General features: G+C 35.9%; 2 protein-coding genes across 3 annotated transcripts; both read right to left on the reverse strand.

Moving 5' to 3' along the window:
- Positions 1 to 1,332: 1,332 nt before the first annotated feature.
- On the reverse strand, positions 1,333 to 8,632 carry LOC107771775 (bZIP transcription factor RISBZ4-like). The gene is made up of 6 exons (XM_075230625.1): positions 8,288 to 8,632; positions 5,157 to 5,274; positions 4,407 to 4,560; positions 3,559 to 3,634; positions 2,813 to 2,938; positions 1,333 to 1,871 (listed from the first exon to the last, which is right to left on the reverse strand). The coding sequence occupies exons 1-6, from the start codon at positions 8,507 to 8,509 to the stop codon at positions 1,548 to 1,550; spliced, it is 1,020 nt and encodes a 339-aa protein (XP_075086726.1). The 5' UTR covers positions 8,510 to 8,632; the 3' UTR covers positions 1,333 to 1,547.
- Positions 8,633 to 33,968: 25,336 nt separating this feature from the next.
- On the reverse strand, positions 33,969 to 39,929 carry LOC107779405 (mitochondrial import inner membrane translocase subunit PAM16 like 2-like). 2 transcript variants are annotated; one of them, XM_016599841.2, is made up of 5 exons: positions 39,773 to 39,929; positions 36,210 to 36,265; positions 34,825 to 34,912; positions 34,310 to 34,440; positions 33,969 to 34,237 (listed from the first exon to the last, which is right to left on the reverse strand). In XM_016599841.2, exons 2-5 carry the CDS (start codon positions 36,210 to 36,212, stop codon positions 34,115 to 34,117), a joined length of 345 nt encoding a protein of 114 aa, XP_016455327.1. In that variant the 5' UTR covers positions 36,213 to 36,265; positions 39,773 to 39,929; the 3' UTR covers positions 33,969 to 34,114. The 2 variants fall into 2 exon arrangements, with proteins under 2 accessions (XP_016455327.1, XP_075086727.1); XM_075230626.1 differs by lacking the exons at positions 36,210 to 36,265; positions 39,773 to 39,929 and adding an exon at positions 35,640 to 35,732.
- Between the last annotated feature and the right edge of the window lie 26,320 nt (positions 39,930 to 66,249).

Consider the following 66,249-nt stretch of genomic DNA (forward strand, 5'->3'; position numbering starts at 1 on the left):
TTGGTATACTAATATATCTTTCTAACATTACAATGTCTGACATAACTTTTTCAGTTAATGTTTTAATAAGATATAGCTTTGCTCCTACAAGGAGACATTGGAATGGAATCAAACACATATTGTGATATATAAAAGGGACTATCGATATGGGATTATTTTATGGCAATGATTGCAGTCCCGATCTTGTTGGTTATGCCGATACTGGGTATTTATCTGACCCACACAAGGCTCGATCTCAAACAGGCTATGTGTTTACATATGGAGGCACTGCCATATCTTGGCGATCGAATAAGCAATCAATCGTGGCTACTTCATCTAATCATGCTGAGATAATTGCTATTCATGAAGCAAGTCGAGAATGTGTATGGTTGAGGTCTATAATACACCTTATTCGAGACAAATGTGGTTTGAAGTGTGACAAACTACCCACAATTTTGTATGAAGACAATGCAGCATACATAGTCCAATTGACGGGAGGATTCATAAAAGGGGATAGGACAAAGCATATTTCACCAAAGTTATTTTTCATACATGATCTTTAAAAGAATGGTGATTTCAATGTGCAACAGATCTATTTAAGTGATAATATGGCTGATTTGTTCACCAAATCTCTACCGACGTCAACCTCAAGAAACTAGTGTACAAGATTGGGATGCGAAGACTCAAGGATATGAATTGATGCTCTCATCATGAGGAGTTAATACGCGTTGTACTCTTTTTCCTGTACAAAGTTTTGTCCCACTGGGTTTTCCTTGCAAGATTTTTAACGAGGCAACCAAAAGGCGTATTTCTAAACATGTGTACTCTTTTTCCTTCACTGAAATTTTTTTCCCATAGGGTTTTTTCCTAATAAGGTTTTAACGAGGCACATTATCTATGGACATCCAAGGGGTAGTGTTATAAGAAAAATCAAATTATGGTGGATATCTACTCTTCCTTCATGATCTTCTCAAATGCTTAATGACATATTTCTATGCTTAACGACATATTCAATAACATATTTTTCTTCACTTTTCACGCCTATATAAAGGCCTTGAAATAGATAGAAAAATATACACAATTGAAGAAGAAATAAAAATCTCTCCTCTCTCTATATATATCTCTTAGCTTATTTTTTCTTGTTCTATATTGTTACTTTGATTATATTTCATAACATACTTTATATATATATATTGTATATTATATGCATATACTATACATATTTTATATACTTTTTGGCTAGCGGATGTAATCAATTTCGGCCAACCGACCAATTTTGTATTTTGTTCTTTAATGTAAGGCTAATATGCTAATTTGTACATATAATAATTAAAGGTGGAATAACACAACATAGAATCGAGGTATCCACTATAGAAATTAAAGTTCACATATAGTATTGGCAAACTCAAACATATAAGTAGCTTAAATTAACTACCAAAGTCCTGAAATAGTTACAACTATGATAAGTCTCACATACACAATAGAAACCATATCATATGATTAATTGTCTGTGACCATACATACCACAATAATTAATATTTATATAACATAAAACCATAATAATTAGTTCACTTTGAAATAGAAGGGACATGTGATTCCCAGGACCATACATCAGAAACACAGCTAACAGTATCACTCATGGCACCACCATTCCTGAAATTCCGGTTAAATGCATTGACATTTTCGACTCCGATCACCGGATTCTGGCCGGAAATTGCACTCCACGCGTCTTCTCCGGGCACAGTGATGGTCGGAGAGACATTATCGAGTCGACACAAATTATTGTTGTTAGTACCAAGTGGTTGAGGAGTGTTCAAGTAATTTTGAAGAAGATGACTTAAACTTGTTGACGTTAGTGAACCTCTAGCCACCATGTCCTCAGCCAACTTCACCTGCATCGCATAAAAATTTAGTATTAGAATCTGCACGATACGCAAATACTAACAAAAATTATCAGTCATGTTAAATTATGATTTGACTTGTTTAAGCATAATTTAAAATATCAAATGCGTCATGCAAGAGAATCACATAAATTGACCATTAGTCATGTCATTTTTCTCAAAGGCAAAACGGATTACTTTTAATAGTAATGGCGTAAAATGAATGGGTTGGATTAAATTTGACCGTGTTAAAATAGGTTGAGTCAATATACGAGTAAAGTCATCACCCGGCCACTCAAAATTTACTTGCATTAAACCAGGTCAACTTGGACTAAACAACGCGTTATAAATCCAACCCTCAAATCAAAATTATTTTTCATTTGTTTATTTTTCCTTTTATAATCTATTTAATTACCAATCAAACTAACAAAAACTTTTCCTTTCTATTTATTACATGACTATATCTAATCAATCATACTCAAAAAAATATTTGCTAAAAAAATTAGTATACTTTAATGTTCTTGATAAGTTTCCTTACAGGTCAATTTGGACTACAGTCAAACTTCTCTATAACAGCATCCCTATATATAACACTTAACTATAAAAGCCAAGCTTTTTCGGAACCAATTTTTATGTTATGTTATAATATATGTTCTATATAACAGCACTTCGTTATAACATCCAAAAATATTCGAAACAAACGAAACTGTTATAAAGAGGTTTGACTGTATATAGCTAGTCCAAATTGGCCCGAACTAATATGTGAGCTAATTTGGGTTATACCAAAATTGACCCGCAAATGAATATATATCCAACCTAACTTGTTTAAACTTAGGCGATTCAAATAATTATATTTTCATGGACAAAATTAAACCTCTATTTTGAGGAACCATTAAAAAAATATTGAAATGGGAAATGGAGTGTAAGAAAACGAAGAATAGTGGGTACAATACTTTGGCTCTTAATGCTTCCACATCTGATTTGAGCACTCTATTATTAGTCAAAGCATCTTTATATTGTTGAGTAGCATCTGCAAGCTGCTTGAACAATGATTCATTTTCACCTCGATACTGATCAACCTGATAAAATATGTACATAAAATACCTCAAAGAATTATAGAAAAAGGAGAACTTATAACAATTAACAAAATTTAAAGTATTTATATTATAATAAATATAAGTGTAATCTTGGTACCGAGCCTATACTGCTAATTAGGATGAATGAGTGAACCATTAATATGATGCTAATTATGAATTGCTAGCATTATAACACCTTTCAATATATGACTAGTAAGTCAACTTTTTGACGGACTACTCTGTCTATAACCATTTTGTAAAAAACAAAAATCTACTCGTATTAGGCACTCAATGATATTTTTCTAATAGTTCTATCTATATTTTAAACAATTTTGAAGTTTTAATCGAAGAGGATCTAGTAACTACTAGTATCACTAGACTTCAGCTCAAAATGGTTGTAACAAGAAATTTCACTAGCATATAATGATTTCATAATTAATTCAATGACCATATATGTGATGATTATTGATCTAGATATAATTAGTCAAGATGTGAATTAATATATTAATATGAAGAGACAAACAAATTTATAGACAGATCTCTAATTTAATTACTTTTTCTTTAAATTTAAATACTTTTTTTTTTATAAACTCTTATAAAAGAAGTAATATTTATTTAAATACCTGATTTTCAAGATCTGCTAAATGTGCTTGCTTTCTTCTTCTCGAACGCCTTGCAGACTCCCTATTAGAGGCTTGCCTAAAAATTGAAATCACCATATCCAAATTATTAGCCAAAAATAAAACTCTATATAGAGACAAATAATTATTATTTTTAATTAAGCCAACGACAGTGACATTTTGGAGATCATTGATTTATTTGCCAAAACATGCCTTTTACTTCCAAGTCTTTATCCTACTTCAGGAATAATACATATCGTATTTGGAAGTACACGTGTACCATTATTATTATCATAATTAGATTAACATAATAAGATCAAATAAAAAAAGATGTCATTTATATAGAACAAAGGACCACTAGTTAAAGGAAAATGATTAGTTCTTCTTCTTTTTTTTTTTCCACTCGAAATTGTTTGATATTCGTAATGGAGTGTTGACTACTTCAGATTTAATTTTTTTTCATTCAGAGAGTTCGAACCTGAGAACTCTGGTTAAGGGTGGATAAATGGCTAATTCTTATTTGTATTGTTAAAATTATTGTGTCTGCTGACATGGAAATTCAATAATTTTCCCATCTTTCCTTTTCTAAATTGTTATTACATTAGGTATGGTAAAGGAAAAAAAGAAAGGAAGACAATAAAAATTAAACTCACACTTATTGTCGTGAGACTTTTACTGATACCACTGAACTCATAATTTGTAGGTTAATTAATTGACACGACATATAATGTTTTTCAAGAAAAAAAGTTTCTGTGTTTTTATTAATTTTAATAAAATAACTCCACAGACAAGAAAGTTCAGAATTTACTAGTATAATATTTTTACTCTATGGTCGAAAAAATAAGATTCACCTTCTGGTGCGTTTAATATCCAATGGGTCAGTGCTTTGTTCACAGGGACCCACTTCAGCGTCCACGTCATCATCATCTGAATAGGACCCACTTGTAGCTCCCATAACTTGACTTTCCTTCATCTTTGGCATTATAGTTGGCGTTGGACTCCCAGCTGAGTATAGTATACAAATTCATATGCTAGAAACTTTAGAACTAAAGATAAATTTAAAAAACAAATTGTGTGTTTGGTGTGACGTGAAATAATTTTTGAAAAATAAATTATTTTCTAGAGAAATTTTCATTGTTTGGCTGCAGCCTGCAGAGGAAACTATCATTTTGAAAAATAATTTATAAAAGATTGATAATATTAGTAAATTGGATGGTGTTATAATAAAAAGTTTTGCTTTTAAAGATTGATAATAATGTGTATATATTGGTTAGATTAGTCATATGAAATCAAGAATTGAGATAGTTGCGAAGGAAAAAGATTGTCATCCAAAAGTGAAAGAAGTCATTTTCCTCATTTTTGTAAAGAAATAAGTATTCTTTTTGAAAAAAAATATTTTCTTGCAACGAACCAAACACTAGAAAATAAGTTATTTTGTTGAAAAAATGAATCTTTTTCGAAAGAATACTCAGTGTCATGACAAACACACAAATAATATTAAGGAATTAATAAAAAAGGTCAGCAAAGAAAAAATAAATAAATAAATAAGCGAAAAAAGGCAAGAAAAATATATTTTAGAGGGTAAATTTGGATATAAATACCACATATTGAAGATTGTGAATCCACAGTTGCAGAAATGCTGGACTGCTTGGGAGTAAGGTTTGGAGACCAAAGGGGTTTGTCTGTCAGTGCACAATTTGAGAAACCATTTACCATCTCCTGCCACAGCAAGAAAAAAGACATAATCAATTGATTGTATTAAGTATGCAAAATAAAAAGAAGGGAAGAATTATTTTTTGCAATAGTATTATGCACTTGTTTTGTCCAATGCGTCACTACTAAAATATAACTTACAATTATTAAATAAAGTATAAATGCCAAAACAAAAATAATGGAGTACTGCTTATATCGCATCATCAAGAAAGCTATAGATTCAAAGAAAGAAAAAGGCTATAGATGTGTCTCTTTAGAACTTGAATGGCTATTTCGTTAATAAATTATGTAGCCCAACTTCCATTTGAAATGTATACAAAAAATTGTTTTGTTTTTATTATTATTGAGTAATTCAAAGGACCTTGGTGTGATTAAACTACTAAAAAGACTTCACGAATTTTTCCGATTCTACTTTTTATTTTTAAACTTCTAAAAGTGTTCCTAGGGAACTTTCAAATTCTCAACCAAGACTATACTTTAATTCATATACATCACTTTATTTATTATTTTATAGTTTTGTGTGAGGTACGAAAGAGACAGAGAAAGATATAATTATTTTCTTATTTTCTTGTTTTGTCTTTTTCGTGGTTTAGTTTTTGATGCTGTCATTCTCAATCTATACCTAATTTTGTTATAATACAAAGAACTAAGACAATCTCAAAATCTCATACTGCCTATACAACTTGATCAAAGGCCGAAATCAATCAACTTACCACTTAAAAAAAATATAATTGTACAATCAATTTCTTAAACTCAAGTTTTTGTCATATTCCAAAAATATTCCCCCGAAAGTTACACAGCAAACCGACCATTCACAGTAACGTGGAAATTCAGTACTTCAATTCACTTTAGTACTTTAGAAAGGCCCCTAAGCATTATTTAATTCATTAATTATGATAAAGTGGTAAATATTTTTTCTATTCTCGAGTATCTTTGTTAGGGAGTGTTTTATTTACTTATGTGGAATTTTAACTTAATCGGACTCAGACACCTATTGAAAAACAAAAACAAACAAACTAAATTTACAACTTTTGAACGAACCGCATACATTATTTAATTCATTAATTTATTGCTTAAAAAGTCATATCCCATTTTTGCCTATTAAGCACCGTTGGAAATTGAAAGGAATAATTTGAAAATGTATTTTGAAAATAAACACAAAAAGGGACTAATATATAAGAAATAATTAAAATTTTCCTAAGCAACAAATAAATATAAAGTCACTATTACAAAAAATATATATATAAAGTCACAATTTTCCAAGGTTGAAATTTTAGTGAACATTTATGTCCTTATTACCGCTACTTTCTAAAAACTTTAATTTGATATTTTTTTGGCAGATCCCTAATAATTTTCTTATGAAATCCTCAATTATATATGTAAAGATAAGATCGTATGTATTAGTCTTTGGGGTAGCTGCCCAGTGATCAAGTTCATATCCAATTATCTACATGTCACTGTTAACCTAATATATATAAAAAGGGAAGTCCAATACATAAGTCATTTCACGTTCAAGGTCTAAGACTGCTTTCACGACTCGAACCGTGAACTATAAAACTTTATCGTTGCTTTACGGCTCAGTATATATATATATATATATATATATATATATATATATATATATATATATATATATATATATATATATATATATATATATATATATATATATATATATATATATATATATATATATATATATATATATATATATATATATATATATATATATATATATTATGTCTCAAATATTCTTTTCTAGAGTTATAGATAAACCTTTGGGGAGAAGTATTGGGGAGAGGTGATCAGGCAGGATATGGCGAGGCTTCAGATTTCCGAGGACATGACACTTGATAGGAAGAAGTGGATGTCGAGTATTAGGGTTGTAGGCTAGGAGGCAGTTGAGTCGTGCCTTACTTCGTACCATTGTGGAACTAGCCATGTAGGGGTTTTGGCTAAGATAGCTAGTGGCAATGTTGTGGCTTACTATTTCGCTTTTCAGTGCATGCCCTATTTACTAGCTATCGCTTTTGCTTTGCATCTTTCTTCTAGATTTCATGGTGTTCCTATTTTTCATATGATTGTTGTGGTGATACTAATATTTACTAATATTGTCTCCATTTGCTTTGCATCTTTCTTCTGGATTTCATGGTGTTCCTATTTATCATATGATTGTTGTTGTGATACTAATATTGCTCCCTTTTTGTCCTTTTGGTTTGTTTTTTTTTTTTTTTTGAGCCGAGGGTCTTTCGGAAACAGCCTGAAGGAATAAGGGTAAGGTCTGCGTACACACTATACTTCCTAAACCCCATTAGTGGGATTTTACTGGGTTGTTGTTAGTTATAGATAAACTTATTTAGAAAAATAATTTTGCACCACCAATAATAAAGAGTCACGTTCCAAATAAAGATGGTCCCTTTTATATTTAATATTTCTAAACATAATAAAGTAGCTAGAGTCTATTATAAATAATAAACCACCAATTATACTTTATTTCACCCAATCAGATTCCAAATCTGTATAGCATCTTCTCTTTAAATATCAACCCACCCTCTTCATTATTCTTGTCCTCCTTCAAATAATAATCATCTCTTTCATTTCATTTCTCCTCCTTTTTAAAGTTCTATTTTCGTATTTGATAAAATAAAAAAAAAGATTCGCTAGCTTTCATTATGTTAAAAATAATAGTATGATCTTGTTTAGCAAATATTCTGATATACTGATTTTTTAACACCCCTAAAAATGTTCGTACACTATCAATATCCTAGAAATTCTAAATTAAAAGAAAAATAATTTTCCAAACAATCTTTTAGACAAATGTCACAAATTCGGGTAACATATAATCTCTATGTTAAAATATACTGATAGTAAAATTTCCTTTTTTGTTACTATCAATATTCAATACATATAAAAACATGAAAAGAAAATAAAGAAGACACCCCCATGTCCAAAATTTGAAAAAACACATACACACGCACTATAAATTTATTCAAGAAGATCAAGAGGGAAAGTTGCTAACCTGATTAAATGAAGGAGCAACTGAACAAATATCACCAAAAATATCAGCATGAACATTATTATTGTTATTGTCGTCATCATTAATATTATTATTATTGGTATTTTGATGATGATCACTGCCTCCAAAACCATCACCAGTTTTAAAGTACTCTTCAAAAGCCAATAAAGAAGGGCTTTTCTTCATGTCTCTAATATTTGCAAAGTTAGCCATTTTCTTCTCCATATAGCCAAAGGGGAGTTGAAGGAGTGAGAGAGATGAAAATATTAATTAGATACTTAGCAAGGAAGTAGTTTGGGTTTGGAGTGAGTGGGTGGGGAAAGAAAGAAAGAAAGGGGGGAAAATAAGAGTAGCTAAGTGAGTTATTATATAGAGAAGCCAAAGTAGGTTCCTGATGAAAGGAAAAGCCAAGAATCAATTCATTCACCAGATAAAGTTGTTTTGTTTAGTCTTGAATTACTTTTATATCCTTGGTAGGAGCTATATCTACGATATTACCCTTTTTTATGATTTAAAATTGTTGATTAATGTCAACTTTTTTAAAAAATAATGGAGTACTCCATCTATGTGCGTTTTGTATCTTATGAGAGCTTCTCACAATCGGTTTCAAACTCGAATAAAGGATGAGAATTACATCCTAAACTTGGAGCTAACCTGATTGTTTGGTTCGAGGTTTAGGGACGGAGCTAGAAGTTTTGTTACGGGTTCGATCGAATCTACTATTTTTTTTAAAACGATATATTTATATTAAAATTTTATTAAATATGTAAAATATTAAATTTAGAACTCAGACAATAGCTAGCACTTGCGGTCGTCATTCAAAACTTCAGAATACAGAAAGTTGAAATACTGACTACGCCTCTATCGAGGTTGGTAGGGCCAAGCAATGGAATGATAACTGTAGGATTGATCAAACGAGGTCGAAGTAGTTAAGGAAAGACCATAGGCGGTCTAACATATACAAGAAACTTTAGATATTTATCACTGGTCGGAAGGTGGCGAAGTTAAATTTTTATTAAGTGGATTCAAAATCTATATGAGAAGCAAATATGCGAAAAGCTCTTGGATTGAGTCAAGCAGCTTCAACAATTAATATATTTTTATATAAAAAAAATTAACTTTGTATAAACATTATAGTTATCCGACCAAGGAGATTCAGATGAACCCTCATATTTGAGCTCTCAAGTTTTAGTGTGAATCAAGTGATGAGCAGTTAGTGTTTTGGAATTTATAATGGGTTTATGAACCAATATATGAATCCCAATTGTATGAATTGTTCAATATAATTAATATATTTCTTTACTTATTGGTGAAAATTAATTTTGCATTCAAGAATAAATTAATTATTCTGTCGAACTAGGGCAGATCAATGATATGAATTATATGTTGGTTCCATAGATCAATGATATGAATTATATGTTGGTTCCAATAATCTATGATGTTTTGCTTCATCTTTGCTTGTTAAATTAATGTCTGATTTCGAATTGCAAATTTATGATCCAAACTAATTTTGGTTGCATAATCGAACGTGCTTTATGAATGCTAATTTATAATTAGTCTACTTTCTAAGATTGGCGATGTATAATAACAAAGCCAAATTATGCTTTTGTGTAAGTCATATGTTTAACAACTAAAATCGGTGGGGAAGTCAAGATTTTAATTAAGAGGATTTGAAAATATAAAAAATAAATATATAAACTCAGTAGGTTATAATACATAATTAGAACAAAAATATAAGCTAAGTTAACGAGATATGAGATCTTATGAGTTAAAATTACAATGCAAGTCCCTTGAGTAAATGAGATATGAATAATAAAATATATGTCATAAAGTTTTGTGTTAAAGTAACATAAAGGTGATTTAAGACGGGTGTTACTTATGTAGACGTTATTGGATTCCATTGAACATGTTTCTAAAGATAGCATGTTTCTAAACTGATATTTAAAAGTTGTGTTTAAGAAATTAAGTTAAGATTGCATTATTTATGTGTATTTTTAATTATTATGAGTTATTTGAATTTCGAGTAGTGATTCACCTGATGAGGTAAGCTCGTCAAGTGTCGGCCATGGCTACTAGTTAATTTGGATCATGACAATATCTGATGTGAGAGGTTGGGGCCAAGGTAGAAGTCGAGTTTGGTGCTTTTGCTCGACAGAATATTTTATATTAAGACATTATTAAATATATATAAATATTAAAGTCGTCCTTCTAAAATTTATTTGCTCCCCAACATTTTGAGATACTCTCCTTTAAAATACAGAGTTAGTTTGAATTTTTATTTTATTTTATAAAGCTGTATTTTATTTAGTCATTGTCATTGTACTTGCAACGCACTTGCATGTAATTCGCACTAAAGTGGCTACCACACCAAAACCAAAGTATCCCTACCACCAAGTAAAAAAGGGCCAAAAGGAAATCACGTGAACGAGGCCATTCAGAAAACAGGTATACAAAAGCCTATCTACTCATAATTTAAATTTTATGAGTTACTAAAATAATTTCAAGTTAATATAACATAATAATTGAATTTACAGTCTAATATTTATAAATATTTAATTAATTTTTAATATATATATATATATATATATATATATATATATATATATATATATATATATAAAAGGTATAAGCAAAAACTATTGAGTTCGTCTAAACTCGTATCCGTCCCTATATGACATATGGTAATTCAAACTTATCCGTATCTAATATTTATACTAAATTATATTTATTTATTGTAAAATATTGAACGTGTATAAATTATACCTTACAAGAACGTGCAGATGCTTACGTCCAACAAAAAGAGGGGGGGGGGGGGAGAAAGGTCATATGTGCATATAGTAAAAGGTTATAAAGGTTAGTTTTAAGGAAATATCAAATAAAAATTCCCACTTTTCCAACTCGAGCTTTTAATGTTATCATTGTAACCGATGTTATATACTAATATTTGTACTGCGGATAAGGTGGGATAAGCAGAGACGGATCCAGGATTTGAAGGTGGCGGGTGTCACAAATTTTTTTAATGTACACCTTAAAATAATTAATATAGAGTTTGTTCGGAACGTTTGTCCGATTTATTTATTTATTAGTTTATTCATGTAATTAATAGATATTTTTTATTTAAAATTATAAAATTACATCTCTTTCCTAGAATATACTTGTGAGATTTCACTAGGTATATTGTTGTACAAAAATTACATCTCAGACATCAAGAAGCAAATATAATTAGCATTTTAAAGAAGGAATCATACCTTTATTATTAACAATACAAGTAAAATCAATATTGTTTTACTAGGAAACTACTTCTTTTTTTGTATGCTAAAAGTAAATTTGAACAAGTAAAATAACATCTTTAATAAGGGATTCTACCAATCAGAATAAGAAAAATAAAAAATATCTTCAATAGATAAATTACACACCATAAGTAAATGCAGAATTAGATAAACTACAAGATCCCAAAAATTAAAATAAAAAATCTCATATTTTTCTAAGCAATACATACAAAATATTCATCATAATTTAATAGTAAAGACAATTAAATTGTATTTAACAGTCATAGAATAACACAAATTTTTATGTTATAATAAAAAAAAATTATAAAAATTAAATTTGATCTCAATCCAAAATTTCTAATAATACCCAAGTTTTTTGATTTTTCAAAAAAAAAAAATTAACATATTTGAATTAAGTGAAATTGTTATTTTACGGTATTTTAAATATAGGAGGCTCTTTTTTGAGTGTCTTTGCAAAAGATCATAGATAAAATGAATAGAGGAAAACATATAAAAAATAATAAACGACAAATATAAAATTGGGAGGTAGCCAAAAAGGAAAATGACTGGGACAAAGGAAATAAAAAGCACAACAAAAAAAGGAAAGTTAGACAAGGTTCAAGATAAATTCGAATTTGAATTTTGCACACGAGAAACGCTTTCACAAAGGTCTACCAGCCATGACACCTTTGTCTAGTTTGCGATTGGGGGTGGCAAGATCAAATATTTAACCTAGTTTAAGAAAATTTCTACATAAATATATGATAATTTTATCAATCTAGCGGGTGACGTACCACCCCCACCCTAAAGGGTGGATCCGCCCCTAGGGATAAGGTGTGAGATTAAATTTTTACCATGTTTGGTTGGCGATCACCAACTAAATATGGTATAAATTTAATCCCAATTTTAATACTGGATATCCCACCTTATCCCATCAAACTTGATATTATATTATTCCACCTTCTATATGAGATAAATTAATTCCATGATTATAATCCTGGGATAATTTAGTCTGCATACCAAACGACCCCTTATGTATATCGATGTGAACATCATGTATGTCCCATTCATTCTACAATTTTAACAAAGAATTTCACCTTCTTACGTAAGGGAAGACTCCAAAAGTAGTTTTACTTTTAATTAGTACTAATTTTAGCTTAATTAATTTTATTTGGTGCTAGAATTAATTAATGAACAACAGAGAAACTAGCGGTTGTTTCACAATAGTATCTTTTTTTAATATATTATTTAACGAGTAGTAACGAAGTTATATGGTCATGTAAATCAACAAATTAATAAAATGAAATAAATCAAATTATTATACATTTACTGAGAAAATCGAAGGAGGTAAAGTTGTTCCTCTGTGACGTGTAGGTCATCGGTTCGAATTCTGGAAACAGTTACTTATTTACATTAGGATGAATTATCTATATCACACCCCTTGAGTGCGAATCTTCCCAACACCCTATGCAAAATATTTTGTGCACGGTACTATTTTTTTTTTGGGGGGGGCGGGGGCGGGGGGAGGAGGGATGGAGATATGAGTAGTTTCAACTTTCAATCATGACTCTTTAGAGAGGTACCACATAACTTGTAAAAGATTATCATTCATATTTCTTAGTAAACCTATCTCACCATCAAGGTCGTGTTCGAGGCCTAAGTATGAATATAATCTTGACAGAGAGCACTTCCTCTTTTAACAGGCTACTTGGCAAAAATCTGAGTTAATTAAAATTCAATACAGGTACCGAACACCAGGTGAGAAATCAAAAGAAAATTTTATCTCAGAAGAGAACATCTTGTTAACTTAGATTAAGCCCCCGTTTGGCCATAGATTTTGGCTTTATTTTTTAAAAACAATTTGAAAACATAGTTTGCTTATGAAATATGATCATGTTTTTGTAAAAAAAAAATCAAAAAAATTTAAGTTCCCAAAAACTAGTTTAGGATAGTTTTTGCTGAAATTTTTTCTTCCACTCATAAAACTTTTACTTTTCTTCAAATAAAATGCATGTCCAAACACAACGACTTCAAGTTTTAAAAAATATTTTTTAATGTAACTTCAAAAATTCTTTTTTCAAGTTTCAATCAAATCTATGTCCAAATGCTAGTTAAGTCTCTAATTGACACCTACATTAAAGAAGAATTAAAAGAGAGTAACATCAAGTGATGAAAATCAATTTTTTGTGTAAAACATTCTTCCATTGCGTTTGTTGCATATGAAAAAGGTATTAAAATCCAAATTTAATATCTTATTTATTTTGTCAATATACTCGTTTAATTTCTAGGTAAATCGATAAAATTATTAATGTATTTATCATAAAGTTAAACTTTTGTAATTTGAAATTGCATGAGAAAACATATAGATGAAAACTTTTGAGTTCAATCTATTCTCTAATATTATTTGATGTCTTGTATTCGTATTGAAGTTCGAACTAATTCAATTTGTGTTAATTCATTAAAAAAGAAAATGCTTCCTACAATTTTTTTTTTTAATTCGCGCGACTTGAACCCAAATCCTCAGTCATTATATGTTGTTTACTCTCTCTTTTCTGCCTTTTCCTTCTCTATATTTCATAGTCCCACTAAATCGAAAATAAGAAAAAGGAAAAAAGAAACAACAAAAATTAAAGACGAAAGAAAAAGCAACTTATGATTTTCATTTCCTACACGTTGGGATCGACTGCGGTTTTGACTGTCAAGTTTCTTAATCCTTAAGTTTTAAAAAAGCATCTTTTCGATAATGATTCCCAACTCGTTGTTCTATCTTAATTTTTACTTTATTTTGCGAAAGCTCATAATTTTTAAATGCATGACTGAGACCTCATTTATTTACCATCAAATGCGTTATTTGTTTTTATACTTTTCATGGTATTGGACAAACGAATAGACCTTGTTGGTGTTCTCCAAATACTTATCTAATTGATAATTCTGTATAAGAGTTTACCAAAATATAATTTGTTAAAGGTTTTGAAAATAATTCCGAAAAAGTTAAATTTATAAATAATTCTTTCAGAAGTAGATTATGACTTTTTTTTTCAATTAAAGAAATGTAAGGTAAAACAACTCCCAATCATTTTTCTGAAAATAAACAACTTATCATCAAAGTTATAATCTAGTGATACCGTGAGTTTCTATCATATAGGTATGTATTTGATTCTCAATTGTTCATATTCTCCCTTTTCCTCTTCCCCTATGTAATTGAAAAAAAATATTACTAAAACAAATGCTAATAACTTGTTAATTATGTACAACTTTATCGAACTAAAATGGTTTTTCTTCCAAAAAAAAAAGAGAAAAGTTTAGAGCTATATTTTTCATTTTGTGAATTAATATCAACAACTAACTAAATTTTATGCTTCAAAATAGTAAAAAGAAGAACGTGTAGATCAAGTTCCTGCAAACTTTAAAGAGAATATACTTGTTGCCTCCCGAGGAATATATGTTCGGTGAAAGATTCTAACAAAACGTACACAAATCCCAAGGCAGATCTATAATGTAATTAATTAATGAATTCACATCAATTCAATAGTTTTTTTTTTTTTTAGAAACTTTGTATATATTTTATAAGAAATTTTCAAATATAACAACAATAGCATATTTGAGAAGCTAATATATACGCAAGTATTAGTTCTTACTCTTACCTTGTGCGGATAAAGATGTTGTTTACAAGAAATCCTCGAATTATTTGTACAAGAGGATATTAAAAAGTTTTCAAATATTCATAAATATTTAAACGGAAATTCAATTACCTCATAAGCTTTAAATGCTATATTGGTATGCAATTCTTTTTCTTTTTTGTTGCATGTTCTCAAACAAAACGAAAAATTTATTAGAGTCTATCAATCTTGGAGAGTGATATCAAGAGGTAAATATGCAAATAGGACAAACATTTGAGGGCTTTTTCGGAAACAAGTGGACCTAAGCAATGTAGTTTGATTGGGACTTGCACTGACCCTTAAAAAGGCTGCTATAGATCCAAAGATTGTACTTAAAAGTTGAATGTCGTGTTGAATAAAGATTGTTCAATTAAAAATAGAAATAATTAATATTTTCCACCTACAATTTTTAAAAAACAGTAAGAATTTATTAAAAATTAAAAGATTAATATTTCGTAGTGGAGGAAGTAACAACTATAATTTTAATTACCAAAAAAGTATAAATTATTGGAAAAATTTCGCATAAGAACAACTCGACTCCCTACTTTTTAATTTTATAGCCCATATTTTAATTTACAATCAATTAGTCCAAAAATAATAGGCCAAGATTCAGCATTTAACTCCAATAGGTTCTTGAAATTACTATTTAATTTTTAAAAAAGATTGCTCAAGCTTTAAGTTAATTTTTGAATCAGTAACTGTGACTCAAATATTAGTTTAACAAACCAAATCTATTTGGGTGGTGAAAGTTAAATTTTTAACAAACTTAAATATGTGGGTTTAAATTTCGAATTTGATTTTGTGAAAAATTTGGAGTGAGTGTTATTTAGACTTGTTAGAAATAGTATATAAAATTTGAAGTCATTTAATGGAGATTTGTACTGGTTTTTAATAAGAATTGCAACTGAAAATCGTGGAAGAAGTTCGTCTAGAGACACTTGTATAAAGGTGTATAAAAGTGTATAAGATATGTTTATCCACTCATATACACTATTATACAAGATTATACATAATTATACAAAAAACTGAATTCGTCTTCTTCCTTACGTCTTTTCTGAAATTTAACTCAAATCTACTCCAAATCATTTCAAATTTAAATTTTGAACTCCTTTTGATATTTTCAATCAATTGGAACAACACCCAATCCAAACAACTAACAAACTCAAAAAATTCTATTTTCTAAAGCAAAGCTTTGAATGGCCTTCAATGATGGACTTCTACTCTTTAATTTTCTTACATTGCAACCAGGTGATACAGGGGGAGAAGCAGTAATGGCGGACGGCCCCTTGAAGCATATGTAGAAGATGTGAGAAGAAGAGAAAGTGAAAGCAATGGTTGTGAGAACACAGATTTAACTCCATAACTTTTAGAAGCAATGTTTGTAAGAACACATATTTTGAATTTGCTAGTGTTTTCAAAATATGTACAATATGGGCTAGGTCGGATAAAACTTAAAAACATGGGTCATTTTTTGTTATGGTGTAAAGTCACGTGTATTTTCTTGTAATTCTTTCTAAATTATTATTTCAGTTAACTGATATTGTAAATTTATGTATAAAATAAAGTTTTCAACTAATGTGGCATATCAAAATTTAAAAAAGAATAATGTTGATATAAGAACTTTAATTTTTCAAAAAGTAATTTTATCAGCTAACTCGATTAAGTTTAATATTGTAGTCTTATTTTATACTACTAATTTGAAGATTAAATAACTAAAGGAAGTAATTATTAAAAAAAGATTTGTTGAAATAACTTTATGTGCTTTATAAAGTATCCCATTTTTTACTTTGTTTAAACAAGTGGTTTCTCTTTCTTTTTCTATCTTTATATGGCTTTAATGCTTTTGACATAGCTTGTAAGTACCTAACCTTTCTAGATGTAGTATTCAACTATTGGCTCTTTGATGAAAACATTTGGGTCCAAAAAAGTAAACATGGAAAGTTTGATGGCTTAACACCTCTTTTCTTTTTCTTTCTATTACTCCAAAATAGACTGTATTTGGTAATAGAAAATGGAAAGCTGAAGGAGAAAGTGAATGAAAGTTACTTTCTCTCTTTTGTTTGGTATGAGAAGTGGGAACCAACCCATTTTATTTATTATGTATACGATTTAACGTGCCAACTACTAAACGACTTACTGAAAATATAAGACAAATCAATTAGAAAAATCACAAATTTTTTCGATCTTCAAGGATGCCCTCAACATCGAGGAACATGTACTAGGGTGTCCTCTTCTATGAGTGTTTGGCCATAAAAATTTTAGATTTCATTTGAAGTTGAATCGGAATTTTTTAGAAATTTGAAAAACTCAAAAAACTTATTTTTCAAAATTTCACTTATCACTCACAAAAATTAAAAAATCAGTTCCAAATTGTATTCATGTCCAAACAAAACTCTAATATTCAAATAAAATTTTCACTTGAATTTTTTTTCACTTTTTTTCGGAATTTCACAATTCTTATGTCCAAACGTCCACTTAGTTTCTGTTTCTTTTTTTCCTCAAGTGATGCTAATGATTTTGCTTTGTTTTTGGGAAATTTATTGTTGGAGTTATGACTCAACTAGTCTTTAACATAAGGGTGGCAAGTGGGCCGGTCCAGGTCCGGGACCGGTCCGGGACCGCGGGTTAAACGGGATAAACGGGCCAGGACCGTTTGGTCCGATTTTAGTGGGCCTGGGCCGGTCCTATGATTTGGGCCCGCCAGGCCCGTGACCATTTAGCCCGCCAGGGACAGGTCCCTTAGCGGGCCAAACGGTCTCAATGGCTATATATTTTTTTTTAAAAAAAAATTTATTTTTTTTAAAATATAGCCATTGGCCTGTCAAAAATAGCCTATAAAAAAGTCATTTAACCCCCCAAACTTTGTTTTAACCCCAAACGTTTTATACATTTAATATATATACTATACTATACTATATATACATCTTATATATAGTATTTAAGATGTATATATAGCTTATCGAATATAACTTATTATATATAAGTAATAAGCTATATTCGATAAGCTATATATACATCTTAAATACTATATATAAGATGTATATATAGTATAGTATAGTATATATATTAAATGTATAAAACGTTTATATATATATATACATCTTATATACTATATATATATTCGATATTAAATATTGAATATTAAAATTTAGGTCACAATTCTATAATAAAATTTACAAAGCATTGTCTTAGATATTTTTTTTAACATCCTTTTGTCTCTAATATCTATTTAATTTTTTTTTTTTTAAAAAATATGTTGGACCCACTTAGCCCACTTAGCCTGTTTAGCCCGCGGGCCGGGACCGTTTCGCCCGGGACCAAACGGTCCCGGTCCCGAGCCGGTCCCTACAAAAAATCCGTTTAGCTCGGTACTGTTTGGCCCGTTTAATTTGGGACCGGCACGGGAGCGTTTAGGTCCGGGACCGGCCTATTTGCTAGCCCTACCTTAACATGTTATATGCAAGAATAAACTAAGAGATATTTAGAAGAGATCTTCAACTTGTTGATGCTTAAACTTCTGTCATACATATAGATAAGGGTGGCAAGTGGGCCGGTCCAGGCCCGGGACCGCGGGGCCAAACGGGCTAGGACCGTTTGGCTCGATTTTAGTGGGCCTCAGCCGATCTCGTGGGCCGGTCCTATGATTTGGGCCCGCCAAGTCCGGGACCATTTAGCCCGCCAGGGACTGGACCGGTCTCTTAGCGGGCCAAACGGTCCCAACGACTATATATATATTTTTATAAATATAGCCGTTGGCTATTTATAAAAAAGTCATTTAATCCCCCCAACTTTGTTTTAACCCCAAACGTTTTATACATTTAATATATATACTATACTATACTATATATACATCTTATATACTAATACATCTTATATAGTATATAAGATGTATATATAGCTTATCGAATATAGCTTATTACTTATATATATATATATATATATATATATATATATATATATATATATATATATTATACATTTAATATATATACTATACTATACTATACTATATATACATAGTATATAAGATGTATATATAGCTTATCAAATATAGCTTTTATATATATATATATATATATATATATATATATATATATATATATATATATATATATATATATATATATATATATACATTTAATATATATACTATACTATACTATATATACATCTTATATATAGTATATAAGATGTATATATAGCTTATCGAATATAACTTATTACTTATATATTTTCTATATATACTCTTTAGACTAATATATATACTATATATACATCTTATATATAGTATATAAGATGTATATATAGCTTATCGAATATAGCTTATTACTTATATATATATATATATATATATATATATATATATATATATATATATATATTCGATATTAAATATTAAATATTAAAATTTAGGTCACAATTCTATAATAAAATTTACAAAGCATTGTCTTAGATATTTTTTTTAACATCCTTTTGTCTCTAATATCTATTTAATTTTTTTTTTAAAAATATATGTTGGACCCACTTAGCTCACTTATCCCGTTTAGCCCGCGGGCTGGGACCGTTTAGCCCGGGATCAAATGGTCCCGGTCCCGAGCCGGTCCCTACAAAAAGCTCGTTTAGCCCGGGACCGTTTGGACCGACTCACTTGCCGGCCCTACATATAGATAACAATGGATTTTTTGGTTTGATGAATAAATGAAATTAATCTTGTCGTAAAATTCTGATTTACTTATACTACATTTTCTTTCCAAGATAAAACTATATATAACTAATATAATCTCTATCACCATCCAAACACTGTATTGCTAACAAGGGGTACAAATTATGTTATAAAAATTAGTATGTATTATTTTATATCGGACATATGTAAAAGGAGTTGTATAGTAACAAGACGTGTATAAAAGTATCTATAGATCAAAGTTCCTTTAAATTAAGCAATCCTATTGTTTACCCGAAAAACGAATAGAGTTGAATTTATAGGTAGTTCTAAGGATACATGATATAATTTGATACAAATTGGGAAAGATATGTAAATGAATATCGAAATTAGTTATAAAAGAAATGGATGCAAACCGAATGAACGAGTTAGCCTAAGCCTTCAAATTTTATCACTTCCAAATTGAGTGAATAACGATTGGTGGAAGAAACAATATGACTAAATATCAAAAGCCAAAAAAGGATAGTATTTTCTCTCTTTTCTATATATCTCATAATGAATGTGTGTTCTACAAATGATAACAACTCTTAATATAGTGAGAGAATCCCATTTTGAATATAATTAAAAATATATAGTAGGGATCCCATGATAGATTAATTAATTAGATTTTCCTTGATTCAAGCCGTGATTTCCGCCGAGATTCTCCCCCCAATTGCGGCTATAACGCCTTTTTTGTTTCTTAGCTCGATCTTGGCCGATCTCAATCTTGATCGGTTTCTGGGTCTCAAACTCGATCTTGACCGATCTCGATATTGATCGGTCTCTGGGGATCGAGCTCGATCTTGTCTGGTCTCGATATTGATCGGTCTCTGGGGCTCGAGCTCGACAACCTAACTTCGCATCATGGCTCGATATTACAATGATGAATCTTGAACCATCATATTCCAATCTCGATTAATCATAAGAAGGACAGACTCGGTTTTGACCGTATACAAATAGTCCCCTCGTTTCTCGGAAAGAAGATGACGAGAAACGATATGAATTTCCGAACTTCGACTTGGTGGATGATGACGTCAGCAGCGAGCTCGATTATGACGTATGTTACAACGTCCCGTCGGTCTAGTTACCAAATTATTAAATGTCTGTCAGTCGTTTGTCATCCACTACGGGCTCTGAACCGTCATTACCAGGCAATAAATATTCAAACTCTCATCCTCATTCAAACTATTCACTCAAAAGCTTCTTCTATATTCTTGCATCTTCTTCAGAAAATCCCTCTACTTCATACACTTTACATCGCATACAACATTGTCTTTTCCTTTTTTCAATAATGGTGAAAACCTCCAAAATGGTGCCGCAAAAAGAGGCTGCCTCTTCATCACGACCTGCCGGCGGCGAGGATGCGGCGGAGCCTCGCCCCGAGGAGTTCGTTCCGGTAGGGTGCTCAATTGTCATCGATTTTAAGGTTGAAAAACTTTCTTCGGTACCGGGCTGATGTGAGCCGATCTCGAGGTACCAGTGTTCAATCACGGAGAAAATTCTCGATAAAGTAAAACAAGAATGCAAAAGGGGCGACAAGCACGTGGTAGTCCCATCGCCTGAGGAATCAATTACTACCCACGTGGAAGAGTTCTTAAGCGTTTATAGTTATCCATTCACGTTGGGCCCGTTAGATCCTGTCATCATCACCTTTTGCAAAAGGTATGATGTGACCCTTGGCCAGATCCACCCTTCTTTTGGAGAATAGTGATTCTCCTCCGATTCTTCTCAAGCAAAATCGAGAGGTGTTCTTTCACCCTCAATCACCTTATGCGCCTTTATAGAGGAGGATTAATCAAGCTTGCTCGCCGAGCCACCAAAGCGCCGTTCTCGAGTATAGAGGAGACTCGTGATCGAGGTTGGATGGGCCGATTTGTTTGAGTCAAAACCTCGGACCTGATCCCTACCGATGACATGCCGTTTTCTGAGAAATGGAATATCAACCGTGAGTACTTATTTCCCTTCGAGCGTTTTAATTTGTGACTGCCTTTCATTTTCTTGATCCACTTTTTCTTTCCTGTTCCAGTTGTGGCTCGGATTCCAGAACTGATTACGGACCTTAAACAATGGGTTGAAGGTCTGGTGCCGCAGAGACCGTACTCCGAGCGCTTGGGTGAAACTATCAAAGGGTCAATGGGAGGCCCGTAGTCATAGTAAGTTTCTTTCTTAGTTTGTTTGTCGTTCGATCTTCTTCACTTGCTTATCCCATTTTTTCCTTTGTAGGACTTGGGAAGGATATTGCCATGTGGCCTCTATCTGGTGATGAAGAGGTCCCTGCCCCGAAGCAGGTTAAAATAAAGAAGAAAAAAGATGCACCGAGTTCCCCGGTATCGGAAAAGCAAAAATCGACGAAGTGAACTCGCAAGCCCAAGGGGGGCTCCGGTATCATGCCTTTGGACTCGATCCGCCGATTAAGGTATGAGCCCAAAGAAGGAGAAGAGGAATTAGCCCGTGTACGGGCTAATGTTGTGATACAAAAATCCTCCGAATCGGCGGAGGTAGATAAGGAAGCTTTGGCCATAATTCCTGAACAAGGAAAAATCGAGACTATTCCGTCTCGAGCTGAGATGGTTGAAGGAGAGATCGAGGGCAAGACTTCTCGGGCAACAGAGGATATTTCGAAGGACGAGCTCGGGATAGTAGATATTACTGGATCCCCTCAATTTTCGGATGCTATGATCCGTGAGGCCAGTATGTTGGAAGGTCGATCTTACAAGGGCATTCAGGAGTCGATCGATATCCATGGCTTTTTGGAAGGGCTCGAGTCCTCTACTTCGGAGGATATTACCGAGTTCAGTGGATTACTGGTACCGAAGAAAACATCATGGTCGGGTGTTGTCGAATCTTCATCGGGCCCAAAATTGGTGGATCGATTCCCGACCCCGAGTGTTGATCCCGATCGCAGGCGGAAAATAGTGCTCTCCATCTTGGAGGATACCCGAGTTTTCTCTACCCCCGTGGGGATTTCTAGTTACCTTCGATCTTTGGTGACCGAAGAGGATCAAACCGTGATGAATGCGGTAGGACCCGACTGCCTTTTCAACGAGGCCCAACATGCTTTGAATCGGGTAACTTCGATGGCATCTATGTTGTTTATTTTACACTTAGAGTTGTAGATAATTCTAATATTTTTCCCATGTTTGTAGGCTTTGGTGTTGCATCACGAGGCTTTCCTCCGAATCTGAGAGGAGCATGAGGCCGAGGTTCGGAACCTCACTGTGAAGAATGACTCATACAAACTTCTTAGTGAGACACTTCGAGCAGATTTAGCAGTAGCTTGGGATGAGCACGAGGAGATAACTGAGTAGGTATTTCGAATTCTTCACGATAGTAAAGATGAATTGGAGATAACCACTAACGATCTGATTCTGCAGGTTCGGCAGAGGCTTGAACAGATCGGATGACTCAATTTGCAGGTAGATGAGCTAATGGCCGAGGAGGAAAAATTCAAAAAGAATATGGATATCCTCGCCTCGAAAAAGGAGGCCGTTCAAGCGCAATTGGAGTTGGCTGAGGCCCAGCTTCGGGCTGCCAAAAAAAATGCCTTGGTGCAGATCGAGAGGGTTAAAGAGCTTCAGCATCAATTAGATTTGGCCACTTCCGATACGGCAAACTTGGCTAATGAACTCGAAGTGGCCAGATCCGAAGTGGCTGTAGCCATATCTGAAGTGGCTATAGCCAGATTTGAGGTGACCGGGGCTAATAAAAGAGTTGATGCTAAAGTGGCCCAGTTCAAGATCGATGTTAAGGTCAACCAGGCCAAGGCCAAGAGCATGGTCGAACATGCTAAATAGCAGGCTCGGAAGTGAAGCTCTCGAGGGGGTCAGTGCTCAGGGCTTCGATGTTGAGGCCGAAATTAAAAATGCCAAGGCGGAGGAAACCAGGGCTCGAATGTTGGCCTTCCTTGAGGAAGACTCCGATAGCTCGAGCGAATCTGAAGACGGAGAAAATCCTGAGAACGCGGCCTCCAATGAAGACCAAGCCACTTAGGATATTAAGTTTCTTGTTTTTCTTTTGTATTTATTCTGAGGCCGATTTGGCCTTTTGTAAAAACCTTTGAATATAAACATAAGGCTTTTCTTGCCTTTTTGGTTTTTGTGTTTTTTCTTTGCTTTTATGTACTTTACAAAGGTCGAAAATGCCTTAGCATAAACTTGTGTTCGAGGGTTCGGGAGAACTTTGCCTTTATTTCCCTTCTGCCTTATAAATTTATGAAGTTGTATTCTAAGGATCGAGATTCAGACAATATGATTGAAACTGAACCAGTGTAGCCCTTAGGTCTTACGATTGAGTGAGTAGTTGCTCTAACTCGAAGTAAGGTAACCCTTAGGATTTTTAGTTGAGCGATGATGATCTCTCGAACTCAAAGCAAAAAACAACCCTTAGGCTTTTATAAAAAAGATTTTTTATGGCTTTGTCACCTTTTCGACTTTTATTTGCAAAACTTGTAATGCCTTAGCATAAAATATGAAATTGTTCGAGAGTTCGAACAATTTTATACTCATTAGAGTTTTCGAGTCTTGATATTATCGAAGCCTTTTATGATTTTGCCGGGGGTAGCCTTTTTAACCGGTTTATGAGAGGATTCAAAGGCGTGTTTTGTTATAGAATTTGGACGTCTCCGACTTGTGTTAATTCGGTCGTAGCCTTTTTGGTTCGAGATTTTCCCCTTGGGCTTACTTTCCCATTTTACTTCGAGCTTACCCGAAGTGTCAGTCCCCGGGTGGGATGGCCGTGGCCTATAAAATTGAGGGTTGCCTAAAAGGTCTTACGATCCAAGAGTTTATAAAATTCGATCTCGTTTATTTTTCGGACGGTAGTCCCCGATTCTGGGGGTAATTATCCGAACTCCGGTCATGGTCGGCCTTTAAGCTTATTTACATAATAGACCGAGAAACTATTTATGAGATATTGGTAAAGAAGAATATTTCTATTTATAAATCATTATACATACATACATGTTTTGTGTCAGGGCTCGAGTAAACTACGCGGGCATGGTTCGTTTGACCGTTTGGCCCTTATAAATTTTTTCTATCGAGACCCTGCTGCCATGAAGTAACTTCCTCGCATCAAACTTGATATTCAAGGGCAATGCCCCCAGTATTCGAGGCTGATTGTAAAGAGGCCTAGGATACTGTTGAATTGTTCTAAGTTAGCACGATCAATGGTTGCCTCATTAAAAACCTCACCGGAAAACCCATTTAGGACAAAATCGATCTAAGAGAAAAAGAGTGCAACGCGTGCTTTCAAACCTAAAGGTTTCGTTTTGAAGAATCCATCGCTATTTCTGGTCGAACACTTGCAACGTTTAGTTTTAAAATATAAATGAAAATGGGAGGGGCCGTACCTTAGCAGTAGTATTGTTTTAGGTGCGATACGTTCCAATTGCTAGGTAAGTTTGAAGTTTATCATGCCGAGATTGTAAGATCCTTTTTCGATGATTTCGAGAACCTGATACGGTCCTTCCCAGTTCGGAAATAGTTTCCCTTCATTCAGATTTCGGGTGTTGAGGGTGACTTTTCTTAGCACCAAGTCCCCGATGTTAAAATGTCGAATATTGGTTCTTCAATTGTATTACCTTTCGATCCGTTGTTTTTAGGCGGCCAATCAGATGAAAATAGTTTCTCGTCTTTCGTCCAACAATTCTAGGATCGTATTCATGGTCTCTTTATTTGACTCCTCTGTTGCATATCGAAACCTGATGTTAGGTTCTCCGACCTCGACCGGGATCAAAGCTTCGACGCCATAAACCAACGAGAATGTTATTGCTCTGATACTGGATTTTGATGTTGTGTGGTATGCCCATTGGACCTCGGGTAGTATTTCTCTCCATTTTCCTTTGGCGTTGGTCAATCTCTTCTTAAGATTTTGGATGATGGTTTTGTTGGTCGATTCGGCTTGTCCGTTTCCGCTGGGATGATAAGGTGTCGATAGGATCATTTTGATCTTGTGATCCTCGAGAAATTTTATTATTTTGCTGCCAATGAATTATTTTTTATTATCATATACATTCTCGGATGGCATCCCGAATCGACATATGATGTGGTCCCAAATGAAGTCTATGACTTCCTTTTCTCTGAATTTCTCGAAATCCTGTGCTTCAACCCATTTAGAGAAATAATCAGCCATACACAAAAAAAACTGAATCTTACCTGGGGCTGATGGGAGGGGGCCAACAATGTCCATTCCCCATTTCATGAAGGGCCATGGGGATAGGACCGAGTGGAGTAGTTCCCCAGGTTGATGAATCATGGGCACATGACTTTGGCATTTGTTGCATTTTCGAACGAACTCCCTTGCATCATTTCATATATCAATCCAATAATTCCCTGCTCTGATTACTTTATGGACTAGCGAATCGGCACCGGAATGATTTCCACAAGTGCCCTCGTGAATTTCCCGTAGGATGTAATCGGTATCTCCCGATCCCAAACATATTGCCAATGGTCCATTGAACGTCCTTCTAAACAGCATTCCCTCTTCGAAAAAAGGTGAACCGTGCTGAATTTATGCGCAGAGCTCTCGATTCCTTTGGATCTGATAGAAGCTTCCCTTTCTTTAAGTACTCTATGTATTTATTTCTCCAATCCAGGTTAAACTTGTGGAGTTTATCTTGGCGTGACCTTCTTTGATTACCGATCCCATGAGTTGTACGACAGTCCCCGAGTTGAGTTCGTTATCTTCGACTGATGAACCTAAGTTTGCAAGAGCGTCGGCCTCGCTGTTCTGTTCTCGAGGTACATGTTGCAAGGTCCATTCCTTAAATCGATGTAGAGTCACCTATAGTTTATCCTAGTACCTCTGCATTCGATCTTCTCAGATTTCAAAAGTCCCGTTAACTTGGTTTACCATGAGCAAGGAATCACACTTAGCCTCTGTGATGTCCGCTCCAAAGCTTCTAGCTAGTTCGAGACCTGCAATCATGGCCTCATACTCAACCTCATTGTTAGTCAATTTTGTAGTTCTGATAGACTGTCTAACTACATTACCTGTGGGTGAGCTTAGTACGATACCTAGTCTGAACCTTTCACATTCGAAGCTCCGTCCGTAAAGAGGGTCCAGACACCCGAAGATGTGCCCGATTTTATCAGTAGTTCTTTTACAATCTCGGGTACGAAGGCCGGCGTAAAGTCAGCCATGAAGTCCGCCAAGATTTGAGATTTGATGGCAGTTCGGGGTCGATACTAAGTATCGTACCCACTGATTTCTATGGCCCATTTGGCCAATCGACCCGAAAGCTAGGGTTTGTGTAAAATATTTCGAAGAGGATAAGTTGTTACAACACATATCAGATGGCATTGAAAATATGGTTTTAGTTTTCTAGAGTCGCTTATTAAAGCAAGTGCTAATATTTCTAAGTGTGGATATCTAGTTTCGGCCTCACCTAAGGTCCGACTGACATAATAAATAGGTAATTGCATATCTTGTGCTTCTCGAACCACGACTCCACTTACTGCTATTTTCGAGATAGCTAAGTACATGTAAAGTTGTTCGTTCACTTTCGGTGAATGAAGCCCGCTTTAGTTCCTCCAAGGCCTGATGGCATTCCGGAGTCCATGCAAAATTGTTCTTCTTTTTAAGCAGCGAGAAAAATCGGTGGCTCCTATATGAGGATCTTGAAATGAATTGTCATAGGGCGGCTATCCGCACCGTCAGCCTCTGCACGATCTTTACATTATTCACTACCGTGATATCCTCGATAGGTTTAATTTTATCGGGGTTGATCTCGATTCCTCGATTGGACACCATGAAACCAAGAAACTTGCCCGAGCCAACTCCGAATGCACACTATTCGGGGTTGAGTTTCATATTGTACTCCCCCAGTATAAAAAATAGAAAAATACGTTCTTTTAAATTTTGTACCAATTAGAAAAGGGAGAAATTCAAAAATAGCCAGATTTACAAGTGGTCATTCAAAAATAGCCACAGTTTCAAAAGTCATCAAAATTTAGCCACTTTTCATGTAAAGATAAATATGAACGAAAACACTGTTCAAAATTCGGAAAATACTCCAGCATAATATACTGGAACTCCAGTATAATATATTGGAACTCCAGTATATTATACTGGAGCCAGCAAAGTATACCGGTCCAACATAATATACTGGAAGTTCATACATAGATGCATCGAACTCCAGTATATTATGCTAGACTGGTCTCTATTGCAGTAAAATAGTGGCTATTTTATAATGACTTGGCAAACGTCGACTATTTTTGAATGACTAGTCTGAAAACTGGCTAGCCCGTGCTATTTTAACGATCGACCTTCCAACATGCTGGCCTCGTGGATCATAGCATCCGAAAATTGAGGGGATCCAGTAATAACGACTATCCCGAGCTTGTCCCTCAAAATATCTTCTACTTCCCGAGAAGTCCTGCCCTCGGTCTCTCCTTCAACCATCTCAGCTCGAGACGGAATAGTCTCGACTTTTCCTTATTCAAGAATTATGGCCAAAGCTCCCTTATCTGTCTCTACCGATTTGGAGGATTGTTGTATCACAACATTAGCTCGTACAAAGGCTAATTCCTCTTCTCCTTTTTCGGGCTCGTCCCTTAATCAACGGATCGAGTCCAAAGGCATGATACCGGAGCCCCCCTTGGGATTGCGAGTTCTCTTTGCCGGTTTTTTCTTTTTCGAGACCGGGGAACTCGGTGCATATTTTCTCTTCTTCTCTTTAACCTGCTCCAGGTAAGGGACCTCTTCATCACCAAATGGGGGCCTCATGGCAACATCCTTCCCAAGTCCTACAAAGGAAAAAGGGGGATAAGCAAGTGAAGAAGATCGAACACCAAACAAACTAAGAAAGAAACTTACCATGACTACGGGCCTCCCATCGCCCCTTTGATAGTTCCACCCAAGCACGCTCGGAGTACAGTCTCTGCAGCACCAGACCTTCAACCCATTGTTTAAGGTCCGAAATCGGTTCCGGCATCCGAGCCCCAGCTGTAACAGGAAAGAAAAAATGGATCAAGAAAATGAAAGACAGACATAAATTAAAACGCTTGAAGGGAAATAAGTACTCACAGTTGATATTGCATTTCTCAGGAAACATCATGTCATCGGTAGGGATCAGGTCCGAGGTTTTGACTCGAACAAATCGGCTCATCCAACCTCAATCATGAGTTTCGTCTATACTCGAGAACAACGCTTTGGTGGCTCGGCGAGCAAGCTTGATTAACCCTTCTGATAGAGTCGGGGACTATAAAGGCGCATAAGGTGATCGAGGGTGAAAAAATACCCCACGATTTTGCTTGAGAAGAATCGGAGGAGAATCAATATTCTCCAAAAAGAAGGGTGGATCTGGCCAAGGGTCACATCATACCTTTTGCAAAAGGCGACGATGACAGGATCTAATGGGCCCAACGTAAATGAATAAGTATAAACGCTTAAGATCCCTTCCACGTGGGTAGTAATTAATTCCTCAGGTGATGGGACTACCACGTGTTTGTCGCCCAGTTACATTCCTGTTTTACTTTGTCGAGAATTTTCTCGGTGATTGAACACTGGTAGCTCGAGATCGGCTCACATCGTCCTGGTACCGAAGAAGGTTTTTCAACCTTAAAATCGATGACAGTTGAGCACCTTACTGGAACGAACTCCTCGGGGCGAGGCTCCGCCGCATCCTCGCCGCCGATAGGTCATGATGAAGAAACGACCTTTTTTTGCGGCACCGTTTTGGAGGTTTTCGCCATTGATGAATAAAGGAAAAGAGAATTAGTGTTGTATGCGATGTAAAATGTATGAAGCAGAGGGATTTTCTGAAGAAGACGCAAGAATAGAGAAGAAGCTTTTGAGTGAAAAGTTTGGATGGGGATGAGAGTTTGAATATTTATAGCCTGGTGATGACGGTTCAGTCCCGGTAGTGGCCGACCAACGACTAACAGACATTTAATGCCTTGATAACTGGACCGATGGGACATTTGTAACATACGTCATAATCGGGCTCGTCGCTAATATCATCATCCACCAAGTCGAAGTTCGGAAATTCATATCGTTTCTCGTCATCTTCTTTTCGAGAAACGAGGGAACTATCTTTATACGGTCAAAACCGAGTCTGCCGTTCTTATTATTAATTAAGATTGGAACATGATGGCCGAAGGTTCATCATTGTAATATCGAGCCATGATGCGAAGTTAGGTTGTCGAGCTCGAGCCCCAGAGACCGATCAATATCGAGCTCGAAACCCATAGACCGATCAATACCGAGATCGGTCAAGATCGAGCTCGAGCTCCAAAGACCGATCAATATCGAGATCGGTCAAGGTCGAGCTCCAGACCCAGAAACCGATCAAGATTGAGATCGGCCAAGATCGAGATCGAACCAAGAAACAAAAAAGCCGTTATAGCTGCAATTGGGGGGAGAATCTCGGTGGAATCACGACTTGAATCAAGTAAAAACTTATTAATTAATCTATCATGGGATCTACACTATGTATTTTTAGTTATATCCAAAATGGGATTCCCCCACTATATTAAGAGTTGTTATCATTTGTAAAACACACATTCATTTTGAGATATACAGAAAAGAGAGCAAATACTATCCTTTTTTGGATTCTATATTAAGTCATATTGTTTCTTCTACCAATCGTTCTTCACTCAATTTAGAAGTGATAAAACTTGAAGGATTAGGCTAACTAGTTTATTCGATTTGCATCCATTTCTTTTATAACTAATTTCGATATTCATTTACATATCTTTCTCAATTTGTATCAATTTATATCACGTATCCTTAGAACTACATATAAATTCAACTCTATCCGTTTTTCGGGTAAACACCATGCAATATTACTCACTACATAATAATTCCTACATATCATTCGCCGTATTATAATTCTTGCGTAACTAGACCATAGACCAAACGACCTATAAAATTATATGCAAAAAACTAGAGCAAATATCAGATCTAGTAAGTAATAATATACACAATATATTTATTGAAGTTTATACTTTGCTCTAACAAGAGGAAAATTACTCCTTCCATATCTATCCGCTCCTCATATAAATAACATCAATAAAGGAAGTGTCACGACCCAAAATCTAATTAGCCGTGATGGCACCTAACCTCACCCGCTAGGTAAGTCAAATAACAATAATGCGATTCAATTAATATTTAACTGACTCTACTACACTCCCCAATGACTGGTAGTACAAATCATGAGCATCTAAGATTAGAATTTACAAGCTGGTATGAAATAAATACATCATCTGTTCGAAATGTACATAAATAGATTTTTATAAATCTAAGGCTTCCATGAACAAGAGACAGCTAAGATCGGAACACAATACATCTTCAAATCCAGCTCCCGTCGATCACAGCAACATCTGCTACATCTTCAAATCCAGCTCTCGTCGATCACAACAACATCTACATCCAATATCTGCACGCAAGGTGCATACTCTCAGAGTATCAATTCACTCACTCCTCCCGGTCACTCCGTTCTCACAGTCACTCAATCCTCCCAATCGCTCGGCACTAGGCAATCGCACTCGATAGGTACCTGCGCTCACTAGGAGTGTGCACATACTCCGGAGGGGTTCATTTAGCCCAAGCGCTATAATCTGCACGGACAACTCACGTGCTATAGTATCAACATCTGGATCCGCACGAACAACTCACGTGCTGCACGGACAATTCACGTGCTATAGTATCAATATCTGAATCCGCATGGACAACTAACGTGCTATATTATCAATATCTAAATCCGCGCGGACAACTCACGTGCTATAATAAGCCAATCTGGTCTGCTTCGGCGTGCAACCCGATCAATAAATATCCTCATAATCAAGCCCTCGACCTCACTCAGTTATCAATCTCTCTAGTCTCTCGAGCTCACAATGTCATGAAACTAGCCCAAAATGATGATATGATGTATCAATAAATAACAGCAGAGACTGGGATATGATATGCAATGAATAAATATGAAATTACAGTTTAAACATATAATTCGACAATAGAAATGACCTCATCGGGTCCCAATAATACCAACCTTTGCTTAAGCATGATTTCTAACATGAGTCACAACTCAGTTTCTCTAACACATAAAAATATATGGAAGAATACAAATTAATTGACTAAACAGATCTACGGAATCAACTGAGTCTCAATTTCTATGGTGCACGCCCACATGCCCGTCACCTAGTATGTGCGTCACTTCCAAACAATTCACATAACACGTATAATCAGGGTTCATACCCTCAACTCCAAGATTAGAGATGTTACTTACCTCGAACAAGTCGAATCCAATGTCGAGCAAGCTAAACAACGCTCTAGAAATTCCATTATGCGTGTATCAACTTCCGAACGGCTCGAATCTAGTCACAATTAATTCGATTCAGTCAACACAAATTATAGGAACTAATTCCATATCAAAATACTAATTTTCCCAAAAATCCGAAATTACAATCAAAAATCGCCCGTGGGGCGCACGTCTCAAAACCCGACAAAAGTTACAAAATATGAATGCCCATTCAACCATGAGTCCAACCATACCAGTTTTACCAATTCTGACATCAACTCGACTCTCAAATCCTCAAATTAAACTAAGAGGGTTTTCTAAATTTTCCAACTTAATTCGCCAATTAAATGTTAAAAACAACCATGAATTCGGGTAATTTGATCAATATTTAGTTAAGAACACTTACCCCGATGTTTTTCTTAAAAACCTCCCGAAAATCGCCTCTTCCCGAGCTCCAATTCGTCAAAAATGGAAAATGAACAAATCCTCGATATTAATTTTTTTTTGCCCAGTTGTTCTGCCTCGTTTCGTGTGCCAAAAAATCCCGAAACTCTCTTTTGATGCCTCCAATGGATTCCTTGTAAAATTGCAGTCAAGTTAGGCTTTTGAATCACCCAATTTGGCCCGAACATGAGGGAGATATGATATTTTGAAGATTTAAATGAAGTGTGAAAATTTAAGGGATAAAAAAAATGACATTTTCGTAATTATTTTACACCAGAAAATCAGAAACAAAAGAATTTTTGTTTTAGCACCCAAAACTCATTCGGAGCCTCTCGGACACAAACCATATATGCATTTCAATCATAAAATACGCTATAAACCTGCTCGCGCACTCAAAACACCGAAAAGAGATTATCTTGACCCGGTATTGACCATGGTCAAACTCCAAATCTTTAACTTAACTACTTTCTCAACCAGTGATCCAAAATACACCCGAGCCCCTCGAGACCCCATTCAATCATACCAACAAGTTTTAAAACACGATACGAACTTAGTCGAAATCTCAAATCACATCAAACAACGCTAAAACCACGAATCATACCCCAATTCAAGCTTAACGAAACTAAGAAATTTCAACTTCTACATTCGATGCCGAAACCTATCAAATCAGGTCCGATTGACCTCAAATTTTGCACACAAGTCATAAATGACATAACGGACCTATGAAAATTTTCAGAACTGGATTCTGACCCCGATATCAAAAAGTTAACTCCCCGGTCAAACTTCCAAACTTAAATTTCAATTTTAACAATTTCAAGCCTAATTTAACTACGGACTTCCAAATAATTTTCTGAATACGCTCCTAAGTCCAAAATCACCATACAAAGCTATTGGAATCATCAAAACTCCATTCCGAGGTCAAATTCAAAAAAGTCAAACTTGGTCAACTCTTCCAACTTAAAGCTTCCTAGTTGAGAACCGTTCTTCCAAATCAATTCTGAATAACCTGAAAACCAAAACCGACGATTCACACAAGTCATAATACATCATACAGAGCTACTCATGCCCTCAAACTATCGAGCGAAGTGCAAATGCTCAACACGACCGGTCGGGTCGTTACAGGAAGGAAATTACATTTACTTTTACATTAGTAAGATAAGTGGTTAATAAACTTTTGTTACCAGATTTTAGCGGAGGCAAAAAATACTAGATTATTTCTGTGTTGGTGGGAGATAGCAAGTACCCCACGGGATTAGTCCAGGTGCGCGCAAGCTGACCTAAACACAACGCTTATTTTTGTTTTTAAAAAAAAGAAGCCCTTTACTAATATATGCTAAGGCTATTTTACAATGTTTGTCTAACACCATAGAGTAGCTCATGAAACTTGAATAGGAAATTCAAGTTACAATAGGAAATATTGCTTCCTCCATCAGAAAGAATTTTCAGTTTGTTCCCAACAAAACCCTAGGAACTGACTATAAGTAAACCAACTATGCAGAAAAGCTATACACTCAACAAAGTTGTTTATTTTTCCTCTGGTTCTTTAGGTTGGTGAATTGCTTCCAAACACTCTTTGGCTCTATGAACCTTTGACTGAAGGTAAAAGCTCCCGTTTTTAGCATTTCGCTCAAACAAGTTTTCATATCTCTGCAGACAGAGCAAGCAAAGTTGAGATCACGCATATGCAAACAGCAGCATCAAATACGAAAGATCATTAACCTGCACGATTTCTTCCCATGATGAATTCTCAGTGACACCGAGAATCTGCCTTGCTTCTGTTTCGGTCATGGTTTTACTAGCTCTTTTGATATTCTGCACTGCTTCTTGAGCAACCCCGTTTTTAGAGGCTTCTGCCATCATTAGCAAAAAGGAAGTGTAAGATAGTATGATTTGCGCAGAAGTAACATAATCTATCCACGATGAATTTGAGTGCACGAGTCAGAGATCCAGATGAGAGATGAGAAGAATCAGTGTGAAAGTCGCGCTGCCCCATCTCTTAACACTGATTTACAAGTTCTTGGAATGAAACATTAAGGTACGCGAAGTGCTAATTGCTGATTAACTGGTATGTTTAACTATCATCACATTGTTTTCCTCAGGACTTGCATCAACCTCTCATGGAAAAAGCACGAATATTGATGTACCACTGAAATGTTTGTTTACACCACTCTTCAGATTAGTCGCGTATCAATTCATTGCAAAATGACAGGAAAAAGTGTATGAAAGATACTTACTAGCCAGTGCCTGACGATATGCTTGAACAAAGGACCTTGCCAATATTGTAGAACCCATGACAATCAAATTAGCAAGGATTTTTGCAGCCTGTAACAAGAACATGATTTTAGTGAAATATTCACAATAAGTCTTCTTTGCTTTCACGTATATCTAAATATGCCGTAAAAGCCCGTAACCACAAGGTTCATCAGAGCATACTGAAAAAGAATAGCATAATTCTTCTGATTTGTTCTGTTTTGTTGTCTTATTTTATGTTGGCTTGAGGGGAAATTGGCCATATTGTCAATTTTCTTCCGCCTTTAAATTCGGATACAATTGCTAAGTAAAGCGAGAGCCTCTCTTAGTGGGAAAGAATAAACTCTTAGACGAACAATTGTACAAGGGTAGAACTTGAACCTGGAAAATAGACCCAAGAGTGAATCTTAATTCTTTTTTCGCTGACCTAATCTCCTTGTCTACGACACAAAAACCTAGAGTGACTACTGACTACTATGATCACCTGAAAAGTTATTCACTGGCGAATAATGCAAGAAATGGAAGGGAAAATCACTACTAAATCCATTCCATAACAATACCAAGTCCATTCCCATCTCAATTATGCATTTATCTAGTGCCATGAAATTCCCCGCACTACACCACCAGATGTCTCATGTTCGAACCCTGAGAATGGGAAAAAATCCTAGTAAGGAGCGCTTCCACTATTTAATGGGCCTTACGCGGCGCAAATCTGGATTAATTGGTCCTCGGTGCGGGTACCGGCCACCCGGTGGGAAACAAAAAAAATTATTCATAGTACTGCAAGTATGCTGATAACCTAGTAATAAGCACATCTTTTAGCTTGAGTAGCATGTCTCTCAACTCATTCCAACTGCTGCTATGGATTTCTAACAACACCTCTACCAAACACCCTAAAAAATGAAGAAAGGAGAATTAGACAAACCAGTAATCCTTTCTCTCCAGGCTGAATTTCGATTAAACATATGTTGATATGCATTTAAAGTTGGTTTATAAGGTACATCTACAGTTTTTGCATTCCTCTCTCTTGCAAGCACGTTTTGCATGTGTAAACATCCAGAGATGCAACAAGGATCATAAGGCTATCAAGTTCATCAGATAATTGATAATTAAATCTCATTGAAATCCGCTAGGCTTTCAAGTTCATACAGATGAAGAGTATAAATGAGAAATCCTAATCTAACAAAAAACAGTTACTGGATATAACAGCTATTGACATCCATTTCTGAGTACATATATTCGACTTTGTTGGCAAACGAAACAACGATACAGGGTACAATTTATAAGGAAAATCCAATGGTAACAGGGTCCAGGGAGGGGCATAATGTGTATCACGCAAAACATAACACAAGTAAAAGCTCTGACTTACCATTGTGGAAGCTCGGTACAAGATAACGCAAATCAGGAAATTGGAAATTGAGTAACCTATAGCAAGACCAATAACCAGAGTAGATCAGTTGGAATTTAAACATGAAAGCTAAAAACTGTCGACACCAATAGCCATATAACATGAATGTCAAAATAAGCTAAAATCCAAACATCAAAAGTTAAACAATATACATCATGTAAAATCGTCCATGAGTTTTGAAGACAGTAAAGATACCAAGCATGCAGCAAACAAAACAAAATCATGCTGCAAATGAAACAATTAACTTCTCCGCAATAACACAGCAAAGACAACATGTAAAATAACTTATTTAACTAAGATAAAGGTAGTCTTAATCATCCATCCACTATTTGCGCTTGGCCAAATGCATAGGTGGCCCCTTAAACTTGTCAAAGAATTTCATTTAGACACCTTATCTTAGGGCCTAAACTATTGAACACTTAATCTATGTCCAAACGGTGTCTATTAGACACACACTGCTGACATTTTTCTTGAGGGTGCATTGCTTATTGAATTGGTGGGTGTGGAGTTTGTATTCTGGGGTTCGGATGTGAACTGAAAGTGCAGTCAACTAAGTGGAATGCAAGTAGAATCTTGTCTTTGATGATTTCTCTTTTAAGGGATTGGTGAAGTTGAGCTTCAGTATGATTTTTCTATTTCTTTCCTGGAATATTTGCTTTCAATTTCATTATACTCTTGTGTATAACTGTGTACCTATATGTATATGAACATATTTGAGAGTGTTTGAAAAGCAGGAGAGCAAGAAGGTTTAGAGGAAAAACAAATAGGCAGTGATGATGGTCGCCGGACAAATGTGTTCCTGATGTTCTTCTTTTACCGAAAACTTATACTACTACTAGTATGAACAAAGTAGGGGTAGAAGTTGAAAAAGCTATCAGCAACAATCTCTGATTTCTTCCTTTAAGCTCACAGCAAATTGGAGGGTGGGTATACCATGCAAGTAAGAAAAAAGGAAATGAAGGGAGAGAAAAGATTTTCTAAAAATATATAGATCCTTTTCTCAAAATTCTTTTTAAAATTATTTAGACTTAAGAAAAAAGCCATGTGGCATGGTCTCATCGTGATTTTGACACATCATTCGCGTGTGAGTTGCACGCTCTTTTAAAGGTTTGACAAGTTATTTATGAAGGGTTCAATAGGCACATTTTCAACTAACATCATGTCTAATAGGTTGTAGCCTTATTTCACGTGTCTAAATGGAATATTTAGACAAGTTAAAAGGGTCGCCGATGTATTCATTGCTTTGCATTTTATTCCACTTCTCTCTTTTCCTCGTACAAATTTTTCAACACAAACTGTCGTTGTTATCAATTTTCAATGACTTCTCCCATATTATAAATCCAAGACACAACAATTCACCATAACCAGTAAACCTAAAAGAATGTGCAAATGGGATAGTCTTGCAAAAAAGTCATAAGCTAAGTTGCTTGGACTCTTCACTTTCAGTGACATAACGGTGTTGACACGACATGCGTGTGGGTGTGAGTGTGGGGTCCATACCCGATCTGGTAAATCGATTTTGGGTACTTTGACAAAAATCGATAAAGAAATTCGAGACAGATACAATAATTTTGAAAACTAAACAAAATTTTGGGTACTTTGACACGACATGCGTGTGGGTGTGAGTGGGGTCCGTACCCGATCTGGTCAATCGATTTTGGGTACTTTGACAAAAATCGATAAAGAAATTCGAGACAGATACAATAATTTTGAAACTAAACAAAAGCTAGGGTGACCATAATTTAGGCATATGATCTTTTTAATTGTTAAAGATATTTGTATTAAAACGTCAGCAACCAGAAGGTGCTTTAAAGATATTTACCGGTCAAAGCACGGCAGAATGCGCAACGAACTCAAGAAGTCTATCATGGTCTCTATATCATTTGCAATAGCCGTGTTAAACCAAAAAAAGTGTACGGAGATGCATCTGTACTTAATAATAGTTACAAATTCAAACTTGCTCTCAAAATTTTGCATTCATTTCCTTCCAAATAGTCCACCACAATTTAGGCATATTTTTGTAACTCTATGTTTAGATCAGTGTTTTTAAAAATGACGAAGCGATCGCTTTACGCGAGAAGCGACGCGAAGCGATGGCTGCTCACTTTTCCATGCCTGAGGCGACTCGACCACACGAAGCGCTCGCTTCAGTCGAAGAAGCGAGAAGCAACCTTGAAGCGAGAAGCGCAGAATCGCTGCTTCTATTCAGAGGGGTCAGTTTTTTTAAGAAAAAGTTTGGGTCTGTTTTTTTATTATACAAAACAGACCCCTAAGACCAAAGTGAAGACCATTTCTCTCTTCTTCTCAAAATCAATTGTTGTTGAGTGCTGCTAGGGTTCAAGTCGCCAGAGACCTCCTCCGGTCCTCTAGGTAATTATTCTTCCGGGCGTCTGCTCACAGCTAGGGCAGGGGCGATTTTTTTTTCCTTTTTATTCTTCTTATTTAGTATTTTAGCCTTTATTTATTAATTTGTATGTGTATTTCAGTTTATAAAGTTAATTAATATATATATATATATATATATATATATATATATATATATATATATATATATATTATATTTTCAGTTTATTTGATTAGTATTTTAGCCTTTATTTATTAATTTTTATGTGTATTTCAGTTTATAAAGTTAATTATGTGGTACCTACTTTAAAGTTTTTAAATTGAACTTTTTGATTATTTATATTGTGTCTTTGCAAGGTTTACCTTATGTTTTTTAAGAATTGCGCTTCACTTCAATGAAGCGTCGCTTCGTTTTGCGGCGAGCCCCTGTCGCTTTTTTGCGCTTCTCACTCTCAAAAACACTGGTACCAGACTCCAAGTAACTTAGGTCATAAGTTAAAGAACACTGTGAGATATCCAATAATGGACTAATCCGAAGGTCAAAAAGCAAACTGTTAGCATCATTTCATATGAGAAAAATTGTTAGCTAGCTCATAATGGGCATTCAAAAACTTGAAACTAGATGTTATGCCTTAAGGTTTATCTAAACTTGATTGACCCTTGAGGTGCCATCTATCTATCCTGTTACAATAAGAAAACCTATCTCCATCTACAAGTTGCTACTGTGAAAATGGTAAGATCATAATTAGACAATTTTGAAATATATAAAAGGAATAGACGGTTGTCTAAAGGCATAGGTGTGGAGTTTTGAGGCCATACAAATATTGGGTTTGGGGGGCTCTGTTCTTATTGTATATGGGTTTCCCCCTTTGGAACATTTTCTTTTGTAATGAAATATTTGCTTAAACAATAACTTGGGTTTACAATACAGTTGAAAACCTAGCTCCAGCTCACAGAATTCAAGCAGTAAATGATCAAATCATATCAATCAATAGCCAAAAAATTTAAAAAAAAATAAAAATAAATAAACCAAAGATACAATTGAGAAATCAACATGTCACTATCCTGACTATGAACCCACCCAAGAACCCAAAAAGCCCACAAATCTTCACACACGTGAAAATTCAAGGGACTTATCCACATGAGTTGAACACTCAATTGAAAGCAATTGTAGACCATACCTTGATCTTGTTGAAATCGAGTGATAGATTGACGAGGAAAGACGACGAAGGGAAATTTCAGGGCTTTGAAAAATTAATGAAATTTTTCTTGGATTAGAGGATTTTTGGGCATTCTTTTGTTTTCTTTCCTTTCCCCTTTTTACTTGTGCGGTAAAAAACAGGCGTGTTCAATTGTTATTCCAAGAAATTTATAATAATAATATTAATAATATTAATATTGATAATAATAATAAAATCAACAACATAACGATGATAATAATAATAATAATAATAATAATAATAATAATAATAATAATTAAATGCCCATAGCGTGAAATTTATTTGCATTCTATGTTTACAACAACTCAATGGCTATATCAAATTTGTCCTCATATATATCATTGCTACTAAATTATTTATAAATATATAATGGCAAAGAACTCACGGCGATCTCTGGAAAAACCAAATGCTCCAGAAAGATAATGAACACATAAAATAATCGGAAAAAAGGGTTAGAAATGCCCTTAACGTATTATAAATGGCTCATAAATGCTCTCCTTCTACATATGGGTTCAAATTTGCCCTTAATGTTATTTTTAGGCTTAAAAATTTCCCTCTCTTAACGGAAAGATGGCATGGCATTGATGGACATTTTAACATTAAGGGCAAATTTGAATACATAGGTGGAATGAGGGCATTTTTGAGCCATTTCTGATACGTTAAGGGCATTTCTGATCCTTTTTCTTTTCAATTTTCAAAAGCATTTTTTTTTAAAAACTGGAAAAAACTGAAATATTTTTTACTAAAAACTGAAAAAAATGAAAATATTTTTTTTCCAGTTTTTACAAGAAAAACTGCTTTTAAAAAAGCTGAAAAATATTTTCTAAAATAATATTTTTATAAAAACTGAAAAAAAACTGAAAAGCAATTTTCTAAAGCAATGTTTTTGTAAAAGCTAAAAAAAAATATTTCCTCTTCTTCTTCCTTCCCTGTTTGTTCATATGCTTTCTGAGTTCATTTTTCTGAGTTCATTTTTTATATATATATTTTAGGTCTTCTAATGAGTTAGTACATCAAAATTGAAATATTTTCGTTTTTTTCCAGTTTTTAGTAAAAACAAATTCACTTTTTTTCCGACTAAATAAATGCTACATGTTTAATTAAAATATCATTTTTTCAAAACTCAGAAAGCCAATCTATTCCTAAATAAATGTAACATGTTTAACTAAATAAATGCTATATTTTTCGAGACTAATAATTTTTTTTTTTACTAAAAACTGAAAAAAACGAAAATATTTCAGTTTTGATATACTAACTCATTAGAAGAACTAAAATATATATAAAAAATAAACTCATAAAGCATATGGACAAACAAGGAAGGAAGAAGAAGAGGAAATATTTTTTTTCAGCTTTTACAAAAACATTGCTTTAGAAAATTGCTTTTCAGTTTTTTTTTCCAGTTTTTACAAAAATATTGTTTTAGAAAATATTTTTCAGCTTTTTTTAAAGCATTTTTTTTGTAAAAACTGGAAAAAAAATATTTTCATTTTTTTTCAGTTTTTAATAAAAAAGTTCACTTTTTTCCAGACTAAATAAATGCTACATGTTTAATTAAAACGGAAAAGGGTCAGAAATGCCCTTAACGTATTAGAAATGGCTCAAAAATGCTCTCCTTCCACCTATGTGTTCAAATTTTTCCTTTTACAATGCCCATCAATGCCATGTCATCTTTCTATTAAGAGAGGGGCATTTTTAAGCCTAAAAATAACATTAAGGGCAAATTTGAACCTATAGGTGGAAGGAGAATATTTTTGAGCCATTTCTAATACGTTAAGGACATTTCTGACCCTTTTTATTCAACATATGCGTCATAGCGATTAAAACGAGAGTGTCCCTTTCACCGGGACAAACAACCCATTTATGATATATATATATATATATATTAAAGTATGTTTAGATTACTATTTAATGTTTGCACCCTTTGTCACAAAAGGGCTATGGGTGTAACCGAATTTCGGAACTAACTTATAATCCTGTATTCGATTATGTTAACAAGTACTTAGTGGCTATCTTAATTATATCATCTGTATACCAAATCAAACCAATTTGTTAGTGGGTCCTTAATTGTTTAGATTTAATTAGCACATACATAATCCATTTTATAAGAATGAACGCAAAAATTCTCATTTGCAAGATGCCAATTACCAATAGGAAAAGATGCAAGTGTATTAGAGATTGAATGGAGCCCATTTTATGAGCTAAGAATTTATTGAGCTAGTTTTTACTGTTTTTTTTTGTTCCTTGTCTTATTTGGTACCCACATTGCGCTGCGTAAGGTCTATTAGAGTAAAGCGCTCCAGTAGCTTTTACTTAAAAAATATAATTGTATTAGATATCATACTATATTATAAGTATGGAGAATAAAAGTTAAATGTGAAAGACAAAACTGACCCTACATATTATTAGACTTTTCTGCCCTTAAAAGTTATATACTTTCAATATTAATAACAAAGTTAGTTTTGTAACATTAAATTTGACTTGGAATCATCAAAGAATTTATTAAGGTATATATATCTAAATTCTTCACTTTACAAAGATAAGCTCTTTAACTTCCCATGCGTATAATAATTTTTTTAAGCTAACATTTACGGTTCATATCTTTTATCTTCTCCTTTTATTTTTCTTTGCTTACATATTCAGATTGTTATTATTTCTAATGCAATTCTTTTCTTATAAATGCAATCATGATTCAAAACGTTTTACCATCCATGTAAAAAATGATACAATTTTTTCAATTTTGTACTAATTATATGGGATAGACGCGCAACGCGCGTGCCCAAGGACTAGTTCATTAAATAAGTACATATATTAAATTAGAACCCAATTATTAATATTTTTAGTGCTTGTTTGACACGAGGGATAAGAGATAATTAATCACGAAATTAAAGGTGAGATAATTTTATCTCACGTTTGGTTGAGATAAAATCACAGTATAACTAGTGTTATTTTTATCCCTACGGGAGGATGAAATAACAATCTCATAATAGTGCATCCTCTGATAATTTGTTTCCAATCAAACGACCCCTAAATCGTCATCCTTCTAAAATCTAAAACTCAAAAAATTAAAATCATCGCTCTGCTTCTGATTATTAGAAGCAAAGGAAGACTATTGCTACTTAGAATTAAACCTTTGGTCATCATTTTGTTAATTTGCTCACAAGGATCAGAAAAATTAAATAGAGCTAGCTAACAAGGTTTCATATTGAAGGGAATATTGAAGCAACGATTAAATTGTCTCCGTATGACCTATAGGTTACGGGTTCGAGCTAGCTTCTAATATATACACCTTGCTTAAAGGCTAACAAATTGTCTCCGTTAACAACGATTAAAGGTTTTTAGTGTTCAGGATGCTAAGTACTTTAAATTAATCATTTTCAAGGTGTATACATATACATATATAACATTTCTGTCGAAACTTACGGAATCCGGTGACCGCTCACTATAACACATAGGTCCGCCTCTGGCTAGATGTGCTTATGTTCGCTCACGGGCCACTTTTTAGCCTTATTTTTATAAAAAAAAAAATAACTATTGTCCTGCAGTAGTTTCAATTGTAGAATTTGAAACTCTAAAACAGAGGCTATATTTTCAATTACAGGGGGAGCGAAAACGTGTCATTTTGTCAATTTTACCTTCCAGAAGGACCTCTTGATTGAAAGGGCCTATGGCTACTGCTACCATTGAAGCTGTTTAGATTAATTAATTTTCTCTTCTACCTAATAATTCATGCAAAGTAATGTCTATGGAGTTCTAATATGTAGTTATGATTTTACCTATATTATTTTCTCTGTGTTGGATAAAACAATGTGCTACTTAATAAAGAATTATGTACATATAAAATTGTAACATTTAAGACATTATTGTGTGAAAGAAATATGAATTGGAGTAGTTGCAGAAAAGTTAAAGATTCAAGCCGAAGAAAACTAACTAAACTATGTAGTATTGATTATTTCACGTTCAGAAGCAAAATACAACCTCTCTACCTTTGCAAGATAAGGATAGGATTGCGTATATACTAGCCTCTAAAAATAAGTAAACAGAAGTATCAAACAACCACGGGATGGGGAGGAGGAGGGGGAGGGGGTGGTGGAGATGATAGTGTTGTAGAATAGGGGTCGTGGTTCCTCCCAATAGTCTCGAGGAGTTTGGACAACATAACTTTAATCACCCTCGTGTGTTGTTCTAATTCGACGAATTGAGCTCTTATTTGTTGAAGTTCTCTCTTAATTTCCTCCACATCTTGATTTCTTGCCCACAGTACATGTTAAATTTAAGACATGCTTCGGAACTTTCATTACCGTGACTTTTAAATCTTAGGCCCGCCTCGTATATATTATAATAGAATAGATCCTCACCTCTTGAATTAGCAAATCGGCGAAATGGTAAGGTGGTGGATGGACAAAAGGAGGGGGGCGAGAAGCAGATCGTGTAGATGCAATCTTTCCGTATTTTGAGATGATATGTATAGTACAAAAATCAGGAACGCCTTTTAATACGCCTCCTGGAATGTCTTTGGCTTTAAATCTGCAATGCAGAAGGCTACTGAAATTAGACTATTTGAAGAGTTTCATCAAAAGATGATTCGACATCATGATGCAAAATAAGTTCTTATATAACAAGCCTAAAGGTTTCTTTTTGATGAGATCGATATCGATGATTGTATCGGGGCCAAACTAGATAGAGTGCTCTTTTTGAACGGGGACAACTTGCTTCTATATAAAAGCCATTTTGCTTTCACTGCAGAGTTGACCATTTGCCTAGAGTAGTGGTGAAAATCGAATGTTTTACAGCAAATCATATCAAATTACCATAGGCAAGTGATTGAATGAGGTAAAAGTATATGTAACAATGATTAGGAGAGAAAAGTGTGTATACGAACACAATGCATCTAGTATCGATTTGATGTGAACATAAAATGTGAATAAATTTGTACCGGTACGAGTAAGATATTTTATTCAAATTTAATTCATCAAATGAAACATTAGTAGAGCTCTAAAGGTATGCACATGTACATACACCTTTTCCCCTTATCTTTCTAGTCACAAAACTTTTGAAAAAATATTTCAAGCCAAGGCTGTAGCATATTTATGCACTAATATCTACATATTCCTATGGTGAGTTTAGAAAGATGAGCATTATTAATAATAGTTTAATATATATCATAACATGTTAGTTACATAATTTTATCAGATTATTAATTAATTCTTGTTAATAACGGAGTCATACCTGAGAAAACCGCCACTTGTTGCAGCACCAAGAATCAATGCCTCTACTCCAGTTCTATTCACATATTCAACAATTGCTTTGACTACATCCTTGTCCTCTAACACAACAACATGACTCTCTACCTGTTTTCTCGGAGAATTAGAAGAACTACCAATATTAGAGACGTGAAAGCTAAAGGAAAAAAATTAGTAAGAGTATACAAAAAAGTTTGATTATTCTAATTCGTCCATGTTTATATTCAAGATGTTTTGGCACCTCGAAAGGGTGTGGATGTCTGGTGAGATATATAAGATCCATTCACTCCTTACTAGAAATCTCTAGTTCGAGCGTCGAGGATGGAGAAACCTATGTTAGAAGATGTCGGTACTACCAAGGGATTTTCACAGTATAGATATCCTCTAGAAGTTGAAGAGAATTCTCTTCATAAACCCTAGCCGTCATTTTTTTTATTGGTAAATAAAAAATTTTATTACCAAAATGGGTGTTGAATTACAAAGCATTCGGCGACTGACTGTTGGACAGTGATTCCAACACTTCAGTTAGGCTCATGATCAAATCAACTATATACTAAAACTACCAAGGCAAACTACTTACTACTTAAGTAGGATAGAAATCAAAACTTGCCAACCAACAAGCTATTTTGAGTTTCTTATAACTTATAAAATACACCTCTTGGACTATCTGCTTGGTCATTAAATCCACAGGTTGTTGCTTGTTTTGAAATACTCTCATGTTCCTTTCTCTCCAAATAGAGTAGACCGAAGTTGCAAAACACATTATGTGTACCTCTGCTCTAGCACTCCTTCCACTTGCAAACCTGATTGATCATTGTAGCTCATCATCCCAGTTCCTCGGCCTCCTGTTAATACCTTGCCATTTGAGAAGTTTCTGCCAGACTTGAGCAGGCAATTCACATGCTAAGAACAAATAGGAGTGACTTTCTTTCTCCTGGCCACACAAAGGGGATATTTTATCGCTAGTCATACCCCATTTACTTAGTTTATCCCTTGTATATAGCTAGCTATGAGCTGCTAGCCTTAACACAAAGATTTATTTGGGCAGTCCAAGGTTATTACATATCATTTTCCTCTAGGACACCTTTGGAAACTCACCTCTTAGCCTCTGGTATAATTTCGTTGAAGAGAACTGATCCATGTTGTGTATATCAGTTAGTTCATATCCTGCTTCTATATAGTACTTTGATGCCTTCATAATCTTCTGGATGATCTATGAAGTCTGATTTGGAATATCCTCCAGGAAGTTTTTATTAGCCCCATAATAACAGTGTATCCATTTAACCTATAGTTTATCTTTCTTTTGGCATAAGTTCCAAATAATTTTCTAATTGCCGTTTTGTTCCAAGCAGTGATGTCTAAAATGTTTAAGCCCCCAACAGTTGTAGGTTGGAATACTCTGTCCTAGGTCAATAATGCTTTCTTTGAGAGTTCAACACCACCAGTCCACAAAAAGCTTTTACATGTAGCTTCTATGATCTGCACAACTTTCTTAGGGAGCACAAAGATTTAAGGCCAGAAGACTTGTATAGAGAATAAGACAGATTTGATGAGTTGTCTCTACCAGCATATGACAGAAACTTGGTAGTCCAGGATTTGATTCTCTGTAGAATCTTATCTAGCAGAGGGTTACATTGTACAAATGAAACTCTTTTGGAGCTAAAAGGAACCCCTAAATATCTGAATGGGAGTTCTCCTTTACTGAACCTAAGCATCTGCAAAATTTCTTGTTGCACATCAGTAGTCATGCCTTCAAAGTAGACTGATCTTTTGGCAGGGTTAGCTATGAGTCCAGAAATAGCTGTGAAGTGCTAAAAATGCTCAATCAAATATCTTACTGATGCAACATCACCTCTACAGAAAAGAAGTAAATCATCTGCAAATCCCAATTGGATGATATTCAGCTTGGCGCACTTGGGATGAAAATTGAAATCACGATTTTTCCCAATTGCTTCAACAATCTGCTCAAGTACTCCATCACTAAAATAAATAGGAAGGGGGATACAGGATCCTTTTACCTCAGGCCCTTTTTGGAATCAAAAGGTTTAGAAGGCTTCCCATTTATAATGATAAAGAAAGATACTATCCTAAGTCATGTCATTATCCAGCCCAAAAATGCACTAGGGAAGTTCAGACCAAATATCACCTGCTCAATTAATGCCCATTTCACAGAATAATATGCTTTTTGCATGTCAATCTTAAGCATACATCTTGGGGAAGTACCCTTCCTCCCATAGCCCCTTACTAGTTCATGGCTCAGTAGGATATTATCAATTATAACCCTCCCAGGAACAAAGGTAGCCTGGCTACTATAAACTAAGCAATCCATGACATTCTATGTCCTCTTTGTAATAACCTCAGAGAACAGTTTGTATAGTATAGTGCAGCAAGATATGGGCCTAAACTCCTTAATAGTAGAGAGAGATTGTGTAACGACTCGACCGGTCGTTTTGAGCCCTAGTATATCATTCGGCATATTGAGACCTTGAGTAGCTTCACCTCAGGTATTATGACTTGTACGTATAGTCGGAATTGAATTTCGGGAAGTTCAGAGTTGATTTGGAAAAAAAATTCTAATTTCGGAAGTTTTAAGTTGGAGGAATTGACTAAGGTTGATAATTGAGTTAACGACCTCAGAATTGAGGTTTTAAGGTTCCAACAGGTTTGCATGATAATTTTGGACTTGGATATATCTTCGGGTCGGGTTTTGAATGACCCGGGAGCGTTTCGACACCTATTGTGGAAAGTTGGTATTTTGGAAGGATTTCATAAATTTGGGTTGAAGTTTATTTTAATGTTATCGATGTCCGCTTGGGATTCCAAGCCTAGGAATGTATGATGATTCTGGTCTTAAGAGCGTGTCCGGATATGGATTTGGAGGTCAGTAGGTCATTTCGGAGTCGTTTGGCGAAAATTGGAAAGTTGAAGGTTTTTGGAAAGTTTGACTGGGAGTGGACTTTTTGATATCGGGTTTGGATTCTGATTCTGAAAGTTGGAGTAGGTCCGTAATGTTGAATGTGACTTGTGTACAAATTTGAGGTCAATCGGACGTGATTTGATATGTTTCGGCATCGAAGGTAGAAGTTTGAAGTTCTAAATCTCATTAAGCTTGAATTAGGGTGCGATTCATGATTTTTATGTTGTTTCATGTGATTTGAGGCCTCGAGTAGGTCCGTGTTATGTTATAGAACTGATTGGTATGATTGGACGTGGTCCCGGGGGCTTCGGGTGTTATTCTGGGTGGTTTCGGGCCAAGATTGGGTGATTTGCAGCTGCTGGTTTCTGGTGTCCTTGGCATGCTTCACGATCGCGGAAGGTGAATGGAAGAAGATGTGAATTGTTCTTCGCGTTCGGCTAAGGAGTGCGATCGTGTAGTGTCCTGGGCTGGACCACCGTGTTCGCGAATGAAGTCACGCGTTCGCGTAGTGGTGAAGCAGGGGCTGATGGAATTGTCCTTTGCGAAAGCGAAGTTGTCCCGCGTTTGCGATTGATGGGCTGGTCGTGCTTCGCAATCGCGTAGGGAATTTTTGGAGGCAGTGATTTTTGTCCTTTGCGATCGCGATGGTCTTTCCGCGATCGGGAAGAAGGGGTCGCCTGGGCAGATTGTTTTAAAGCGAGGGTTTTGCTCATTTCTCCCCATCTTTCACTTGGTTGGGCAATTTATTGAGCTTTTGAAGAGGAGATTTAATCATCTATCATGAGGTAAGTAATTTCCCGCATATTGTGAGTTAAATACATGGTTTGTATATGGATTTATACATGAAAATTTGTAGAAATTTAGGATTTTGAAGAAAGACCTAGAAATTAGTATTTTTGGATTTTGATCACGAATTTGGGCATGGAATTGGGAATAAATTATATATTTGAGTTTGTGGGGTTATGGGTAATGTTTATCTTCGAAAATATTCGAAATCCGACCATGTGGGCCCGAGGGTGAGTTTTATTAACTTTTCGAGCAGTGTTGGAAATTGTTTAAATTGATTAATTATGGGTATTAGAACATGTTTTGATTTGTTTGCACATTGGTTGCGTAGTTTTGGACAGTCAAGTTTTGATTTGAGGTGTTAGAGTGGCGTCGAAGCCGGTTATGAAACTTCGGAGCAAGGTAAGTCTCCTTTCTAACCTTGTAAGAGGGAATTAATCCCATAAGCGAATAAAATTATTATGTGCTCCTTTTTGTGGGGGCTACGTACGCACGAGGTGACGAGAGTCCATGCGTAGCTACTATTATGCTTATGTCCGGGTAGTCTATGACCCAAATCATGTTATACTTGCGATGTTTGCACCCTACTTGTTAATTTAATTACTTAAATCATATTGAAACTTGATAAAGGAATTGTAAAAGGTTAAACTTCATTTTTCTTGACCGTTAATGAGAATTGGTATTTTCTTGAATAATTGCCCCTTAATAAATCTTGAATTGGTTGTTTCAAATGTATTTTTCTTTTGTGGAGCGGGCCAAATGCCTTGGTAGCAGATAGATGCATCTATGATTCGCGGCGTTTGACCCTCGGCAGTGCACAATTTAAATATTATGTTGGATCGGGCCGTATGACCTAGACATGATTTGCGCATGATAAATCTTTGAAATTAATAGTAATTGATATTGCTTCATTGGCCTGAGATACAAAAATGTTAAATGACGAAAATAATTTTGGAAATTTTCTATTAACAAAAGAATTGTTTACTTACTTCATGTTATTGAGTTTACAGCCGTTCTATACAATCCATGCTTAATTATAATATCAATATTTTATTGTTAGCCCATAGTAAGTGTCAGAGTCGACCAATCGTCACTACTTCTTCGAGGTTAGACTGGATACTTACTGGGTGCACGTTGATTTACATACTCATACTACACTTGTTGCATATTTTTGTGTAGGTGCATATATGTCTAGTGACCTTTTGGGCGCAGAGGCGCGGTTATTGCAGGGACTTAGGTGAGCTGCATTCCATGTTACGAGTCTGCAACACGCACATAGTCTCCATCCGAATTATTTATACGCTCCTGTCTAATTGTATCCCAGAAAGATATAGTATTTTACTGTATTTTTCCTAGTTGATGCTCATACACTCGTGACACCGGGTTCTGGGGATGCTTATGGATTGTTCTGTATTGTAGTTGTGAAATTATTACCATTTACTTTGTAAATTTTATCTCTTACTATTTAATTGAAGGAAATTATGATTTCAAAAATACTAAAATGAATAGTGGAGTTAATCATTTAATTGTTGGCTTGCCTGACAGCATTGTTAGGCGCCATCACGACCTTTAATGGACTTGGGGTCCTGACAACATGGTATCAGAACGCTAAGTTCACTTAGGTCTCACGAGTCATGAGCAAGTCTAGTAGAGTCTTACGAATCGGTACAGAGACATCTGTACTTATCTTCGAGAGGCTACAGGGCTGTTAGGAGCACTTCCCTTCTTGATTCCTCATCGAGCGATTTGATTCCTACCTTTATTTCTTTTCTATTCAATCTTATGCGACGTGAAGCGTTTGTTATCAATTGGGAATCATGAAATTTTAATGGTACTACAGAGATGGTGCAGGATGTTTCTCACTGCGTATTCGATTGGATTGTTCAGTATTGTAGTCCTCGCAATAGCCGCGCCTCTGCGCCCACAAGGCCACTAGACATTCCACGTTACGAGTCTGCAGCACGCACAGAGTCTCCATCCGAGTTATTTATATGCTCCTGTCTAATTGTATCCCAGAAAGATGTAGTATTTTACTATATTTTTCCTAGTTGATGCTCATACACTCGTGACACCGGGTTCTGGGGATGCTTATGGATTGTTTAGTATTGTAGTTGTGAAAATATTACCATTTACTTTGTAAATTTTATCTCTTACTATTTAATTGAAGGAAATTATAATTTCAAAAATACTAAAATGAGTAGTGGAGTTAATCATTTAATTGTTGGCTTGCCCGACTACAGTGTTAGGTGCCATCACGGCCTTTAATGGACTTGGGGTCGTGACAACATGGTATCAGAGCACTAGGTTCACTTAGGTCTCACGAGTCATGAAAAAGTCTAGTAGAGTCTTAAGGATCGGTACAGAGACATCTGTACTTATCTTCGAGAGGCTACAGGGCTGTTAGGAGCACTGCCCTTCTTGATTCCTCATCGAGCGATTTGATTCCTTTGAGGCTTATGCCTTTATTTATTTCCTATTTAATCTTATGTGACGTGAAGCGCATGTTATCAATTGGGAATTAGGGAATTTTAATGGTACAACAGAGATGGTGCAGGATGTTTCTCACTGCGTATTCGATTGGGCTAATGTTGTCACCTTGCGGAAGGATGTTCTGTCATTTTAGCTTAGTAGCTGTATTTCCGATGGTTTTGAGGCTATGCACAGATTACTATGATATTCATGAGTTGTTATCGCCCAGTATTGATGTAATGGTAGGATGCTTGTATATGTGTCGGGGTAGTGAACGACTTGAAAGGAGGTTTTTCTCAATGCATGATTAAGAGGTTCAGTATTTTATTTCTAGCGAGGAAAGGCAATCGGACTACGAATGTTCAGGCTTGGGTTGATGGAGTAACGAAACTTGGTATTTTTGAGCGTGGTGGAATTTTCATCTGTGATGTGGTGTCGTCGTCCTTGATTGAATGTGTTAAGTTTGCTGGTGTTATGGTCTTCTTCAATTCGCTTTTGGGGCAGGGTATTGTGAAATGGTGCCGGGGAAGCGGCTGTCAGAGATCGCGGTGTGCAGTGGTTCAGGATCGAATCGGTGTTTCTAGTGTTGATGGCTCTATAAGAATGATCTTCGGAGAGGTTTAACGTTGGTAGCGATCTATTGGTTCAAATGCTATAGAGACGGATTTTGGTTTAAGGCAACAACTGGGCAGCAGAGGATGAGGAAGGACATGTGGGAGGTGTCTTGTGGTGGTTCAATTTCTAGAAGGCCAAGTATGAGAAGCAGAAGTCAAGTAGTTGCTTAAAGGACAGGGTTCGACCAAAGTGGGAGAGTGGCAGAGTAGCATATGGGTTCTGTAGTAGGATAGCTACACGCCTTAGGGGAAAGTTTAGAGTGATTTGGGATTCATGGTGGACAGTAACTAGGTCTACGGACTAACCTGGAATATTGGCTACTATACTGAGAAAGATTGGATACGATAGGAGGGAGTTGCTTAATATAAAGAGGGAGGAAACATGACTTTGGATTGGAATGTATCGTCACACCTTTAGTCGAAGTCAATGGGGAGTGAACAGACTTGTACAGCTGGTGAATGAGCACGGGCTCAGGATGGTTTATTGATTTCGTAGAAATTGTACTCAGTGCAACATCGTTTGAAGGTGTCGGCATGGAATTTCCACATGTGAGTTATCTCCTGTTAGCAAGTTAACGGTTGTATGGTGTTTACGAAGCTTATACGAAGGATTCTACTGGCTATCCGGTAAAGAGGTCGAACAGGTAAATGTGGCTAGTGATTCATAGCGTTCATGAAATGGTTAACAGGAAGATTTTGAGGAATTTGGCAGGTCGATTGCGCGAGGTCATGTCGGTGAAGAATAAGGAATCTTGGTAGGTTCCAGGGTTATGTACTTGTAGCTTCAAGCTAAGTGGGAGAGCCGCACCGTCTACGATTAGATTGCATAGTTGTCTACTTGTGAGGTTTCTGATTATCGGCATATCGGTGGGTTATTTATACTAAGGAAAGAAAACATCAGTGGTAATTTGAGCAAGGGATTTGGGGAATGTATGCTATATTTGGCCTTATCCATTCATGTTCATTTTTGAGAAGACTCAGAGTTTCTGCTTCTAGTGGGAGTAATGTACAAAATTCAGCCGGGTGCTTCTTTTGGAAGGTGTTTATGTTCTAGCAGGGCCTTGGAGTTTGATCATATTTGGGAACAAGTCAGAGTGGGTAACTCTCAACAGCGGTCCTAGCGGGTTCAAAATTTAAGTGCGGTGCCTAAAGATTTCGAGTCCGTGGTATGGATAAGTATTGAGATTTTGTAGTAGATTATGAAAAGGGACTGGGAGTGTTCTATGTTATTATCGGTCTGCGGTGTAGCATTGGAGGAATGGGAGAAAATAACTTCGGGTTCATAGAGGAATTTTCAGAAAGGGTGTACCAGTTGGCGATGCTATTATACGCTTAAGGAGAATACGAGATGGTTCATGGGTATTGAGACAATGTGGTCTCGTGGATTGGGTCACTCGGGATGAGTGTTGTTGGGTTTTGTTACGTTAATGAATGAAGCTATTATAATTTCTAAGGCAAGTTAAAAATAAATTGGAAGAAGATGGGTCGGCTAGTAATGGTTGAATCGATATGATTGTGGTCGTGATCAGTTCCTTCATCGTGTTCAGTTATATATGTGATTTATGGCGGTACGTACGAGGCCTGACAGCCACCATAATTCTATTGATTTGGGAGGTATTTGGTTCTAAGGACTAGGTTGAGTAAATGGATTCCGGAAGAGTCATGGCGATTTAGATCGCGACATGAGATTTGTGTTCCCGCGGTTTGAGAATTCAGTTGCGCGTTGCATTGGTTCTTCTGAAATAAGCTAAGTAAGAGGTTTCTATATGATGAAGTATTTATTCTACTAGTGGTTTAGGAGTTATGGTAAAATTCTTGTACTCTCGCGTATTGGCATGTTAGGTGCAGTGAGCGGCATGGGAATTGGAAGTTGAGGATCAAGGTTGCAGTTTGGTGTTGACAAGAATATCACGAGCGCGAATGAGCAAGAAAGGATTCAGATGGTTAGAGTAAGCTGGTATTGTCTTTAGCGTCACCTGAGATCGGTGTCTTGTGTAAGAGGGTTTGTATACTGATTACGGATTCTTGATTTGCTTTACAACATTAGTGTGGCCGGTGGTATAGATGTGCAGACTTGTTACCTGGTACGGAAGGTCGTGGGAGCGTATCCCACGGGAAGATTGTTTAAGTGTGACATGTAGTCACTTGATTGATTAAAGATTGAAACCAAGTAAGGAGATTTTGGTACTATCGCTAATGTGAGAGTTTAGGCCTAAAAGGCGCTCTATTCAGTTGGTTGTGAATTGTGGAAGTTCGTTCCAGATTCGACGACTATTCTTGTGTGTCATGGGAAAAAGGTCATTGTGGGTCCTTGAGAAATTATTTGCCCAAGCATGGTATGATCAGAATCGGTTTGAGGTCCGTTGATAGGTCCAAATGTGGATGTGTACTCTACACCAGCCTGGGGGTATTCATTCAACATAACACTCTTTATGAAGGAGTATTTAGACATTGGATGTTATTTCGTCGTCAACTATTTCATGTAATACTCTATTGTGTCGTGTGGGTTGTGAGACGACTTGATTAATTGCACATATGTTAAGGTTAGTGATGGTGTTATGTGAGTAGGATGGCTCTCGAGATGCAGATCATATATCGCACCTTATCGTGCTTGAGTTTTGTAGTATATGGCGCTATCTGTCTCCCCAAGGATGGTATTAATATTCGGGTATTTCGTAGTTATGAGCAGTCTAGCTCGGTAAGTATTCCCTTATAGATTATTATGTGTGGATCGGGTGGCACGCCGCCACGGGTATGTTGTTTGGATCGGGTGGCATGCTGCCACAGGTATCATGGTTGGATCGGGTTGCACGCCGCAATGGTATCATGTGTGGATTAGGTTGCACGCCGCAACAGTGTGATGTTGAGTACATTTCCCCATATCTATTCTTGTGCGTCTTGTTTCTCATGATCTAAGGAAGGTTCATAACACATTTTTCAGTTGTTAAATTAGTTACGCGGGTTAAGTAGTTCCTTCTAGGGTTTGATTTCCTTATGTATCACATTCGAGTTCGTGGCTTGTTGGCACATGGTGGCATCATATGAGACTTTTGGTAGTGTTGCAGTGGCTTATTACCAGAACGACTTGTACTGGGTGAGACGAGATTTTTGGACCTGGGATCAGTGCGAACAAATTTATATGAGGCATATTAAAAAGCAAATATCGTTATTTGGTTCATAATGATGTAACGGTTCTTGTCAGGAGGAGAGACTCAATGATTTGTTGACTCGGCAGTTGGTTAAGAATTTCTACACATCTCTTCCGTCGTGGCAGTATTTCAACGGTTAGAACAGAACTTAAATGTGTCGTGAGGTGTGTTATAGGCATCGAATTCGTGAAATTATGGCTATTGTCGTCAGAGGATGTTATTATGGTCATGTGAATTATGCGGTGCATATTATGAATTCAGTAAGGGTATACAGTCATGTTCGGTACGGTGTGTAATGATTGATACAGTGTTTGTATGTTAGAAACAGGCATGGTAGGAATTTTGGATGTTGAAATCTGGCTCTAAGGCTTTTTGACTAAATAAAAAGGAGAATCTTCAGACTGGCTCGAGCTAATGCGCTCGACTGGGTTGTGGTATCACGGGTAGGTGCTCAAGGGGTTAAACAGTGATTTCGGACAACTCCAGAGCAGTTCTTAGCACATTCGAGGACGAACATATGTGTAAGTATGAGAGAATGTAACGACCTGACTGGTCATTTTGAGCCCTAGCGAGTCGTTCATCGGATAGAGGCCTTGGGTAGCTTCACCTCGAGTATTATGACTTGTACGTGTTGTCGTAATTGAATTTCGGGAAGTTCGGAGTTGATTTGGAAAGAAAATTCTAATTTTGGAAGCTTTAAGTTGGAGGAATTGACTAAGGTTTGATTTTTGAGTAAACGACCTCGGAATCGAGGTTTGAAGGTTCCAACATGTTCGCATGATGATTTTGGACTTGGGCGTATGTCCGGATCGGGTTTTGGATGACCCGGGAGCGTTTCGGCACCTATTGTGGAAAATTGGTATTTTGGAAGGATTTGATAAATTTGGGTTGAAGTGTATTTTAATGTTATCAATGTCCGTTTGAGATTCTGAGCCTTAAAATAGCTCCGTATGGTGATTCTGGTCTTAGGAGCGTGTCCGAATGTGGATTTGGAGGTTCGTAGGTCATTTCGGAGTTGTTTGGCGAAAATTGGAAAGTTGAAGGTTTTCGGGAAGTTTGACCGGGAGTGTACTTTTAGCTATCGGGTTCGGATTTCGATTCTGGAAGTTGGAGTAGGTCCGTAATGTTGAATGTGACTTGTGTGCAAAATTTGAGGTCTATCAGACGTGATTTGATATGTTTCGGCATCGAAGGTAGAGGTTTGAAGTTCTAAAGCTCATTAAGCTTGAATTAGGGTGCGATTTATGATTTCGATATTGTTTGATGTGATTTGAGGCCAAGAGCAGGTCCGTGTTATGTTATAGGACTGATTGGTGTGATTGGATGGGGTCACGGGGCTTCGGGTGTGATTCGGGGTGGTTTCGAACCAAGATTGGGTGATTTGCAGCTGCTGGTTTCTGGTGTCCTTGGCATGCTTCTCAATCGCGGAAGGTGAATGGAAGCAGATGTGAATTGTTCTTCGCGTTCGGCTAAGGAGTGCGATCGCGTAGTGTCCTTGGCTGGACCATCGCATTCACGAATGAAGTTACACGTTCGCGTAGTGGTGAAGCAGGGGCTGATGGAGTTGGCCTTTGCGAACACGAAGTTGTCCCGCGTTCGTGATTGATGGGTTGGTCGTACTTCGCGATCGCGTAGGGAATTTTTGGAGGCAGTGATTTTTGGCCTTCGAGATCGCGATGGTCTTTCCGCGATAGCGAAGAATGGGCAGATTGTTTTAACAGGGGGGTTTTGCTCATTTCTCCCTTCTTTCACTTGGTTGGGAGATTTTTGGAGCTTTTGAAGTGGAGATTTCATCATCTATCATGAGGTAAGTAATTTCCCGCACATTGTGAGTTAAATACATGGTTTGTATATGAATTTATAAATGAAAATTTGTAGAAATTTGGGATTTTGAAGAAACACCTAGAAATTGGTATCTTTGGATTTTGACCACGAATTTGGGCATGGAATTGGGAATAAATTTTATATTTGAGTTCGTGGGGTTATGAGTAATGTTTATCTTCGAAAATTTTCGGAATCCGGGCACGTGGGCCCGAGGGTGATTTTTATCGACTTTTCGAGCGGAGTTGGAAATTATTTAAATTTATTAATTATGGCTATTAGAACACGTTTTGATTGGTTTGCACATTGAATGTGTAGTTTGGACCGTCAAGTTTTGATTTGAGGTGTTAGAGTGGCGTCGAAGCCGGTTATGGAACTTCGGAGCGAGGTAAGTCTCTTTTCTAACCTTGTAAGAGGGAATTAACCCCATAGGTGAATCAATTTATTATGTGCTCCTATTTGTGGGAGCTACGTACGCACGAGGTGACGTGAGTCTGTGCGTAGCTACTATTATGCTTATGTCGGGGTAGTGTAAGACCCAAATCATATTATACTTGCGATGTTTGCACCCTACTTGTTAATTTAATTGCTTAAATCATATTGAAACTTGATAAAGGAATTGTAAAAGGTTAAAATTCATTTTTCTTGACCGTTAATGAAATTGGTATTTTCTTGAATAATTGCCCCTTAATAAATCTTGAATTGGTTGTTTTGAATGTATTTTTTCTTTTGTGGAGCGGGCCGAACACCTCGGTAGCAGATAGATGCATCTATGGTTCGCGCCGTTCGACCCTCGGCAGTGCACAATTTAAATATTTATGTTGGATCGGGCCATACGACCTCGGCATGATTTGCGCATGTTAAATCTTCGGAATTAATAATAATTGATATTGCTTCATTGGCTCGAGATACAAAAACGTTAAATGACAAAAATAAATTTGAAAATGTCCTATTAACAAAAGAATTGTTTACCTACTTCATGTTATTGAGTTTACAGCTGTTCCATACAATCCATGCTTAATTATAATATCGGTATTTTATTGTTAGCCCATAGTAAGTGTCAGAGTCGACCCCTCGTCACTACTTCTTCGAGGTTAGACTGGATACTTACTGGGTATGTGTTGATTTACGTACTCATACTACACTTGCTGTACATTTTTGTGCAGGTGCATATATGTCTAGTGGCCTTGTGGGCGTAGAGGCGCAGTTATTGCGGGGATTTAGGTGAGCTGCAGTCCACGTTATGAGTCCGCAGCACGCACAAAGTCTCCATCCGAGTTATTTGTACGCTCCTGTCTAATTGTATCCCACACAGATGTTGTATTTTACTGTATTTTCTCTAGTTGATGTTCATACACTCGTGACACCGGGTTCTGGGGATGCTTATGGATTGTTCAGTATTGTAGTTGTGAAAATATTGCCATTTACTTTGTAAATTTTATCTCTTACTATTTAATTGAAGGAAATTATGATTTCAAAAATACTAAAATGAGTAGTGGAGTTAATCATTTAATTGTTGGCTTTTCTGATAGCAGTGTTAGGCGCCATCACGACCTTTAATGTATTTGGGATCGTGACAGATTGTACCTTATGAATCAAGGTAACAGTGGTGCAGTTAATAGCATTATACATCCATGTGGTCTGAAAAATGTGGAACGCAGCATCTGAAACATCATCTCCAATAATAGACCATGCTTTCTTGAATAAGCATGCATTAAATCCATCACATCCTGGGGACTTCAGATCAGATATATCTTTCAAGGTTAGGTAGAGTTCTTCTCTTGTGACTGGAGCTATGAGGGGCAGTTGTGTAACGACCCGACTGGTCGTTTTGAGCAATTTCATCCGTCTCGGTAGTTTGAGGTTACGAGTATCTTCACACAGTGTATTGACTTACGTGCATTGTCGGTTCGGGTTTTTGAGAGATTCAAAAAGGTTTTTTAGGAATGACTCTCATTTGAGAAGCTCGAAGTTGAAGGAATTGACCAAGGTTAACTTTTGAGTATTTGACCTCGGATCAGAGTTCCGATGGTTCTGGTAGGTCCGGAAGGTGATTTTAGACTTTGGCGTATGCCTGAAATTTCATTTGGATATTTCTAAAAGGTTTCGGCATCATTTGGCGGAAGTTGGCAATTTAAAGGTTTAGAATTTTCCTAAGTTTGACCATGGTTTGACTTTAAGGCTATCGGGTCCAGATTGTGGTTTCAGAACTTGGAATAAGTCTGTTTCGTCATTTGGTACTTGCCTGCAAAATTTGGTATCATTTGGAGTTGATTTGATATGGTTCGGACGTTCGGTTGCGATTCTAGAAGTTCTTGAAGTTCAAGGTGATTTTCATGTGCTTTGGCGTCTGATTCGTGATTTTAGAGGTTATTTTGTTGTCCCGATCATGCGAGCGAGTTCGTGTTATGTTTTCAGACTCGTGAGGATGTTTGGTTTAGAGCCCCAAGGGTTCGGATGAGTTTTGTACGCGTTTCGGAGTATTGGAAGAAGGTTCAGCTGTGCTGGTGTTTCTGTTCTTTCATTTGCGATATCCGCATTTGCGACGATGGGCTGGGCCAGGAGAGTTCGCATTTGCGAACCATTTCACTGCATTTGCGATTAGGCAGCTCCGCATTTGCGACACAATCAGTCGCTTTTGCGAAAACAGTGAGCTCGCATTTGCGAGTCTTATGTCGCATTTGCGACTTTGACAGAGCTGGCCAGCCTTTGCATTTGCAATACTTTTGTCGCATTTGCGAGCATCGCATTTGCAATCCTGAAGTCGCAAATGCGACATCTGAGGTGGTATTAAGATTTCCATTTCGGGACTTAGCTTCATTTTATCATATTTGGAACCCTAGGTCCGAGAGTGGGCGACTTTGAGAGAGGAATTTCATCTACAATCATTGGGTAAGTACCTCTAATAAATTTTCTATCATATTTTGTGATTATACCTTAGGTTTAACGTCAAATTCATGAGAATCTAAAGGAAAATTTGGGAAAAATTGTAAAATCTTTCAAAATGTAAAATGATGATTTGAAGGACGAATTGGTATCAGAACTTGATAATTTTGGTATGGTTGAACTCATATCGGAATGGGTATTCGGATTTTATAAATTTTATCGGGTTCCGAGGTACGGGCTCGGGGAGTTGACTTTTGTTGACGTTTTGCAAATTGTATAAAGACCATAGCTTTGTTAATTGAAGTTGTTTTCTCTTGCATTGTTTGATGTATTTAAGTCGCCTTTGGCTAGATTGAGCCGAGCGGAGGTGAATTTGTAAAGGAAAAGATAATTTGAGTATTGATTTGGCCGAATTTAGGTTAGTGTCTTGCCTAACTTTGTGTGGAGGAAACTACCCCTTAAGAACCGAGTAAATTATACTATCTTGTTATGTGAAAGCCGTATACGCAAGGTGACGAGTGGGTACCCGGTTTATATGTGGTATTTGACCCGTTTAGATTGTCTAGTGTCTTTCCATGCCTATAATCGAATTGTCATAACATGTGGTATCTCATTGTTAGTCTATTCTTACATCCCTTATTTGACGCTGCTAGCACCTACTGTACTCCTTACTCGTTATTTGGCCTTATATGTCGTAGTTGGAGTTATTGCCTTCCTTATTGTCTTATTACCGCTTAATTGTTGAATTGTTCTATGTCTTGCACTTATCTGCTACTTGTCTTAATTGTTATGATTGCATACTTAGTCACCACGTACCTTGTCTGCCTTGTCATTTTTGTAAAGTTGTTGTGTTCCTTCGGGTTTTATATGGTTTCTTTGTAGTTGTGTACTGATACCCTTGATTATAGAAATTCTTATAAATGAAGTCATTGAATGGTTGTTGCTGTTTTAAATTATTATAAGGGGGATCGGGTTGCACGCCGCAACAGGTGAAATAAGGGAGGCGGTGAAATAAGAAAGGATATTTATATTGTGATATTGCTATTATATGGTTGGATAGGGTTGCACGCCGCAACAGGTGAGATAAGGGTGGACTGTTATAAGGAAATAAGGGTGAATTATGATACTGATATTATATGGTGGGATCGGGTTGCGCGCCACAACATATTTTTTTTATTGGCATGATATTGATATTGTACGGTGGGATCGGGTTGCACACCGCAACAGGTGAAATAAGGGTGAATTGATATGGTGGAATAAGGGTGAATTATGATATTGATATTATATGGTGGGATCGGGTTGCACGCCGCAACATACTTTGTGTTTTGTATTCCCTATTTTGTTGCATTGGTTTCGGTTCTTTCGTACGAGATTCTGAGGATTTGTATTCCCGATTCTTTACTATTTTCCAAGGATTGAGTTATTGTCGTTGACTTACCGCCTTGCCGTCATTTTTCGAGTTCTTTTTCTTAATACTATTATTATGGTAAATCGATTTTCTAGGTGAATTTATTACGTTGAGTCATTGCCTCCTGTCCTGCTGAGTTGTTAGTAATATAGTAACTTTAGATAAATAAAAGAATTAATATCATGCTGCCTTGTATGACTTTTAAGTTAAAACCCGTCGTTTATTTCGATACTTACCATGTCTACTAGTTGTCATATTTTACTTCAATTGATTTCTCAACTTAATCTCCTTTGTTAATTACTTAAAAAGGAATTGTTATTATATTATAATTTAATAAATTCTATATTTAATTCAGTTGCTTATCCGGTGTTGTATTTATTGAAAGAGGTTATTTTCATTAACCAGATGATTTCCAAAATAAACTCATTTTCTCATTGATTTCCTACTTAGTTCAGAAGTTGTAGTTTACTTTTCGCTATATATACATAAAGTCTTTTGAACATCCTAATTAGCATTTATCATGAATAATATGTACTAAGTAGCACGTGAATTTTACCGTACAAGGTGAGATGGAAAGATGTGGGCACAAGGTGCCGTATGTGTTAAAGGTTTGAAAGATGAGATCTGTGGTATGAAATTACGAGAATTGGGATTATTGGAGTCGTGCATTAGGAACGATTTGATTGGTTGAGTTGACATCATTTTCTCTACTTGAGTACATTTACCCTTGTCTGTATCCCAAATATATTGTTGTCTAATTACCTGGTTATTTCTCTTTGCCAGTCGTGTTTCCCTTATCGTTATTACTGTTTGTAATCTGAGTTCTGTTGCTATTGACATTTCTTTAATATTTCTTTTTTGTTAGCTTTATGTTATATCCTGCACATGTTTAGATGTTTAGTGAGTGTCTTGACCTGTCCTCGTCACTACTCTACCGAGGTTAGGCTTGATACTTACTGGATACCACTGTGGTGTACTCATGCTATGCTTCTATATATTTTTGTGCAGAGTCAGGTACTTCGGATCAAGTAAGTTTTGACAATCATACTTGGTGTGGCTGGAGACTTCAAGGTACACCTGCCGGGCGTTCACAGGCTCCGAAGTCACCCTCCAATGTATTTATTTCCATTGTTTCTTCTATTCCGGAACAATGATTTATCCATTATGTAAAATTTCTCCTAGAAAGGCTTATGACTTGTACTACCGATTTTGAAAAATTGTAAATTTTATAGAGGATTCCATTTCTAAAGTTGTCAGATGTTATTTATTATTGTATTCGATAAATGTTAGGCTTACCTAGTCCCTAATACTAGGTGCCATCACGATACCCAACAGAGGGGAAATTGGGTCGTGACAAGTTGTTGTTCTCTATTCAGGATGGGCCAACAACTAGAATACTAGGAAATTGCAGGTAGTTGTGTAGCACAAATGCCTAGGAGTCCCTTGTAAAATCCAATGATCTATGTTTCAATTGCCCTGTCAGTCTGTACCACATCTCCACTAGTAGTGATTAGCCTGTTAATGTGATTCTGGGAAATCCTATTCTTGAGATAACATGGAAAAAGATGAGTTGGTGTCTCCTAGACTCAACCATTGAACTCTAGATTGTTGTCTCAGAATACTTTCCTTTATTAGGATCAATTTCTCTAAGTTAAGTTTAAGCTCTTTCTCTGTAGCATATAAAGTGGGATCAATGTAGCAGGTTCATAGCTTCTCTTGAATATCACATAGATCTTGCCTGGTATTTTACATCTTCTGCTCGACTTTACAGAACCTATGTTCGTTTAAAGCTTTCATCCCTTCCTTCATTAGTTTGAGCTTGTGCCAGACGTGGTACATATACTCCCCTTGCACAATACAAGTAAAGACAATATTAAGAAATTAGGTATGAACGGTCAAGTGATTCAAGAACCTAAAGGGTCTTGTCACCTTTCTTGGGTTCCTACTGAATGTAATGTAAAACATGGAATAGTCAGAAAAATAATGATCTTTAGCTTCAACTAGAAGCTGGGCCATAGAGACATTCAAGAAGGATTGACCAGGGCTCTATCAATCCTGCTGTGAATGTGTGAATTAGTCCAGGTATAGAATCTTCCCATTGTTTTCATCACTGTCAGACCAATTGACCCCGAGAACTCCTCAAAGTCTTTCACCGCTATATCGTGTATTGCACTTTCTCCCATTCTATCATCAAGTTGAAGTATTGCATTGAAATCTCCCATAATGAGCCACGGGCTCTGAATATTGGACTCTATTCCTATCAGATCCTGCCAAAGGTGTTTCCTATCAGCAATTGTGTGAAGGCCATATATTGCAGTGAATTCAAACTCAATAAATCAGTCTGCACTTATAATAGCACAGTAAATGAACTAAGAGCTTGTACAAAATATTGTAACATCAACCAGCCTGTGATCCCATAAAAGCTAGATCCTTCCTCGCCCATTAATATCATAGTTATCATGCCAACTCTAGGTAGGAAAACCATTCTTTATTTATAATCCTTAAGGCATTTTGTTCAATGACTCTATGTTCCGTAATAAGTAAAACTACTATTTTCTCTTTATTTACTATCTTCTTCATCTCCTTGTTCTTAAAAAACTAATTGAAAACCCTAACTTTCTATGTAGCAATAATCTTTGGTGATTGTTGTAGGGGTCATGAGGCTTTCCTTCTTGGCTAGAGGTGCATCTTGTGTCCACCGTTCTTAGGGCTGCTTGCAATACCTGTTGAAATGAGATTCCTCTTATAGGGGTGAAACCATTCTCAACATCCACAAGATATTGACTACTTTCATAGAATACCCGAGGCCTTGCAACTGTTTTCCCTTTTTTCTTTTGTCCACCCATCTTTTCTATTTTCAGGATCACCCTCCACCTCCTCTGGTGGCACCTCAGGTATTGGTGGTGTTGGGGCATCCTTACTTTACCAAATTTTCTTAGTATTCCTTGACTCAACTTTAGCTTTCTTAGGTTGGGGCGTTGCTTGCTCGGCTTGACAGATATGTCCAAGTTGGCATCATACTCGGCATTACAGGGGCCACCATTCATATATGACCTCACGGTCATATGGCTTGCCAAATGAATTCAACAACTTGACAGTTTTAGGTAATGGGACAATAATGTCCATTTCAATAAGTACTCGAGCATACAAAATCCTCTCTTTGCGAGAGGTGCATTCATCAGCACATAGAGGGGTGCCTAATACACTAGCTAGCCTACTAAGAGAGCTAGGACTCCAGCAACTCAGGGGTAAGTTAGGAAACGTTACCCAAAGGGGAATTGTTTTTAGTATCTCCTCACTAAAATTAAAATTGACACTCCAGGGCTTAACAATCATTGGTTTACTATTTAGCACATAAGATCCAAACATCAAGACATCATCTCTATCACCAAAACTATAGAATTGTATCACAAAATAACCATCGTTATGGTAGTATATGTAAGGTTTATGCTGAAACGTCCACTAGCTCCTTAGGAATCTGGTGATTGCCCCAATAGTTGGAGAATCCCCTACCACATAGAGGATCACTGCGTATTCCCAATTTTCAGCTTCCTTTTCGACCTCAACTTCATCAAATAGAACCATTTTAACACGTCTTTTTCTCTTCCGTAGGCGGTGGTGGCTGCTTTGCAAGCTCAGATTTCTGTGGACTAGCAACCAATTTTGGCGGAGAATTGAGTTTCCCAGCGGGTGGGGCTGTTTGCACCTTAGTCACTCCGCTTTGATTCACCACGTTAGGGTTTCCCTTTTTTTCTTTATTTAAATCCTACCTTGTATTATTATTAAACAAGATTACATAGGATGGGGACCACAAACTTTACCTCCGATAATACAAGCAAAAAAGGAATACAAGAATGGGGTGTGAACAAACAGGGGGTTTCCCCTTGAAGCCTAACATTAGGCGGAGTAAGAATCACACCTAGTCGCGCCATTTTCGCCTGAGCTTTGAGTATAACATGCGGAGCAGTAGCAGTGACAATTGAACCGGAGCCAGTGCCGTGTTCTATACTTCTGTGGCCGGCCTTTCGCCATGCCAACATCAGTGGTGTACGTTGGTTGCACCACTAACGTGTGCCTATATAGAGAGATGATATCATGTTATCATGCCTAGAGAAAAATCTTTTGGTACACGAGAGAAAAAAGTCCCTCAACCATTAAGAAATTTAAACTACCCTCGCAGTCATATCTTAATGAAAAAATATGTATAGTGCATTTATATCATATAAGTGGGATTTTAGGAGGAGGGCTATCTAATCTGTTAACGGGCTAATTAGCATCCCTATAAACCCTATTTGCACGTTTTAACTTTTTAACGATGGGAATTCAGTTAAATTCCCTTCCCTCTACTTTCTTCCCATTGAGTTTCAGATAACAAATGATTATAAGAGAAAAACTGATGTTTTGGTAGGAATTCTTAGAGTTGAATACTAACATCTTTTCGTGTACAAAATACGGAAGAAACATTTCCTTTGTTTGCAAATCCAACTCATTAAAATTTCTACATCCAGCTTCATCATAAATCTAGTTTGATCCTGAAATTGTAAAAGTACAAAGTTAGTTGTGCAACTATACCATAAAAAGAAATAACACGATTTAAGATATGAATATAACACGATTTATAATTTGTTAGTATTCAATAGAATAGTTGAGTTTCTGGCAAGCTAGTTTGATAATGTATGTGTATGTGGAAAGTGACAGATAAAGTGTTTATACTATGGTTCAACCGAACCCCATAATTTTTATATCGAACATAATATATATATATTGAAAAATTACTAAATTTTTTGTAAATAACAAATTCTAAAACCCATAATTTTAGTAGTATAATAAATTTATTGTTAAAAACGTCAAAGGATGAATCCATCGATTTTAAATTTTAGATCCGCCTGTTAGCATAGAAAAAAAAGGAGAGAATGATTAATTACTTGGGGAACCAAGAGGAGGTGATTTGACATGAATTAGAAGAACTGTCTGGCCTTTGGCTAAAAGATGATCAATTTTCCATTTCAGAGCAATTTGGCTTCCTCTATCTTTGTCTATTGCCACAGCTATCAATTTATTTGGTGAAGGCATTCTTTCTCCCAAAGGTGTCAGTTTAGCCTATTTGATCCATAGTTGAATTCACTATAAAGAATAAAGAGGAATTTT

This window comes from Nicotiana tabacum, chromosome 15 (assembly GCF_000715075.1).
Source record: "Nicotiana tabacum cultivar K326 chromosome 15, ASM71507v2, whole genome shotgun sequence".
NCBI lineage: Eukaryota > Viridiplantae > Streptophyta > Magnoliopsida > Solanales > Solanaceae > Nicotiana > Nicotiana tabacum.

Excerpts from the sequence above, each read along its gene's own strand:
- LOC107771775 (XM_075230625.1), bottom strand. The coding sequence starts at position 8,509 with ATGGAGAAGAAAATGGCTAACTTTGCAAATATTAGAGACATGAAGAAA. Across the intron at positions 5,275-8,287 it reads TTGCTCCTTCATTTAATCAG|GAGATGGTAAATGGTTTCTC; the intron begins GTTAGCAACTTT and ends TTGCTGTGGCAG. Across the intron at positions 2,939-3,558 it reads TAGCAGATCTTGAAAATCAG|GTTGATCAGTATCGAGGTGA; the intron begins GTATTTAAATAA and ends ATATTTTATCAG.
- LOC107779405 (XM_016599841.2), bottom strand. Across the intron at positions 34,441-34,824 it reads ATATCGTCAGGCACTGGCTA|AAGCCTCTAAAAACGGGGTT; the intron begins GTAAGTATCTTT and ends TAATGATGGCAG. Across the intron at positions 34,238-34,309 it reads CATGGGAAGAAATCGTGCAG|AGATATGAAAACTTGTTTGA; the intron begins GTTAATGATCTT and ends CTCTGTCTGCAG.